This window comes from Hydra vulgaris, chromosome 05 (genome assembly GCF_038396675.1).
Source record: "Hydra vulgaris chromosome 05, alternate assembly HydraT2T_AEP".
Lineage (NCBI taxonomy): Eukaryota > Metazoa > Cnidaria > Hydrozoa > Anthoathecata > Hydridae > Hydra > Hydra vulgaris.
Genome location: NC_088924.1, coordinates 18,457,118 through 18,529,206, shown reverse-complemented (window position 1 = coordinate 18,529,206; position 72,089 = coordinate 18,457,118). Strand labels below are relative to the sequence as shown.

General features: G+C 28.9%; 3 protein-coding genes across 5 annotated transcripts; 1 reads left to right on the top strand and 2 right to left on the bottom strand.

Annotated features, from left to right (window-relative positions):
• Positions 1-3,485: 3,485 nt before the first annotated feature.
• Positions 3,486-5,837, bottom strand: LOC136080654 (piggyBac transposable element-derived protein 3-like). Its single transcript, XM_065797584.1, has 2 exons — positions 5,797-5,837; positions 3,486-5,437 (listed from the first exon to the last, which is right to left on the bottom strand). The coding sequence occupies exon 2, from the start codon at positions 5,435-5,437 to the stop codon at positions 3,614-3,616; it is 1,824 nt and encodes a 607-aa protein (XP_065653656.1). The 5' UTR covers positions 5,797-5,837; the 3' UTR covers positions 3,486-3,613.
• Positions 5,838-6,790: 953 nt separating this feature from the next.
• Positions 6,791-10,304, top strand: LOC136080653 (uncharacterized). 3 transcript variants are annotated; one of them, XR_010638578.1, is made up of 5 exons: positions 6,984-7,914; positions 7,989-8,858; positions 8,980-9,179; positions 9,483-9,671; positions 9,827-10,304. XR_010638578.1 is itself a non-coding variant. In XM_065797582.1 (4 exons), the coding sequence occupies exons 2-4, from the start codon at positions 8,848-8,850 to the stop codon at positions 10,293-10,295; spliced, it is 669 nt and encodes a 222-aa protein (XP_065653654.1). In that variant the 5' UTR covers positions 6,791-7,914; positions 7,989-8,847; the 3' UTR covers positions 10,296-10,304. The 3 variants fall into 3 exon arrangements, 2 of the variants coding, with proteins under 2 accessions (XP_065653654.1, XP_065653655.1); XM_065797582.1 differs by lacking the exon at positions 8,980-9,179 and having other exon boundaries at positions 6,791-7,914; XM_065797583.1 differs by lacking the exons at positions 6,984-7,914; positions 7,989-8,858 and having other exon boundaries at positions 9,044-9,179.
• A 23,290-nt stretch (positions 10,305-33,594) lies between these two features.
• LOC136071896 (uncharacterized) lies at positions 33,595-71,453 on the bottom strand. The gene is made up of 7 exons (XM_065797581.1): positions 71,267-71,453; positions 53,308-53,550; positions 51,617-51,720; positions 40,812-41,175; positions 36,268-36,362; positions 34,126-34,239; positions 33,595-33,968 (listed from the first exon to the last, which is right to left on the bottom strand). The coding sequence occupies exons 1-7, from the start codon at positions 71,421-71,423 to the stop codon at positions 33,747-33,749; spliced, it is 1,299 nt and encodes a 432-aa protein (XP_065653653.1). The 5' UTR covers positions 71,424-71,453; the 3' UTR covers positions 33,595-33,746.
• Positions 71,454-72,089: the final 636 nt, after the last annotated feature.

The following is a 72,089-nucleotide window of genomic DNA, read 5'->3' as shown; positions in this document are numbered from 1 at the left end:
TGTTGTTTCAATTTATTAAATATTTGTGCACAAAACATTAAAAAATAAGAACTTTTTGAACGCAATATTTTTGAATAATAATAATTTTGAAGCAATATTTATTGGTGCTAATATTTCAATAACTAAACGAAAATGCAAAGAAATCTAAACAATCAAATTTCTTTCTTAAATCAGTTTCTTGTGCAAGTTTTCTTTATTTTGCTTTTAAAAATATTTAAAGATTATAAAAGAGACGCCCACCGGTTGGATTTACTTATTTTAACATTACTTACTATGTTACTACTTCTACTATATATAATATAATTTCATAAACAGAACTTTATATATACAAAAATCACAAAAAGAATAATAAATTTTTCAACATAAAACAAAACAAACCTGACAAACTCAAAATTTAAATCAAAATTCAAAAATCTAATTTAAAAATTTTAAAACCTAAATTCAAATTAAAATTGAAAAAGGTAACTTTGAATTCAAAATTCTGATTGAAAAAATAGTTTCCAAATAAACAAAACAAAAATCAATAATAACAAAAAAATGAAACTGTAGCTTCCAATAAGATATAGTATCAAGTAAGAGATTAGTATCAAGTAAGAGACTTAAAAAAAGCATATAAAGGCTATTTCAAAATCTTTTTAACGCTTTTTAACTATCAGGTAAATTCCCAAGATAGGGGCACCATTTAAATAAATATGCTGCTAATTAATATGTTCTTTGTAATACATTAACCATTAATATAAATATAAATAAACTCTGCTGTTAAATATATAGATACTAAAAACAATAACAATTTATGCTAGTAAACTAACGTAAATCTTAATATTTCCCTACCTTACATTGTGCGCAGAACCAATATCCTTTAGGTTTGTAAAATATTCCTAAACAAACATAATGAGACCAATCTAAACAATGGTCACACTGGAGCTACTTTTGACTTTTTCCAGTCATGTTGGTTTTTATGCATACTTGACATGGCCAGTTTTCAATGTTCACAGCTTCACACTGTTTGCTGACTTCAGCCTATGCAGAATCCTCAAAATACTGTTTTACTTCATAAAGACTTGCTCTTTTATCCGCAATCTTATTTGATAAGTGTGGTAAAAATTGACGTTTGGTGATTTTTGCACTCCCATGCAAAACTTGCTGGACAATTGCTTTTTCTACAAATCAACCAAGACAAATGTAATCTTTTTCATAAGAACCTAATCTTTCAAATGGTTTTGTTTTTCTATCAAACAGTCTCTGTTTGTTTGAAGCTACATGACCAAGTGAATTCCGTTTGGTTTGTCTCAAAACTAAATTATGAGGTTTCTCTTGAAAGACTGTTTCACATTTTTTATTATGTCTGCATTCAAGTGACGTCAACATAGGATCACTTGAAGTAGACTGAATTTCTGTGATCTCATTTGCATTTGAAGTTGACTGAATTTCTGTGATTTCATTTGCACTGGAAGTTGCCTAAATTTCTGTGATTTCATTTGAGGATTGATCTTCTGTAGAAGGAAAATGTTTTAGGACAGGATCACCTTGAAACTAAAACAAAGTGAATAGTTTTATTATATAGTTTTTGGATTATTTCAAAGCTAAAAATATATAAGATCCATTGACATACCATAAGTTCCTATTCACCAGAAATGCATTGTTGATGAATAGATTCTAGCCAGTTAATTGCATGCTCAAATTTGTTGGGTGGCATTTCAGAAAGCAAGGTGGCTATTGGTTGTTGGTAACTCATTGCTGCATTAAATCTTTGCTTGGATGTAGCACAACTGAGATGGTAATGATGCTATACTGGAGGTAAGATGCAATATTGATTCAAAACTTACCTGGTTTGGATCATGTGTAATCTACCTAAGAATTTAAATTAATTGTAAATTAATTTAATTGCAAGGGCAGACCAAAGTTAAAACTAGATAGAATGTTTGACAACTTTTGCTCAATTGAATTTAGTTTTTTAATTGCAATAAAGGATTTATTCCTTCACTTCATTGCAATATTAATGATTAACTAATTTCATTGTTGTAGCATTTAGTCATTTATTGTGATAGTAGATTTGAGTAAGCAATTTCATCAGGGCTCCTCCCTATAATAACGGTATCAAGTTTATAGTGATGGCATATTTTCCATTAAAACAACTGTTTTAATGGAAAATATGCCATCACTATAAACTTGAGCTGTGTTTAAGGAAAAACACAAACAGATGAAACTAATATAAACAAGAGGGTATAGTATACTTTTGACAACATTTGTTATCCTTAAAAAGTTTCCAAAATAAAAAAAAGTGTATTGATTTGAAAGTGGCATTTTAGATAGAATCGCACTTCAATTATTTTAATCATCTTTTTTTTTTTTCAAGAATAAAGAACTCTTTGAATAAGTAACTTTAAAAAATGCAGTTGAATTCAATTTAAAAAAAATTAAAATATTGGTATAATAAAATGCTTGTTATTAAGTTCTTGTTGTTATTGTTGAAAAGTAAACATTTTCCTAGCATAACTAAAATTTCTGTGTAAAATTATCTGAATTATATAATTTATCTTAAATGCTATAATAAAATACCAAAGTAAAAAAAAAAAAAAGTAATAAGTAATAATTCTTCAAACCAATCATTCTATAACTAAAAATCAATAGAATTAAAATCAAATAGAATCAATAATAATAACCGGTTGAAATTTAAATCAACTAATAAAGTTATATAATGAAATAATATGGAAATTTATTTAAAATTAATTTATTTTATTATGTTCAAATAATAAACTTTATATATTTATTTCGTTTTATTGCATCAGATTTTTGTTTTTCTCACAAGTATGAAAAAAACATTGACTTTTGTTTAAATATTTATTTGTTATTGTTGTAGCAATAATAAACACAGCTTGGAAAGTACAGAAATAACAAGTTTATACTTACATCTTGCAGTAATGTATTAGATTTCATAAGGTTACCTTTTATGAATTAGATCCAGATTATTAACAGTAACATTCTTAGTTCTTAAAGCAAAAAGAACATGTGCACATGGCACTCCAAACCCTGATGCAGGATCACAGGCATAAGTCCAGTCAATTAAAAAATATTGATTGACAATGGATAACCATTAATGAATTTTTATCCTAAAACACCATAAAATAATTAGATTATATACAAGTTGTAACAAAATTAAACAATAACCTGTTTGAAGAAATGATTTTTTTTTTGAAATATTTATATTTTTTGTGTAAATATAAGACAAATTTAACCCTATATCTGTATTATTAACCCTTTAGCGCCCACCAGGGCTTAAAATTTTCAAAAAATTCCAAAAACTTCAAAAAGCAATTGTTTTTTGATCTAGATTATGAATTAAAAAATAAAATTTTAAAATTTCACTAGCAAACCCAATTATGTCATTGTAGCATATCTGCTACAATGGGAATACGAGGAAAAAAATAACAAAAGTTTTCTTAAAAAAAAGATTTTGTATTTAAGTATATAAAGAAATAAAGAAATTTGAAAATTGAAACTTTGCTATTGATTTCATTTTACAAATTCTGTTCTTATTAAATAAAACACAATATATCTTATAAGACAGTTAACAACCATTTATACTATAAATATAAACAAATTTTAAATGCCATTAATGGTAGTCATGATAACAATTTCTGTCCTTATTTAAGCATAACCAAACATTGCACTTTTTGCAACGAATATAAGAAAAACCAGTTTTGCATTTCTTACACCGCTGCCGTTTGTCACTATAAGTTGGTAAGTGGTCAAATCCATCCAGACGGATATCTTTTGTAGGATTACTCTGAACAGCAGCAGCTCTTTTGGTTGGTATAGGTATTGCATCAAGAGATGCTCTTCCAGCTTTTCTTTTTACAACAGTTACCAAGCTAGAAGCTACTGCAGCTTGAAAATTTTTTAGAGGCATGAATTTCTTACTGGGGCAAATAATTTTTAAGTCCCGACGATACAAAAACCAGGCATTTGATAATGCAATAAGAAGGGTATGTGCCCATACATATATATACCATCTATGGCATTTTAAATTTGGTTTGTAGAATGAGCACATCATATCCAGTTTGTCAACTCCACCCATATTTTTATTATAAAACTGGACTATATATGGTTGTTTTACCATAATATGTTTGCAGGTTTTTCTATCATAACGCCTTACTGAGTTGATTGGTTCAATACTAGCAAAAGACGAAATTAAAGTAACTACCTTGTTATCTATCCAAGAGACAGCTATGTTATTAGATTTGATGTCAGTACGATAGTCAAACGATCCACGCCCTTGATTTTTTAATTCTTTTTCAGAAGTGAATGGGCATTTGTTAAGGCGCTTAAGGCGAGCTGTTCCAACATACCATATTCTACGCTTTTTTAGCTCATCTAGCAAAGGCAATGAAGAAAAGTAATTGTCAGCAAATATTTTAAAATTATGATTTTCTGGCAAAGTTGAGGTCATTTTAATTACAACAGATGCCCCGACACCATGAGGAGAAACTTCATCTTTCTTTTTTATTTCTTTTCCTTGATATAAATCAAAGTCATACAAATACCCACTGACACCACATCTAGCCCAAAGTTTGAACCCCCATTTATTGGGTTTTTTTGGAAGGTATTGCTTCAAAAATGACCTTCCTTTGAAGGGAACCATTATCTCATCAACTGATTGATTTTCCTCAGGAGAAACTTTTAAGAAATTTTCTCGCAGTTTTTCCAACCAAGGTCTTAATTTCCAAGCCCGATCATTTTTCTTTACTTCATCTGTTACGTTTAGATTGTCAACAAAGTGTAAATAGCGGAGGATAGAAAGAAATCTATTCCTTGATAATATTGAACTTACTCCATCATAATTCATAAAGGTTTCCCAATAAGATCTCACAGATGGTAGTTTTACAAGACCCATACGAAAAAAAACACCAATAAAAGACTCTATTTCATTCGATGTGACAGAAATATTTGTACCTGATGACTGGCAACTATATAAACTAGATTGTTCAGCAATAATGTCTATAAGATTGTCATCAACAAACATTTTAAAATATTCGTATGGAGTAGTAGTTTCGTCCGGAATAGGTTCAATAGGTACCTCTTGAAAAGCAATATCACCAATCAAATCATTATCTAGTGTAACCTTTTTCCAAAGTGGTAAACTTGCTTTTTTTTGTTTTTTGTTGTTGACTATTTTGGATTTTTTTGGGAGTGGGGCTGAAGAGTTGGAATAGAGCATATCATCACGTGTACTACTTTCCTGGGTAAGAGACTCCGATATTGGAAAAATAATGTTGTCATTGTTGTCATCATGCACAACCTTAGTATTGCTTACAACTGCAGTTGAAACATCAGATTCAAATTCAGAGTCTGACTCACTAAGATCCTCAAAATCACTTTCACCATCAAGAATAAATGCGAGAGCATCTTCAATATTTAATTTTTTATTTTTATTCATCTAAAGAAGAACAATATATGTGCATATATATATATATATACATATACATATATACATATATATATGTATATGTATATATATATATATAGATATATATATATACATATATAAATATATTTTTTTATATATATATATATATATATATATATATATATATATATATATATATATTGGTAACAATGTATACTTAAAAAGTCCATAGTAGCATATATGATACATATAAATTCAAATAGCATTTTGTGGTAGTTTCAAAAAGAGAAAACTCTCTTAAATACTTCTAAAACTTACATGTATTATTAATTTACAATAAAATAAACAAATAAGCTTCAATATTCATAAAAAAAAAGGTAAAAACTTACTTTGAAAATACCTCGCCTGACAACAATCACCCGATTTTTAAAAAGACGATTTTGATGTGTTTTTATGCCTTGATTATCCAATTATATTAACCTTGCTAAATCGGACCAACAAAAATATGTTGTAAATATGCTACAAAAGGTGTTTTTGAGATCACTGTGTTGACAGGGTGGCCATAAAAGGTTTCTGAAGTTATGTAGCAGATCTGCTACACGGGGCGCTAAAGGGTTAATAATACTTGATTTTCTAAGTTAAACATGGGATTTTTTAATATTAACAATTGTTAAAAAGTCAGCTCTGTATTAATGCAAAGAAATCTAGAAATAGTAGTTTACATAATATAAGTATTCAATCTTCAGAACTCATTTATTTAATGGCAACTGCTGTACGAAAGTTTTTTTTACGTCAACAACGGGTAAAATTTTGAAGTGGAAATAGATTGAATACAATCTATTTCCAATATCCGAAAAGTGGAAAGTATTTAAAAATTAATCACTTTCTTCAAGTTTTTACACGGTAATAAAATTATAATATTACTATTAATAATAGTAATATTATAATTTTATTAAAATTTCAAAATTTTGCTTCAAAATTTTACTTGTTGTTGATGTAAAAAAAACTTTCGTACAGCAGTTGCCAAAAATTATTCACTTTCTTCAAGTTTTTACACGGTAATAAAATTATAATATTACTATTATTAATAGTAATATTCACAGCGATCTGTTTTCTGAAATTTAACAGTAGTTAGTGGAAGTGCAATTCCGATTTTTTGCACTTTTTTTTCGGTTCTGTTTACTAAAAAAAAATTAACTCAATGGTTTTTTATTTTTTTTTAAATTTGGTTTTTTGTTTTATTTTCTGTAACTATTAGTCTACGTTGTAGTTTAAAAAAGAATGTCAATATCATATTTTTACTTTGAATTATAGAACATTAAAGTTGTGTATCCGTTCAGGATATTTCTTGTATCCGTTCGGGATATTTTATTTTCATGCTTTATATTTGATGGTATGTCAGAACATATTGTGCGATTTCTATCCGAAAAAAATAATTTAAACTCCTTAACTTAAGATAAAATCAAAATATTTTTAAGAATAACATTACTAAGCTCTTATATTTATAATTTATCATTACATTCATATTATTGTATTTTTTATTTTAAAAAAATTATTTTTGTCATATGTCTGTTCTGTGTTATACATCGTTGTAAGCGAGAAATGTTTTGAATATAAAATAAAAAATAATTACTGTAATAAAAAAAAAGGTTCTTTTGAGCTCTTGGTTTTAAAATTATTTCGCTATTGAATGGAATGGAATGGATCGGAATATTAAACTTTGGTAAAAGAGTTGATTGTAATGCATGGAATACAGTTGCATTTAATAAGTATTCAGCAAAAAGAAAGTTTGTTTCGAATTCAGGAGAAGAATCATTTATAATTTTAAATGTTATCAAATCTTTAAATGGAAAACCTTTATATGAAGGAATAATTATGCGTGATAATAATATACAAAAAAGATATATCTGCACTAATCCAACATCAATATATCGTAAAGTTATCAATATATCGTAAAGATTGTGCTCATGGTTAGGTATTGTAAGTTATGGTACTGCAATAAATTGTGACAGTTTGTTGTACATAAAAACAATTGGATCAGTTAAATGTCGTATTTAACCAGGGTATGAAGCACAAAGGTTATTAAAGCTAAATGATGTTAATGTGGTTATAACAATGAAGATTGAGAAATCAGATAATGGTCCTGTTTACCAAATTGTTGTTTCTGACTTATTAATTGATTGCAAGTCATTACATTCCTCTTCGGTTGTTAAAGATGCTTTTAGCAAATTAAACTACATTAGTTCTAAAAACTGGTCTGGTTTTCAGTTTTTTGGCTTGGATAGAAGTGAAGTAATCAATATGACATCTTGTCCAATAATAAAATTTCAAACACCATCTTTTGATAACATCAAACAAAACAACAACAGTGTAATAGTTGATTTACTGAATATAAGAAAACGTGGTGCTGGAAAAACTAGTTCTCTTCTTAGTAAAAAAGCTATAAAATCTCAGAATAAGACAATTCATTCATTAGTAGAGTTAGCAAGCGATTGGTGATGTAAAAAGTAAGTAGTTCTAATGTTCCATATTTTATTTTAATTAATTTATTGAATCTATAAGATTTAAATCACTTTTTTAGGTTTTGTGAGTTACATAATGAATGAGTGCCCAGAAATTGTTGAAGAAGTTATAGACGAAAACACTGATTTCTTAGTTCATATTGTTGAAAGGCTTAGGTTTGTAACATCTGTTAAAAATCTTGATTGTCATCAAACTGCTTCAATAATGATGGATAAAATTGAAATTTCACAAAGATCTTATAAAGTTTTAAAAGGTATTCTAAAGAAAAATAATGTAAACATTCCTACATATGACAACCTTAGAAAATACTGCCTTAATATAGATGTAGGCCTAATTCAACATGTTCATAATGATGCTAGCGTTGACTGTGAGTGTTTTGGGTGCTCTTGTAATATTGAAGATTAATAGCAAAACTTTAATTCTGCGTGATACTGGAGATAATTTTTGTGCTGCTGGTCGTTATCCAACTCAGCAAACTTCTTTTGCTATATTGAATTTAACTCCTATGATTAACAGCCCATACAGACAATATATAAAAACTCTTTGGCGTGGTAATAAAAGTCATGAGAATATTGAGTTACATGTGCAAAAAGTATACACAGATTTGACAAATCTAGTTAAAAATGGATTAACAGTGTGTCTTAATGGAAGTAAAACTGAACACTTTAATGTGATTTTATTTCTAGTTGCAGATCTTAGTTTTATTAAAGAAGTTATTGGTAAATGCTCCAGTATCCAAACATATGGTTGCAATCATTGCAAGTTGCCAATTTATGACTGGGCCGCCATAAATAAAAAGATTGGTCCTATTCAATTGGTTGTTGATATGCAAGAGCGGGGGGACCATGCAAGGATTGAACTAGGGCTTAGGCCAAGCAAAGATTTAGCACAATATAAGAAGTTTACTACTGACAATTATGGACAATGGGTAAATATTTTTTGTTCTTTTTGTTTTATGTTAATAACAACAATATTATAGTTAAAACTTAGGTACTTCTGAAACATGAAAATTAAAAAAAAATGTGCTAAAACATTATTTATTATTTAAGGGAACAGTGTTAAATAAAGGATTGATTATTGATTTCATGCCACCATGTGGCTTGCATTTAATTTTGGCACACCATAGATATCTTTGGAAATTTTTATTTGATGTAATAAATAAGCGTTCACAAGAAAACCTTTTGTCTGACGCATTAAGTAAGATTGGGTGTTCATATTTAGCATTTTAACTTGATTGTTATTTTAAAAGGTAAGTATATCATTATTGATTTTTGTGTGATATAATGTGTATATTTTATTTTTAGTTTTTGTTTTATAATTTATTTTAAATTTGAGTATAAAAATTAGAAAATATTTTGTTAATTGTAAACAGGTCCACTGATAAGTGGGAGTCTTAAGAAGCGCTACATGTTTTCTTGTTTTACCCATGATGAAATTCAGCACAACATACTATATAAATATGTTATTTAATTATAGAATTTTAAGTGTATGTAATAAATAATAATTAGTTTTCATAACCATTAAATCTAATACTGCACATAACTATTTTTAGCAAAAAGAAACATTATGATGGAACAGAGAATTTGAGAATGATTGGAAATGATTGCAAGATCTTAGAAGCAAATATAGATACTTTCCTTACTGTTTTTGTTGAGAATAAAGGTGTTTCATGGCAGTCTCAAAAAAGTCTAAAATTAAGACATATCCTTCAACTTTACAATGCATGGGCTGATTTGGCTCAGTACATTTTTTACTTTTATTATTTTAATTTTATAGTTATTAGTAATAAGTAACTTTTAAGTAAATTGATTAAGCTGGAAATAATATTCTATAGTTATTGAAAAATATTATTTTCTTATATACATATACTAACATGCAATGTATCAAATTTTGTAGGGATATTCGTTCCGTTCACCATGATCCTGATCATATAAAATCCTTCAATTTTCGAGCAGAGGCATATTTTCAACTATTTCTACATAATACTGGTACAAATAAAATTTCAAAAATGCCATATATGCATTATTTAAGAAATCATCTTGGTATATTAATGGAAACATATTCCAAGTTATTTAATTGGGGGTATGGATACTTTAATGCAAATGGAGGAGAACACTTAAATAAGCAAATAAAGTATTATGAGATTTCACATACCAATTTAAGCAAAAATCGATTCTATACAATTATTCATTTGATGAGATGCAAGCAATTTTGTTTTACAGAAAATATTCTTCCATCTTCAAAGGTTATTACATGTTCAAAATGTCACCAGGAAGGACACAATAAGAAAAACAAAATTTGTCCCTTACATGAAAGTCATCCTGAAATTGTATTTGAAAATAGTGAAAATGAAGATGAAGATTGAAATGAATAACTTTATTTTTGCTACATATGTCATTATGTAATAAATAATAATTTTATATATATATATATATATATATATATATATATATATATATATATATATATCTATATATATATATATAAATATATATATATATCTATATATATATATATAAATATATATATATATCTATATTTATATATATCTATATATATATATATCTAGATATATATATATATATGTTTATATATATATATATGTATATATATATATATATATATATATATATATATATATATTTACATATATTTATATATATACATATATATATATATTCATATATATATATACATATATATATATATATATATATATATATATATATATATATATATATATATATATATATATATATATATATATATATAGATATATATATATATATATATATATATATATAGATATATATATATATATATATATATATATATATATATATATATATATATATATATATATAGATATATAGATATATAGATATATATATATAGATATAGATATAGATATATATATATATATATATATATATATATATATATATATATATATATATATATATATATATATATAGATATAGATATAGATATAGATATAGATATAGATAGATATATATATATATATATATATATATATATATTATATATATATATATATATATATATATATATATATATATATATATATATATATATATATATATATATGTATATATATATATATAGATATATATGTACTCACCTCCCCAAGGGGCCACTTCAGTTGAGGAAGCTACTTTTCCATTTATTTTTTTAATTGTGGTTACAATGTGGAACAAGTTATTACTCAAACATATATATATTATTAAGTAATAACTTGTTCTAAAATATAGAATATGTGGAATCGCCTGATGTTTTCAAATTATTATAAAGAATCTTTTATTTCTAAAATATATATGATATCTTTTATAACAACAGCAAATACACATTGTTAGGTACAAAAGGTGTTTTTCAATAAACTTAACATTTTTTTATAGATTCTAGTTAAATGTCTGATCTGCACAAAAACTTTTTTGATTGTGCTACAAGGAACATCAAAAAGCGAGTGAAAAAGAAATTGAAGGACTACAACACATTAAAATCTTATATGGCTACTCCACATCACAGAAAAGTAACATTATCGCATGTCCCTAAACTTTCATTTACGTGGGTTTATGGTAGACAATTCGATGCACCCACTGAAAAATGTCAGGGTACCAAAGGTAAAAATACCAAAGAATCAACTGCTATTTTTTGTCTTAAATCTTTAAAGCGTGTTGTTACAATTTTGAGTACAGAAGCAATTATAAAAGTACATAAATCAAACGATGTTTCACTTATTACTCCTTGGTATAATTTGTTAGATTCAAAAATTATTTTATTTGATGATAACAAACATTGTTTTTTTGAAAGTGGCACTCTTGTACTACCAATATATGAAGAATGTGACGAAAAAATGGTAGTTTTTTTTGTGTGTGGCGGCCTTGACGAAGATAACAATATTCCAGAATGGACAAACGAATATTATCCCTATAACCTCCAACTCAGCATTACACCTCACTTATATATACACAAAAGAGGTATTGGAGTTGTCAATCTAGATCTAAACAAAGATTTTGTATCTGTTCAAAAATACCAAAATATTCAAGATCGCGATTTTCTTAAGATACGTGACATTTACTATGAAATAAGAGATGTCATGTCTTGTGCAGATTTTGATATAATTTATTTTAAAACAATTGTTACCAAAACAGCAAACAACTGTAAATATAAAATTGTGAAGTCACCAACCTTTCGTGGCAATATAGCGCATATGGAAAAGTCTTATTTTAACTTGTACCGTGGTGTTACTCTGCAATTGAATAAAATTGATGCTGATGAATATAGTCAGCTAGATGTTACATTCCAAAACGCGTGTTTTAACTGCCTTGGTTTTTTGGTTCACGAAGTTTGTATTTAATATTTCAAAATGTGATGGAAAATGAGATTCGGAAACAAACAAACAAAGAAGTTCTTTTTCTTTTTTAAAGATAATTTTTTTAAGAATAGAGTTTTTACAAAAATTACTTAATAAGTTATTATAAAAATTAACTCTTATTTTAGCATAAAAACTGATGACGATAATGAGTTATTAGCAACGTGATGTAAATAGTTATTCTTTTTAGAAGCAAAAAACTATAAATTAAACAAAACTGCATAATATGAAAGATGAAAGAAACCCGTGAACCTGTACAAAAAATATTATAGATATATAAAAGTATTATAGATATATAAGAATCCTATTTGCGCAAAGCAAAAATTAATTTAAGCATTAATTCAACGCGTTCAATTAATGCTTCGCGCGAAATTATTCTTATTTAAAATATGTGTAATTTGCGGAACATGTAGTTAAAACAATTCAAACTTCGAGTTTTAATGTTTCACTTCCAAACGTAGATCGCCGTGATTATAATTTTATTACCGTGTAAAAACTTGAAGAAAGTGATTAATTTTTAAATACTTTCCACTTTTCGGATATTGGAAATAGATTGTATTCAATCTATTTCCACTTCAAAATTTTACTTGTTGTTGATGTAAAAAAAACTTTCGTACAGCAGTTGCCATTAAATAAATGAGAAATAAATTTGGAAAGTGTTAAAATAGATAAGAATTAAATAAAAATTTGTAATGACTTTCCAATGGAAAGTGATTAAAAAGTGTTGGGAAGTCAAATTTAATTAATAGTATTAAAAAGTGTTGGGAAGTCAAATTTAATTAATATTATTTATTAAATTTGACTTCCCAACACTTTTTAATCACTTTCCACTGGAAAGTCATTACAAATTTTTATTTAATTCTTATCTATTTTAACACTTTCCAAACACCCAAAGCTTATTAACACCTGTCCCAGTTTATTATTTTTCTAAGAAAAAAAAAAAGCTTTAATGTAAAATTAAGGATTACTGTTTGTTAAATGAGCTGACTTGATTATGCAAAGACGTTACGTAAAGATAATCTATTATACTTAAAACTGAACTATTTGCACACTTAAAGCTAAAAATGTTTTATTGTTAATTTTAAAAAGTAAATATATTTATTACTGTTGATAAATTAATTTTTTTTTTAACTATATAATTAAATTGAATTTAATTATTTATTTAATTTTAAAGACAAAAATTATAAAATAAACAAAGGCTGGTATTTTTAAAATACAAGCATTTTTTTTTAAAACAATTTTCTATTTTTAATTTGAATTCAAAATAAATATACTTCAAACGCCAAAGCAAAATCAGCGTCAATGTGAGACATAATGTTTGGTAAATCAAGACCCTTCATAATTTCATCAAGTGAAGGACCTATTTATTTATTGTTTCGTAAGCCCTTGGCTCTCTTTGAGACACTGGGCTTTACTTTCCCATAATGTTGGCATACTCATCTGAGAAAAAAAAAAAAATAATAATACATGGTGACACAAGGTGTTATTGGGAATAAATTTTAAACAGAGTTTTTACAAAATTGGGAATTTGTTTTACTGTTACCTCCCTTCCTCCACCCATTTTATGGCCCCGGCTTCATGAAGGGCCAGTAGGCCTTGGCCCTTGTAGTTTTTAGCAATCAGAGTTTTAACCTTATCTAATTCATTTGAAATGCTAAAAAATGTTGTTTTTGTCTGTTATAATAAATTAGCCCCTCCAGATTAAAATGTGCAATGGGAACCCTGTTTTCATCTTCTTCCCTCTTCTACTCCATGCCAGTGCTTCACACCATGGTGGAACTGCACATAGAATTTAAAACTCTTTGTGAGACTAATTTGAGTTCGGCTGTCTCATCTTCTGATCTTAGTGTTGATGGTTATCAGAATCCCCCTATCATCATACCTCTTACAACTACCTTAAAGCTCAATGGGACTCTTTCCATGATTTTTTTTGTAATGGCGCTTGGGTAGAAATCATAACTTCGTGTATTAAGGCTGGTACGGAGTCTTTTATTCCCTCTTAACAATTCAAAGTCAAGTCTCACTCTTCTCCATGGTTTTCTTCACATTGTACTGCTGCAATTTCCAATTGAAACCATTACTTTAATATCTATCAGCAAAACAAATCTCCAGAAAACAGACATCTGTTTATTATTGCTAGAAACCATTGTAAAAAGGTTTTGCCTTTGAGATCTGGAAACTTCTTCAATAGTATCAGAAATAAGGGCAGCTCTGTTATTTCACCTTTCTTGTATGGTTCAGACTTAGTCACCTCACCTAAAGACAAAGCTGAGTTGTTTGCTAAGAACTTTTCACCAATATCATCTTGATTCCACTAGTTGCGTTCTACTTGATGTAGCAGACAAACAGGTTGATCCATTACTTGACATTGGTATCACTCCAGCTTCTGTGCTTCACTCTCAGCTTTCCATCTAAAGTGACCTCCAGCTTAGACTCTTCTACAGCTTGTGGTCCAATTTTTTTCAGCCAATCGTACGCATTGTAAACATAATTGGACCTGATCTTGCAGCCGACGTTCAACCATTATTACATCGTTATAATGTTGCTTTTCTTTTTATTTTCTACAAATACTATAATGGGCACTGCTAAGAGCTAGCGTCTCTTGTGCCATCAACTAAAATTCATTCTGGTGTTACTCATCATTCAATTAAGTCTCATCCTTTAACTGTGAGTGTTCCTAAGTGCTCCAAAAACTCTTATTCATCTAGTTTTTTTCCTCAAACATCAGTTCTTTGGAATTCGCTTCCCTCATCTTGCTTTCTCAGTCTTTCACAGAAAGACGTGTGATGGCAAGTCTTTATATGACCAGGCAAATTACATTTTGCTTTGACCGCAGCTATTTAAATGTAAAAACGCGCTGAATAAAATATGTTCTGAATTATACCTTAAGTGAAATAAATTACATCAAAACTTTTAACAAATGGGTTTATATTAGTGAAACACTTTTAAAAAAAAGTAACAATTTACTGATAATGTTTTTTTTTTAAGTATAATTGACAGTTGGACATTTACATTCCAGTAAGTCAAAAAAAATGAAATTTTAAAACAAATGTTTTTTTAATTCGGAAGATGAAATTCAAAAGAAGGTAGGTGATATTTTGATTATCCAAAAGAAAAAATTATAGAAGACAAGTTTTTCTTCATGTTTTGATTATTCAAACGCAATAAATAAATAAATTTTTTGAGACAAAAAATAAAAATTCTTATTACATGTGATTATAATATTTAAAATTGATTTCATGGCCCAGATTTTTTTTGATTCTTAAAGATAATGATATCTTTTAATATTTCATTATCATAAATTGCAACTAGGTATCATGGAGGTATCTTAAATTTTATGCCAAAGTGAACGGCATTTTGAATTTCCTTGCGTGATTTAAAAGATCTAATTATTTAGAAAAAGAAGTGATAAAAAGTTTCAATGAAAGTGATATTTTTTACTTTGTGTATTTTTAGGCTACTGAATTGAATGGCAGTATTTTTTTTCTTCTATGACATTTTAGCATTGTTTTTTTGCATCACGCACAGACATATCACGCACGGACAAATATTCATCTGTGCGTGATAATTATTTTCCTTTAGCTTTATAACGTTTGAATCGCATATTTGTTAATTAATTAGTTTGAGTATAAATTAGTTAGATTGATAACAGTTGCTTAAGGTGGTCGTCTCGTGAAAAAATCAAAAAATACAATTAGGGGGAAAGTTAATTTTATTTTTCAACATGGGGAAGTTATATTTGTATGACAAACAAAAAAGAAAAAAAAAAAAAAAAAAAAATTACGTTATTTAATGCTGAATCAGCAAAAAAATGGTTAAAACATCACTTTCTTAAAACAAAGAGTTCTAACTATCTGTACATCCGTTTTGCATGAAGTTTGGTTTTTTATGCAGGATATATATAAAATTAGTATGTGAACCAGTAAAAATTTATAACTATGTTTAGATCCATAATGGCAGCTTTAGGTATTTGGGGAAATTAAAAAAGGGATAAAGTTCAACAAAAACCAACCCATAATTCCTAAAATGCTCAAAGAATTATTTAGATTCTGGTTCACATACTAACTTATACACAGATGAACAAACCCTGAAAATTTCATTCAAAAATAATTTCTAGAAGCTGAGATATTTGCGTTTTAAGTCTGAAACATCACAAACGGAGAAAACCAACAAAATAAAAATAAAATGATTAAAATGATCCTTTAGAATATCTCCTCCCTCCTGGTGTTTTTCTTTATCAATAAATCCTTTCCTTATAGCTCTTAACTTTTTTCTTTTGTTCTTTACAGTATCTGTTGATTTTTTTTGTATATTTTTTTTTTTTTTTTACTATCAAATACTAAAGCACGGTCAATAAAATATTTTCCTGGTGTTAAACAAAGATTTTTCAAAATATTAGCTAGAGCTAAATATCCATCATTAAAACTTACTACTGATGAAAACGTACACATTTCTAGTACATCTTTTGAAACAAATGTATTTTTTGGGCATTTCCGCCAGAGAATCTGATTAAATGCTTCGTTAGCATTTTGGCTTGTGCCTTGTAAGCAGCGCGAAAAAAGCTCATCATTACTTAAATCAATAAAAACCTTTTCAATTTCTTTTTTAATGACTTCAGGAATACCACCTTTTGAATTGTATTTAGACAAGCCTGATATTTTATCACCTTGATATTTGCACCATGAAATTGCAGATCTAGGACAAAACTGGTGTCTAACGTCAAGATTTTTAATGTTCGTAAAGTCCCAAAGAATTGCTAAAACAGATTTCTTCATAGCATACAATTGGCCAAGATTTTGTCTGATTGCCATACCAAAATAGTTTTGCATTTTGTTAATGAGTCTATCCGTCAATCTTCCTTTTCCACTAATACTTTTTCCATCATGGGCATTATGGGTTTTATAGATTTCATATCACTGCGAAGTTTTCTCAGTTTTGTCAGCTGTTATAATTGAAGTTCCAAATATTTTAAAGCTCTGTTTACTCTATATAAAAGCTTTAGGTTTCTTCTTTCTCAAAAAGGTTATGTTACAAGTTTGGTTATTAGTTTTGGCCCAAAACAACCAAAAATGATTGTTGCTAAGGGCGTTGCTAAGGGAAAAGGCTAGTACATGTCTTTACAGGAATTAAATTTTTGAAAAATTTAGTTAAAAAGTATATTTAAAAGTATATATTTTCTAAACGAGCATAAATTTCTCTTTTAAACTGGACTTTTAACAAAAATTGGATTTTTTAAATATTTTTTACCAGACGACCACCTTAAAAGAATACAGAATTAAAATCAACAAAGTTAAGCATTCAACAGTTCAGAAAAAATTTAGAAAGAAACATCCAGAATATCGGATTGCTGAAACTAATTGAATGAAAAATAAAAGAGCTAACATGAGCGAAAAGGAAAATGAGGAAGTCGAAAAGATTGTGAAAGAAATAATCGAAAGCGAGAGGTGAACCAATCTACATCTGATATTGAACAATCCTTTTAATCTCCACAAAGTTTTGGAAAGGCACTTAAAAAAATTAATTCAGCATTACCTACCAATTCAAACAAAAGAAAATACCTTTTAAAAGATGTTTGTAAACGTGAAAACATACTACTTCTGATATTTCAGAATCAGGCCCTGACTACGCCGATTTGGACGATGTTAATTGCAAAGTTCTTGATTTTTATTTGCGAGAAGATATTAGTAGAATGGCTCCAGGACGCAAAGATGTTGCTATTAATAAGAAAACAAAAGAGAAGGTATGACACATGTTTTTATGTAGGAATCGCATTTTATTTAATGAGGTTTTCAGTTTTTGCAAACAATTTTTGTTTTTTTTTAGAAACAAATTCGTCACATGATGATGACCATAGGAGAAGCATACTCACTTTTTAAAAGTGAGCATACTAATTTAAAAGTGGGCAAATCTAAGTTTTACGATCTGCGGCCATTCTATGTCAATTAGTAAACGATCTTCCCCACGATATTTGTCTTTGCATATACCATGAAAATTTCAGGTTGTTAACGAATGCCCTTCAAAAAAAATTTAATATTATGTCAGACATAGTTGACAGATCTGTGTGTAATCAAAACAACCAATCTTGTATGTTTATGGAATGTAAAGCGAACTGTGGGTTGCCAAAGTTTGATAAATATGTTTCTAATGTAATAGACTCATTTGGTGATGATTCATGTATCAGAAAATGAATGATTATACAAGTAAGTAAAACTGTAATTTTATTTGTAGTATGATAACAAAATTTAATAATTTTGTATTAAACTTTTTTTTATAATTATAAACTAATTATTCATCTATTTATATTTTTAATTATTTTAAAATCAGATGGATTTCAGTGAAAATTACACCATAATGGAGCAAAGTGAAATTCAATCTGCTTACTGGGTTCATCAGTAACTAACAGTATTCACTGCTGCAGTTTGGAGCAAGAACAATACACATTCCTATGCCATTGTATCTGATTGTTTACGTCATGATAAATATGCCGTCTTGTTCATTATCAAACAATTATTAAGTCGTTATCATAATATTTGTAAATTACACTTTTTCACTAATGGTTCTTCATCTCAATTCAAAAACTCTTATGTCATGACAGCCATGAATAACTTGTGCAAATTATCATCTGATCTTGTTGAGATTCGTTGGTCATTTTTTGCAACATCACACGGAAAGGGGGCAGTTGATGGCATAGGTGGAGAAATAAAAAGAATGGTTTGGACAACAGTAAAATCTGGAAAACGATAGTCGCAGTTTAGAAAATTTTGTGAGCATTGCAAGTGAAAAAAATACCAAAATTAATGTAAGTCATTATTTAGAGAAAAAACCTCAAAATGAAGGTTGTAGATATGAAACTTTTGATTATTAAATTTTCATTTTTTTAGATCATCTCAATTACAAATGAGTGTATTACTGCAAACCAAAGTAAGATCGATGAGACGCTTCTCTAAAATAAGTTTAAAGTCAAGGGTATTGTCGGCACCACTCTTTTTAATATTGATGATGCTTTTATGGCAATTTGTAACCAATTACAAATGGTAAAAAATTTTTAAGAATTCATCATCTTCATTATTGATAAATGCGGTATCATCTCCATATGAAAGGTACAAATTTAATACTATATCCCCAGGTATATTTGCCTTTGTAGAATTGCGTTCGAAAGCATTCGAAATTTAGATAATATGACACATATTAAATTTCTAAAAGAACAAAACGAACTCATTTTTATATACCCATCTGTAGACAACCTCTCCTTGCATGACTTGTGTGAGTTAAAACCGTTAGTACCGCAACCACACTTTGATAACCGTGGATACATTATTATCAAGCCAAAGTGTTACAACTACACCTATTTAGTATTGATATATATGTTATTTATGATAGTTGCAATCGATTTATTTTTAAAAATACAATCCAAAAATGACAAATGTTTGCATGTTCCGTTCGTTACTTTTTTTTTGTCTGTGCGTGATTTTGGTTTAAACTACTACTGTGGAGCAAAGATACATTGTTGAATTCTGTAACTTTGTAATAATCTTTAAGAATGCTTGTACAATTATCTATAAAAAACAAAACACTTGTCACTAATACATTTTCAGAGAAAATAGGGTTCATTTATTAATTTTTTATTTTTTGTTTTTTTCTGTTTCGTGCGTGACTCTATTAAAAAAATTAATTTATACTATAATGAAGCAACCAATAGCTAACATACTTTGTATAGGTAATATATACATAGATGTCAATTAAATAAAAGTAAGTCGGTTATTACGAATTGCAGAATTTTCAAAATAATTAATGCAACAGATGCAATGTTCCGTGCGTGATTTTTTGGAAATGCCCAGTTGTATATATTTTTCAAATTTATAATATATAAATTGTTTAAGTGTGCATTTTTTATAAAATGCCCTTTAACAACAAGAATTAGAAATAGCTACAAGAAACCAATAACACTCAAAGCAATGGTGGGAACAACGCCGAGGACGAAAAACATCATTCTGCTTTTATTCTGTTCACAAAAAGGTTACATCTTTTTTAAGAAACCGCAAAAAAGACGTTAAATGCAGAGTTACACCACTTCTTAAGGCTATTGCCGAAACTGTTGAATTGAAAAATGTAGCATCTATCAAATGGGGTAAAGAAGTTAAGAAAAACGCAGCTAAAGCATTTATGCCAACTAAGGGGGTAAAATATCAAAATCCGAAGTTAATAATTTGTTATTTATTTCTTGCATAAACCACACCCATATCTTGGTGCTTTTCCGGACATTTTTCAATGTCAGTGTTGCCTGAAAGCTTGTGTAGAATATAAATGCCCCTTCAGTATTCGTAAGGAAAAAATAAATATTTCATGGAAAAAAAATGATTTCTTGGAGATGGTTGACAACAAAGTCATGTTTAAAAAAAATCACAAATACTACACCCAAATAATTGGCCAAATGGCAATCACTCGTGATTGCCATTTGGCCAATTATTGCCGTTTTGTAGTCTATACAAAGAAAGATGTTCTAGTAAACTAAATCACGTTTGATGAAGATCATCAACTAAGAGTGCTTCCATGTTTAATTCTGTTTTTTAAAACTTATGTGCAACGTTACCTGCTTGGATTTATACATTTATATACATGTCCATTGTGTGACAAGTCATGCTTAAATGAAAATAAATTTGATACTGAAAAGATAACAGTATTGAATGCAATATTTGCGGTCTCTGGTTTCATTGGGAATGCTGTAGAATCAATAAAAAGACAATACTAAATGATAGATTTATTTGCATTCTTTTCCAATAACTAAAAAGTATTTAAATATTGATTTATAGACATATTTATATAGTTATGCAGATAAAAAATGGGTCATTTAAACATTATATAATAAATAATTTATCTTTTTATGAGATTTTCAGTAACAAACTATTGGCTTAAAAGATTTAAAAAGTTAATTAATTAATAAGGCACCTCCATACTTAGTTTGAACAGTGTACATAAAAAAAAAATCAAAAATCAAATCAACATACCCATAAGAAAATGAAACAAAGTAGTTCACAAAAAAAAAAAAATAATAACTATATACATACATACATATATATATATATATATATATATTATATATATATATATATATATATATATATATATATATATATATATATATATATATATATATATATATATATATATATATATATATATATATATATATATATATATATTATGATATGTGTATTCTGCAAATTGAGTCGTCAATATTCTTAAAAAAATGAGCAATAATAAATGAGTTAATAAAAACACAAACATATTTATATGTTTACATATACATACTTCTGTAAATATTATTTTATTTAACAAAAAAAGAAGATAATGTTTTTGTTTTCAATTATTTAAAACAACTTATGCTTTGTTTTCATCAAATAATATTATTACAGTATGAAATAATTTATCACATAAGGGCAACAATGTGACTGGCATTTCATTTTTTAATATGCGAAAGTTTTTCATACACCCTATGACTTGCTCAACATAAATTCTAACTATTGCAATTTCTGAGGTTTCCCGTAACGGGTGATGCGGAAGTTATCGGACAAATCCTAATTTCATTATTTGAGCATAATAATTAGTTTTTGTGGTTTTATGCGTAAGCATAAACGTTCTATAAAATATAAAATTTATTATTTGAAACACAATTATTTAAAATGAGATTAAATGCAGCTGAACGAGAATCTTTTCGAAAGCAACTAAAAATGTTTTTTGTAAATAAACCTAATAAAAAAATTAAAAAAAAATCGTAAATCATTATGAAAAGGAAGGATTTGCTCGAAGTACAATATATGATAACCTAAATAGACTTGAAACTGTTCAATCGTTTTCTGAAAGAAAGCACCCTGGTCGTCCGACATCCTGGACTAGAGAAAAGAAAGCCGAATTAACGAGATTTGTCAACAATCGATGGGATTGGTGGTACTGTAAAAAGATTAACAGCACAAGAAAGTTTAAAACGACAGTATAGAAACCAAATTCTCACATCAGAAGCTATGTATGAATTTTGCATTGATAAAATTAAAGTTGTTAACTTCATTTACATAAAGGGATTGGACTTACAATTGCAACGTGAAGAGCAAAAAGAAAGGTACACTAGCGTAACAACTCTACCTGGTACTCGTAGCTTTCATCAATTTATACATCTTGGAGATAACAAGGTTGGGGCAACTATTTTCAGCATCCAATTAATAATAGCGAACTCTGTAAAAAGTGGAATTTTGCTATAAAGCGTGAAACATTTATTCCTACGGAGCACAGCCGCATATGTAGTGATCACTTTTTACCTTCATATGACAGTATAACTGATTTAAATAACAACCTAAATTAAAACCTTTTTCTGTGCCATCTATTATTATTGATTCAAAACCAAAAGTCAAAAGAAAGTTTAGTTCTATATCGCCACAAACTAATAAAAGGAGGTTCATAAAAAAGTTTCAGAAACAGACAGTCACCATCACATCGATTTCCATTCGGATATAAGTGATAACAATAATGTTGCTGCTAATAGTAACAAAATTTATATTAATAGTGTTATTTTAGAAACAACAGAGAGTATTGATTGCCAGGTGGATATAAATAGTAGCTTTAATATTATCAAAAGTACCAACAAAATTATTAATGTTATTAATACTGTTATTTCTAAAAGTACAATATCGACAAATGCAAATCCAACTAAAGCAAAATTAAAAGCAAAAATTAAAATTCTTAAACAAAAAAAAAAAATTCATTAAAGGTTATGCTAAAAAATATAAGCAAAAAAAAAATTGTCTCTGAAGATGCCGCTAATGTTCTTTGTGAAAACTTTAGTGGATTGACTTTTGATACTATAAAAAATCAGTTTAAAAACAATACCTCACTTCCAAAAGGACGTAGTTATACCGATGAAATTAAAAAATTTGCAGTAACTTTGCATTTTTACTCATCTAAAGCATACAATTTTCTACGGCCTATGCTCCATTTATCTGCTTCAAGCTCTTTAGCCTATTGGACTTCTTCTGTAGATTGTGAACCTGGTTTTTTTAGATGTTTTAAGTTATATTAGTATAAAAGCAGAGACTGACATTAATTATAAAGATTGTGTATTAATTATAGATGCAATGGCAATCAAAACATCAGTTCTAAACAATAAAAAGACAGGTCGATTCATTGGCTTTACAGATTATGGAAAAGATATTGTTGCAATTGAACCAGATACACCAGCTACAGAAGCATTGGTATTTATGCTGGTAGGATTACTTTTTATGCTGGTAGGATGCTGGTACGTTATTGGAAAACACCTATTGGCTATATACTGTGTTATAAAATAACAGCTGAAAACCTTTCATGTCTTATTAAAAAAGCATTAACAATTTCTTCTGATAAAAAAGTTAATGTACGTAACATTACATTTGATGGTGTAAATGTTAACTTTCTGTTGCATCACTAGAATGTACATTTGGAAAAAGACTAGAAAAAATTAATAGAAGATTTACTTTTGAAAGCTATAATCACTACTTGTATGTAATTCCTGATCCAAGTCGTATGCTAAAATTAGCTAGAAATGCGTTATGTGATTTAGAGGTACTTAAGGATTGTGATGGAAAATACATTAAATGGAGTTATATAAAAGCTTTATATGAAATGCAAGAAGAAGAAGGATTGAAATTTGCAAATAAAATCTCAATAAAACATTTATTTCCAGTGTCAAAAAATGAATATTAAGTTTGCTGCACAAACACTTAGTAGTTCAGTTGCAGATGCAATTGAATTTCTGATGTTTTCCAAACATCAGCATGCTGAAGGAACTATAAATTTTATAAGGGTCATTAACAAATTATTTGATATGCTGAACACTGAAAATTTTTTTTCAAAATCATATAAGAAAACTATTTTTTAAAATGATTATCCTTATTGGAATGCAACTTTTGATCAAATAATAAACTACTTATCAAAGTTGACAGATGCTAATGGTACTCCATTATTAAAACATAGGAGAAAAACCTTTGTATTAAAGTAATTGTGGCTGCAAAAAGTCTTCAACACTTAGCCTATGAGCTTTTGACTTTAAATGTTCATCCTTTTAAATTTTGCTTAACAAATTTTCACAAGATCATCTTGAATTACTGTTCTCTTGTATTCGTGGAATGAATGGATTTAAAAATAATCCAGATGGCATCCAACTTCAAGGCTCAAAGCATGCAAATTGTTTAACATTTGAGGATATTGCAAATGGCTCTATTTTTGCATTAAAGTGGAGTAAAAAATCTGCAATTTATTCAAATCCTGAAACAGATTTTTTAAACTTTGATATTGATATTGTTACAATTCAAAATTATCTTGATAATACCTCTATCTATAAGGAAACAATACTAGGATATATATCTCGATTTATTGTAAGAAGATTATTATCAAAGATAACATGTTCTGTGTGTGCAAACTCACTTATATCCCAAAACAATTTTGTAGAACATTATTATGGAACATCAGTTCTTTCATTGATTAACATAAAAAATAGAGGTGAGCTTATTGCTCCAAGAAATGATGTTATACAAACTATAATAGTATGTGAGAGCGTTTTCAAAATTTATGTCAGCAATGACAATTTCAAAAAACCAATAATGAATGTGGAACGAAACTGAAAAACTGAAAATCATTTATGTAGTTAATAAAATGATTAGTGAAAAACATTCTTTTTAAAGACCTGAAATGAACACGATGCTGAGCTAACTACTACATAATATAATAATTAAAATGTTAGCATATGACTTTTTTACAATCAGACTGCAAAGATATAGCCAATTATATACAGAAAAAGTTTGTATCGATTTTTTATTGATTACATTAAATTAATCTTAAGCTTAGGGCTGTAAATCCTGACTCGTGTTCGTAAACGGCTCGGTGATCGGCTCGACAAGAGCTCGTTCATGTTCGGCTCGAATGGTAAACGAGCTGGGCTTGAACAAAAAATTAGGCTCTATTATTAAACGAACCGAGCTTGAACATCATAGGCTCGCTCATATAGGCTCGAATAAAGCTCGAATATATATATACATATATATATATATATATATATATATACATATATATATATATATATATATATATATATATATATATATATATATATATATATATATATATATATATATATATATATATATATATATTTATTTATTTATATTATAATAATATATATGTAATAAATAAAATTGTGATATTATATATAAAAGTATATAATAAAAATATAGTGTTAGTGTAATCATATGAGATATGACCCATATAACTCTTATTACACTAAATAATTGATTAATATAAACAATTTAATTACGTGAGGCTGCTATTGACTATTGTCATTTGCCAACAGGCCCAATGTGTTTTAGACCATTTTTAATGGATTTAAGAATGTACAAATTATGCAAAACAGAAAAGTAAATATATAAAACATTTTTTTCAAACTCTTTTCACAATGATTTTGTTGAAGGAGCCATTTTTTAACTTGTAGAGAGGTATTTTTTCAAGTTGCACAGCTAAATGTTTCGTGATAATATATTGAATGTTTGCTTATTTACTCTGCTATTTAATCAGGTAAAGTCATGAATTATTGTTTTTGTTAAAAACTTGTATTTACTAAATCTAGAACTATAAATTAGTGCTCAACAGACTTTTTTTTAACTTTGAAAATATAAACTTCGAAATTTTAAAATTTGAATTTCATTACTTCGAACTACTAACTTTTTAACTTTAATATACAATTCGCGTCATATTAAAACGATTAAATGCATTATAACATTTTTTCTTGCTTTCTGTTGTTTCAAACGAGCCGAGCCCAAACAATACTAATCCTTAACGAGCCGAGCTCGAACAAAGAATCTCATGTTCAAAACGAGCTCGAGCCGAGCCTGAACACTATTAATATGTAAACGAGCCAAGCCGAGCCCTGGCAAGATTGTCTCGTTCGGCTCGATTTACAGGCCTACTTAAGCTTCGTATTTGTTTTGCTTTGTTAAATAGCGTTGAGATTTTGCCCCCCCCCCCCATAATGGCCGATTTTTGCTTCACTTTTTCTTATGCCAATTTACGGCAGTTAGATATCTAGTTATTCTTAATATATCATTGATTTTTATTGGCCCTATTTAATTTGTTTGTAGTAATATAATTTTTGATGCGCGCGCAGAATTTGTTGTGCTTTCAGGTGGGACGAAAAAGCGCACCGCAGGGCTCCATTGAACTAGTCCGAGAAGAAATGAAACTTGAAATTATCGCTAAGTTGTAAAATTTCATCCACCATTTTGAATTCTCTATTTAAAGTGAAGAATTTACTGCTGCAAAAAGTCAGAAGCTTTGTTGACTCAATAAGGTACAGTAATATTAGGAAACTTTATAACATTAAATGTAAACATTTGTTTGAAAAATGATGTTGTAAACATCATACATTTGTTAATATTGGAATTTTACTGTGAATATTAAGTGTTAATATTGCAATATTAGCAGTGTTAATTTGGTTTCTTCACCTGGATATGTAGATATAAAATTTACTATGTAGTTATTAGGAGTATAGATTAATAGGAATAAGAACATGGCAAAAACATGATATTTAAAACAATGTAACAGAAATTACTTGTATGAATGTTGGTTTGACATAAACATTTAAAGAGATACAGTTAAGTAAACAAAAATCAATTTTTATTAATTTTCAGTATTTAGATTTTCAAGGACAAGTCATTATATTCTATAATTATAACATAAATAATAATGGTGAAAAGAATAATAAAATTATAAGTTTAGAAATTCTAGGGAAATCGAACAGTTTAAAAAATTCGCATTTCTTTTATAATCAACATTTCGCATTTCTTTTATAATCAACAATCTTGTACATTATATAACTTTTGTTAGTGAACTACATTTTTCAGGCATATAATTGTTTGATTATTTTTTAGATTTATAACGCTTGTTTTTTTAGAGGGAAAAAATAGTGACTCAGCCATATTAATGAGAATCTTGATTTGTGTGTTAATCGAACAAATGTATCGCAAGTGTATGGCAGTGTTTAGCAAGTTTATATATTGTGACATGAGAAAGCTTAGTCATTTCTACAAATATAATAAGAGCTACAAACTGTTTGTACTTTTGAAATTCTTGTTCTGTTCTCAATGAGGGATTGCTAAAGTTTATTTTTTCCAAATAATCTATGCATTATTTTCTGGGACATAATGAATCAGTCATTAAAAATTGTTTACATTGTTTGGTGGCAGTTGAGTTATTCTACCTTTTAAGTTGCCAATTAGATTGAGGCTGAACCAGAGCCAATTTCAACCATGATGATAAGCATCAATTCAAAGTTTTAAAGAATTTTTTTTCAGCAAAAAAAAGCAACTGGTTTTCAAGTAATATTTTAAAATTAGTTACTGTTATTATTAGTTTGAAAAAAACTTTATCAATAACAAAAACTGTACCACTGGTGGTACTGTTACATTTCATAATACAGCTTCAATAATTGATACTTCCAAAAACGGCACTAATTAAAAGAATACGCAAAATTTAGATTATTTAAAAATGTTTGATATTTACCATTACCATAGAAATAAAATAATCAGAATACTTTATTGAAATGTTTTTTTTTTTTTTTGGGGGGGGGGGGGGGGGGGGAAGGGGGTTAAGGTGAAGCAAATAACTAAAAATATATAAACATTTAAGTACTGTTGTGTATGCTTACAAACAGATGTTAACTTTTTATCTTTATTATTTCATAGTTACAAAATAGTTTAAAGTATATTACTACATTAAGTTTAGGTTCATTAATTAGATAACAATAACAAAATTGACAGTTTATTGGCGTAACGTTTCTCGTCCTTGGGATCCGAAAACCAATTTTGGATCCGAAAAATTTTAATTTTAATGGACAACATTTTCCTCGGAATCGTATATAAAATATTAAAATAACTAATCAATACAAAGTGAAGTAAAGTTGATGTCGGAATTAACCGTTTCGATAAAAATGCTGTTTTTAGTGATATCGGCACTATTAATGCCCTATTCCAATTTATTCATGAAAATAATCTGGTTCAAACATTTTCTAAAGTATTAAAGTTGATAGAGGTAGTTTTGGTCACGCCTGTGTCTACAGCTGATGCTGAACGGTGTTTTATTACTTTAAAAAGAGTAAAGACACTTGAACTTTTAGGGCAGTTTTAAGTCAGTTTTTGTTGGTTTTTACGTAGGTTTAAAAGATTCAATGCCATCAAATACTTTATTTTGAAAGTATGCTAGCGCTCAACTCTCTCAACTAATCAAAAAACCCTAGCGTCCTAACAAACACCAAAGCATCAATTACGCTGACAGCAAGTCGTTGCGATATTGTTCGGTTGATATTTCCTGGCCCCACCAAAGTGTATTGTCACCGGCCGCCAATGTATATACTTTTTATATAAATGGTATAATTATACCTACTAATAAATATTATTTTTACAAAATTAAAAAAAAAAAATTATAAATGTCAAGTGACAAATAAAAATTTTTTTTTTATAACATTTACATTTTAACATACACGTAAAGTCTTAAAAAATAGTGTTTTTTTTTTTCAATCAAGTAATAAAAAATATTTTTTAAAAATGGCTGCCAATTTTCTAAAAATTAGTCAAAAAGTCACATTGAAACATCAGAGATAAAGTCATACTTATCTTTAACTTTATTTATAAAAAAAATTCCACAAATGGTCCTTAGTGTGTTAGGTCCATTTTAGTTAGAGATTTTAAAGTTGATTCATTATTTTAGGTTTCAAGACTTTTTGAAAATCAAAAATGTCAGTTTTTACCAGGAAAAATAAGATATCTCAAGATATATTTATTAACTTTCAAAATCTCTAGCTAAAAAGAAAGATAATAATGTAAGTATCAATTTCAAATGTAAAACTGAGCGTATAGAAGAGATAACATAGTGATTTATAGAGCATCATTTTGTAGACTTATTTATTATGATTTAAATAAAATCATAATAAATAAGTCTAAATAAAAAAAAATATAAAAATTTAAATAAAAATACATATATTCTTCCATGAACAAAAAATATAACTTATATTTCAACATATTAATACATTAAAACATTCATCTTTTGACCAATTAAGCCATTAACCTTGGTTACTTTACTGCACACTTTAGTGTCGACTGAACCGAACGTAAAAATAATTCAGTCTACACGACATTTAGTTTTTAATAGTCGCGCAAACAATTCGCGCTGAAAGATTTTTAGCCAAAAATTAACGCCACGTTACGGTTTTAACAGAGCTTTTAATTAGAATTGAATGCTTTGATTCTTTAGTAAAAAAAGAAAAGAATAAAGATAATTTAAGTATTTCAATGAAATTCTTTCTCATTGCATTTGAAAAATAAATCTAATATCAAAATTTTGTGCTATAAATCCTTAAGGAAAAACTCAACAAATCTTGACGCAAAATAGGTCTTATTGAGCCCAACATAAATTGTCAAACCTCGGAAGCCAGTTATCCAAATTTAAAAAACGAACTCATTCAAACGTCTTTATTATCCGCGTACTTTGGTATTAATTATAGCCATAAATAATGATAATAGTAAAATTGTGTGAAGTGCCTATTAGTAAGGTGTAATTTTTTACTTTTTAAGGTAGAAAATTATACTTTCAAGGTAGAAAATTGTATGATGAATAATTGTTTTTATTATAATTCTTTACCTTCGTAGGGAGAAAATAATACCTTACTTAGCAGGGCCGTCCCGAAGATATTTTAATGGGAAGGGAGGGGGGGGTAATATATCTGTTTTTTGCCGATTAAAGCCAAAAAAAATTTTTGCCTACTAAACTATCTAAAAAAAGAAAGGTCCTCGCTGGCCGACATTTGCCGACTACCAACTATAGATCTAATTTTGCCGATTCTAGTATCCAATTTGCCGACTAATAAAATTCGTAGGGGTCTAGACGCCTAGTGTCTACGCCCCCTCCCCGGGATAGCCCTGTTACTAAAGGTATATCACATATCCTATCTCACTAAAAAAAAAAGGTAGAAATTTCTAACTTTTTTTTTTAGTGTGTATCACTAAAGGCTATTGAAAATTATTATGACAACCATGAGATCCAAGGAGATTTAACAAACGTCTATAAATGGCTAAACAATTTCTATAACTTTCAAACGATCTTTTTAAAAACAATTATAAACTCTATTACAAGAGAGCATTTATTCAAACTAGAAAAACCTTATTTTTGTTTGGCTTTTGTCAAAACTTTTTTACTTAATGAGTAGTCAACAAATGGAACTCCCTACCAGATGACGTTGTAAATGCATCATGATTGAGTAATTTTAAAAAGAAACTAGACAGTTATCTTTTTTGATCCTTACAAATAACATCATTACAAAGGATGGTTTAGTAATTAATAATAAACTGTTGATTACCGCAACTTTCAGCTCTCAAGAAGATTTGTACTTAAAAAATGTATACTCTATTTCTTTAGGCATACTAGTCTTCATTAGGTTGTTAAAATATAAGTTGTGGTATTAAGTGATACAAAGGTGTCTGTTTCACTTTAAGTACATAAGGAACTTAAATAGAAAATTTTATCTTTAATTTTTTTTTTTTTTGTTACTATGGTATGTGGCTACTAGCCTAACATGACCGCTATATGTGTGCTATTCTTAACTTTACAGTGTGATGGTCTTGGATCATTTTTTAATGGCACATTTTGTTTTTAACAATACAAGTTAGTTTTCTGCTATTATTAAAGATAAATTTTGTAGACTACAATAGTGCTCTACGCAATATACTATGACATAATCATATTATTCACGTTCTGATTAGGTTATGTGAAACATTTTTTCTTACAAATTAAAGTGAGTTCGCATTGTATCTAACATCAAAAACAGATTAAATGAAGTTATTTTGCTATTTGGTAGTTTGCAAATGTACGGATAACCTATATACAAAAGATGGCCATGTTTAGTTTTGGAACTTTCATTTATAGAAAATATAATTTCAAGCTGTTTTTATATGATGTATTTTTAAAACTTGTTAATACATAACGGAGAATAACTTTTACAACACGTTTAAAGCGCGTTTTCTAATGTTTCATTTTGGATCTCGGTATGGTTTTAGCAGCAAATTTTACTTACAAGACGACATTGATGACAAGTAACATAGGTTTTTGTTTTGATAAGTAAAGAAGGTTTTTATTGTTTATTTGAGACTTTACTTCATTTATTGCCTATTAACTCGGTAACCAATATCTTTGTAAAAATAAGCAAAAAAATTATTTCATCCATGCTATATTTGCATCTTTGTATTCAGTAAGCATTGTATAAAGAGATGTCGAATGATAAAGTGTTTTTTTTTATATATACTATCTAGTTGTCTTTTTTAGGCAATCATAATACAATACCATTTAATCAGCGCGGCCTAATCCTGGCATGTCTTATAACCTCAAATTATGTTTGATTTTAATTAATTATAGTTTTTGATTTTCTTCTCACCTAATCTACATAAATATTGAACTAATCTATAAGCTAATCCACTTTTTGAGTTTTTACGCAAATTAACTTTTTGAATGTTCTCAAATTTTTTTTTCTCTATTACTATATGTACGAAATATTAAACTTTATAATTTTTATTACTATTTTATTTCATGATTTAATAAACAAGTCAAAGAGAATAAGAAATATATATATAAAAAATATATAGTATATATAAAAAATATATAGTTTATGTAATACTGGTAAACACATTTCTTGTTTTCCTTAATTTTTTTTTACTGTGATTTGGTTGGGTGTTTCTATGGCCCTAACTATGAAAAAAATACTAGGAGATTGCTAATAGCTTTACTTTTTGAGTTTTGCTGTATAGAATAAACAATACAAGAAAATTAACACATATGTTAACAAAATTGTTATTAAACACAATCAAATGATCCTTTATAAAATTTATTTTATAAAATGAATAACTTAAAATAGACCTTATTGCAAACTTCAGCACTAGTCTGCCATCATATGTGAGTCACACCTCCCCTGATAACGCTTTTCGATTGCCCGAATATCTTGATCAAATCTTTCACCTTGCTTTTCACTAAAATTGACCAAATTTTGTGAAAAATGATTTAAATGCGAGTGCAGATAGTGAATTTTTATGTTGTTGCTAGCACTTCCCAGATTGATAGCGTGTACTGAACAAGCTTGACATGGTCGTCAGATTTCTTGTTACCTAGGAAATAACTCTTAACCAAAACAAGACTTACAAGCTTTGAATTTGACACCAGTCATTGATTTGATAAAATTAAGATCTTTGACGAGGTGACTAATCTTTAACCAATTAAAAATACCGGCTATTAATTTTGCTGTGCTTATTCCTGAAAACTTGTCTGAAAGAAAAGTTGAAATATTTTGTCAAGCGCCTTAACAAACTATTTTACTACGCCAAGCTTATTATGAAGTAGACCAAGTCTTGGCTAATTAAAGACACATTTATGACATTTTTTGTATCAACTTTCAGCTCCCCGCACTGACCAAACTTTTTGTGACCAATGGTGTTGCTTGTCACGACTGTTCTAGATATAAATAAAAAAAAGGAACTTTGTGTATTCCCTTGTTGACCTAGAAGAAAGTTAAACATTTTAAAGTTAAACTAACAATAACTACCCAGTTGTGGTCAAACTACCCGCTTGATACTTAATTTTTTTCCATAACTTGAGAAACATTTGCGTATCCTTCTTCCAAAGTCGCGGAATGCGCATTAAGTGCGGACCTGTAGTTGTTACCGTTATGACACTCTAATCTTTTTTTGTCTATAAAAAGACGCCCATCACTAGGTTGGAAGTTTTTAAAACCAAACTGTAGCAAATTACCACCTACATCGGTACACAAGACTAAATCATTTTCTTGAGAAAAATACAGTTGCAGATTCTTATTTCAGGCACGATAAAAAGTGATTTTAGTTCGGGCACGATAAAAAGATTAGGGCACGATAAAAAGTGATTTTAGTTTACGGAGTAAGCAAATTTAGTTTTTTAAAACGAAATGCTAAAATTTCAGAAGCTTCTTTCGGTAAGTTCAGAACTCACACTAAATCAAAATAGTTGTAACACTTAAAAACATTTTTTTTGTTGACCAGTGTAATTTAAAATATATATAATTTGTAAAAATAATATTTAATAATGAAATTGTTGTAAGGAAACTTGCAAACAACTAAAGAAGTCTTGTCGTCGCAAAGAAAGTAATATGAACTAATATGCAGCAGATTTAGAAATAAAAACCCCCAGATAAAAAATCTCAGCGACCAAACATTCCTTATATTTATATTTACATATTTACAAATTTTAAAATTAATCAAACTTTTTCTTTATAACAATCAAAAATATTTTCAACTACCTAAATATAAAAATATGTTGCTATTTCGACATTACCTTCTGATTTTAGGCGCTAAGATAACACAACGCAATCAAATGACAAAGCTCCTTATCAAAATCAGAAGGAAAAATAAGAGCCTCGTTTTCACTTGTAGTCACGGATTTATAAATTTGGGCACACTTTCTCAACATTGACTTTTTCCGAAATGTCCTTCTTTTTAATTTATGCATGAAATAGTCTAACTGTCCAATCTCTTGTTCTAAAAATAATAGCTCCTTTTTCTTGATCTAAAAAATAATTTACATGAATTTGAGTTTCAATAGCATGCATGCAATAAAAATTTATTCTTTGGGTTACATTTGCACAGACCACAACCTAAAAAAAGGTTTTTCTTTAAACATTGGGTAAAAACACATCCTACGCACGATAAAAAAAATAAATAACCTCTTTTAAGCGGGTAATATTACAGAGTGAGGATCCTTGCACATCAACAAGAAATGTCTTCCAATCAACAGCATTTTTGCGCATATGACAACGGAGCTTTGACATGATGTCTACCTAAAGAAAAGAAGTGTTTTTGTATTTTACTATATTGATTATTGGCTTGCGTTACATACAAGCAACTAATAAATACAAAAGGTTTTTTTTAGCAAAATAGTATTTTAATACTTTTTAAAAGGTATGTACAACATGTTAATTCTGGCATAAAATTCTGGCACTATTTTAAAGCATTTTGCTTGTTATTTTAAATTTAAGGAAGATTTTTATTTATCTCTTTATCTACAGTAATGGTAATAATAATCACGAAAGGTCCACAACCTCTCCCCCTTCCCGAGGAAAACCATGCATGCATTAAACACATTTGCTTTGTGTTTTAATACACACAGGATTCGGTTACAGTAACTGTATACAATAAAAAAACAAATTTCATTAAGAGTTTTATGTTAAAGAATGTGATCTCAATATTACATCATGTGTGACGTTGCCTGGAAAAAAGAAATAATAATTTCCTACTGCCAGCACACTTATCATATTGTTTTTTTCATCATACAAGACACCTGCATATCTCGAATAATAACCAGCATACTTTTATTGTAAATAAAATACAATTAGATATTTAATAAGATTTTGTTTCCAATAAACAGCTGATTGTCGAGCCAGTACTCACTTTGGCCTCGGGTAAGAGTTTATGAAGCGTAAAAAATAAAGTATAATAACAGATTTTAATTAAAATAAAAAAGTTTTTAATTTTATCCATCATTATAATGGTAAGGGCAACATTATAGTTAAGTCCACTAGGTTAAGTGCAACATTATAACATTATGAGAGAATATCAAAAAATTAAAAAAAGCTAAATAAAAAAATTCAACTTTTGATTGGTTATAATATAAAACCAATAAAAAAAACAACAATAAAAACTCAAAATAGTTTTGTGATAAAATTATACCATGATTGGTGCATTGTTTGTCAATATAGCGATTTTAGTACGCTAAAACACTAGTAAGTGCACTAGTAAGTTTCACTCTAGATTAGTATTAAATATTTTCAAAAGTTACCTGACATTTTTCTTAATCATAACCAATAGAAAAAACTTGTAGTTAATATTCTTGAAGTTTGAAAAATAAAAAAAAATCATTTATAATACTTTCAACAATATTAAACAAAAAAAATTTGTTATTGTTCTAATTATAGTTACTTACCTACAATCTTCATTTATCGACCTTAACCTAACAAGAAGATAACCTAGTAAGTAGATCAACCTAACTAAAAGGTTATCAACCTAATAAAAAGATCAACCTAACTAAAAGGTTATCAACCTAATAAAAAAACAATCTTCATAATACTCTTTGGCAAAGACTCAGACGATGTTCTAAACCTTATATCTTTAATCTATTTTTATTATATTCATTTATATACTAGTTTTACCTTTCTTATTGGAAAGTGCTAAGGATATCTTATATAGTTTAAACAAAAAGATGTCGAAGTTTTTTTACTTCTAATTTTTATTTTGTTTTCTTTTAGTTTTTTTACTGTTGAAATATGATTTTAATATAGTAAGTTTTCACGATTTGAAATTTACTTTATTAATCATTAGCCAACAGTTAACGAAAAGTAAACGAAATACTTTTCTAAATGTGCCTGGACAACAACAAAAACTTTATTTTGTAAACTAAATGTAAACAAACACCTAAAAGTTTTTATATTTAAGTAATTAACTTGATAATCAGTTGGCAAATAATCCAACTATAGTGGCCAAGTAAGGCCACAAAAGTTAAGGAGGCCACTCTTTTAAAATTATTACAACCCTCTCTAATCCCTATAACTCTGATACACAAACACTTACAAATAAGGCTGCTGTACAAAGAAAGTAAGAATGCAAAAAAAAATTTGAGTGCACAACTTCCAGGAATGTAGTGGAGATTGAACCCAGGACTTTTTGCTAACAAAGTGAGCATTCCACAATTACACCGCAATATATGATCTTATATATTTACGTTATATTTATGCCAAAAACATGCCTCAAGACTAATGAATTAGAGTAACACTAATGCAATATATGATCTTATATATTATATAGTTACTCACAGGAGATGCATCAGCTATATTTTCAACAAGATCCTTACAGTTGACGTCCAACATTGGATATCTTTCTCGATCTACATCTTTATAATGATTTTCTTCTATGTACAGAAAAAGAATGAAAAATTTTAATTAAAATAATAATTTTGTATTCTTTGTATCTAACTTTTCTCAAATACAATTTTATGCGCTAATTTAAACCTCTAAAACAAATTTGTACAAAAAAAAATTAGCTTCAGCAAAAAAAAAAAAAAAAAAAAAATTAAAAAAAAAAAAAATTAATATTAAAAAAACTATGTAACAAAATAAGAATAAAATTAGAGCCATACAATTACCAAATTTAAAAAATTCATATAATAGAATAAATACATAACAATGAATCAACCCAACTAATAAAAACTATACTCTGCTCTGTCTAAAACTAAGGTATAAACCAAAACTAGACCATTAACTAAAACACAGACCATTACCTAAAATTTCTAAACCAAAACTAAAGGTATATTCCATGTGAAAGCCAAATCAAAGGTTTTCTTTATACTTAGTCAAAATGGTTACCTACATCGTAAAAAATCTTGTGAAATGTCTGCAGTGTTAACAAATGAATTTATGAGATGCATCAAAATCAGCAGTTTTTAGCGATTTTCTGTTTTACAGCCATCTTGGTTTTCCTATTGTCTTTGTTTAATAGGCTATTAGCCATGCATTTAATCGCCTAAAAATTTGTATTTGTATATTTATAAAGATTAGGCATCAGAACATAATGTTTATTTGGGAATTGGTCTATCTAGGCAAATGTATTAAACCAAGTCTGGAAACCAAGATAGCATTTCTATCATTGGCTTTTTTACTTAAAATAAATACTTTGAAGAGTCTTTCATTTGAAGATTAATAAGCAGATTTTCTGTGGATTTTTCATAAAACTTCATAACAATCATCTGAAAAAAATGATATATAAGAACAGTTGCACTACCAAATACTCTGCCTTGATAAAAAGTCATCAGATCTTAAATGTTTTTTTTACAAATGTTATATATGCAAAAACTTAATCTTATGTGACTGTTCTTTTAAGTTGCAGTTTTTTTACTGTAACTTTTTCTTGCTCATAAAAAATTAACTTCTAATTTTCTTGACTCATAGCTTGAAATTTACTGTAAATGTAAGTCTTCTGTCAATAGTTTTCTTACTTAAAAATTACCTTCTTTATTTCAAAGTAACTTCTAACTTGATTAATAGTTGCTTTTAATTTTTGAAATTAAAAAATCAATTTATTGCAAAAAAAAAAAAAAAAATTTACACATAATCATAAAAGAATTAAGTTGATCCATTTAAAAATCATAGAACCAGTAAAAAGCAATATGAACAGGTAAAAAAGCAATTTTGTGACAATTTATTACAGGGGATACTCAGTTTTGTGGCACAATATATATATATTTTTTTCAAGTTTCAAATCTAGAAAATCTTTTCTATTGATTAAAAGAGTGCCTAGCCTAAAATACACAACTGTGGCTATTCCAATTTAACATAAATTGGAACTTATGTTAAATCAGAATTGTGACTTCTGGAGAATCTTTAACAGTATCTATAATAAAGGCAAATCTGTTATTCCACCTCTCTCATATGGTACAGATTTTGCCACCTCACCTAAAGACAAAGCTGAATTGATTGCAAAGAACTTCTCATTAATATCATCTCTTGATTCCACTAGTCACATTCTATCTGATATAGCCGACAAACATTGATTCATTGCTTGACGCTCGCATCAATCCAGCTTCTGTATCTAAAGTGATTTCCTGCTTAGACTCTTCTACAGTTTGTGGTCCAGACAGCATAACCGTTATAGTCTTGCAGAAGTGTTCTCCGGAGCTGTTGTCTATACTTTCAACCTGTTTAATAAAAGCTTATCAGAGTCTTGCTTTCCAGACTGCTGGAAAGCAGCAACTGTTATCCCTCTTTTCAAAATATGTGGAGAGGGATCTGACTTGCCTAACTATCATCCCATTAGTCTTCTTCCTATCATAAGCAAGATTTTTGAGTCTTTAATTAACAAACACTTAATCTCTCATCTTGAATCTAATAACTTACTTTCTGATCATCAATATGGACTTCGAACTTCTCGCTCTACTGCTGATTTGTTAACAGTAATAACCAATAGGTTTTATCGTGATTAGATAGATTTGGAGAGGTTAAGGCTATCGCTCTCGACTTTTTAAAACCTTTGATAAAGTTTGGCATGCTGGTCTTTTCCATAAGCTCTCTTCTTACAGTGTATCAGGTGTCATTTTTAAGATTAATGAATTCTTCCTTACCAATCGTAGTATAAAAGTTCTCCTCAACAGATAGCACTCTTCTTCATATCTTGAAACTTCAGGGGTTGCTCAAAGTTCTATCCTTGGCCCTATATTACATTAAACTCCAAGAAATTCTCACATTTAAGGTGGCATTGTTCGCTGATAATACTACAACTTATTCTTGTCTTGATAAGAAGCCAACACTCTCTGATTGCTTGGAGGGGACATTTGAGCTTGAAAAAGATCATCAGTTCTTTGGAATTTGCTTCCTTCATCTTGATTTCCTGATTCATATAATTTGTAATATTTTAAGTTGTCTGTCAATTGTTATCTGGCTCTATAAACTTCATCTTTTCTCTGGCAATAACTTTTAACTCTAATAGTGGCAGCTTGCAGCCTTGTTGGAAGTGAAATTGTTAAAAAAAACAAAAAACATTAAAATCTAAAAACTTGCACACTTAAAGAGAGTCGTTCCCTCAACTCTTGTTGTCCCTGCCTCAAAATACATGGAATTGATCATCCACGGCTCTGGGCAACACATTATGAGAGTAAAAAATTAAATATTTAAACATTTTTTTGTATTAGTATATTTTGTATTAGTATATTAGTATTTGTCCACGCGTACAAATAATGACTTTCAAAGTAATATTAAATAATAATAATTAAAATCTATATTTATTAAAATGCATTCATTTTTTAACATTTATTTAAGATATTGCATTGTGTTTTATTTTAATTATTAAATTTCATTGCGCACTTGTCCATATAAAATGTGCCTTGAAAAATTATTCCCCATAAAGATCTTATATTGTTTTTTAATATGTGGAATATTGCATTTTACACTAATATGGCTGAAAAACTAAAAAAAAATCCAGAGCTTTACAAGAAATGTAATTCAAAATCAGGTAAATAATTCTTACAATTTACTTTGACAAAAGAATTTAAAATTACATAAAAAATTAAAAATTACATTAAACTATAAGCAGCTAAAATTAAAAATATCATTGTATTTACAAATATTTTTTCTTTTTTAATTATCTTTAATTACTTTGGCTATTGAAACTCAAAAAGCTGATGTTCAATTCTCTCATGAGGCTTCTACTTTACATGAACAATTAGAAAATTTCAGTTTTCATAGTTACAATGATTGTTTGGTATGACATAATTTTTTAAAATTAATGTCATTAGTATATCTCTACAATCAACAGACATGGATATTGTTGAATGCACAGAAATGTTAAAAAAATGCAGCACTTTTTTGGAAGAATAAAGAAATACAGGATTCAAAAGCGCCAATTTAACTGCGAAGGAGTTGGCAGAAGAACTATAAATTGAACCTGCATTTAGAGCTGGGGTCAAAGAAGGTGCCGGACATAGCCACTCCTTGAACTACTCTTAAAACTTCTTAAAACTTTTTAGAAAGACAGAAAAGTTTAACTTCAATTCTTTTTTCTAATGATGTTATGGGCTTATTGCAGGCAGTTTTACCAGCTTGACGCTTAACACATTGAACTCTTGATGTGGCTCTAACCCAGATGTAGATATAAGGAGGAGGGGGTGGGGTGGGGGGAAGAGGTGGGGGAAGAGGGTCTGAAATTGTCAATTATTGTGCAACATAACTTATGCATGACCCCATATCAGAATAAAAAAATCTAACAAACTCTTTTTTTACACTTTTGAATTTAATGCAACTAATTTTCACAATACTGTAGATAAGATTCTAAAATTTTAATTTCACACGGGAGATAAGATTCAAAAATTTTATTTTCACACTTTAGATAAGATTCCAGAATTTATTTTCACAACACTGTAGATAAGATTCCAGAATTTTATATAGTATTTTCTTATCCTATGCATTTTTTTTTTTCAAACCTTTTTTCTATCAAAATACTAAGGGAGAACTATCTCTCAATTTTTTACTCATGACTTAAAATATGTATTTTTATAAAAATACAATGCTATCTTGGTTTATTATTCTCCTATTTTTTAAACATTTACCCAGAGAGACAAATGAAACATAATCCCATTTTGAATTAGTTCCTATTACTAATATTGAAAATAAACATACATATTCAAATTTTCATTTGATAACCTGATGAAATTTAACAAGGTAATTTATATGATGTAGGTGACTACTACAACAAAGAATCTACAAAAAGAATCTACAATAGTGGGTTACATACCTGGAAAACTTTTCACACTTTCTCATAGAATTGTCTTAAAAAGCTCACTATAAACTTGAAGTAAAAAAGGTTAACTCACTTGTTTTAATCAAAACAATTTGTTCTATGCCATTTGTTGGGGTACAAATTTCACTGTCAAGAACATAACTTTTAACTCCATCCCAAACACCCTCAACAGATCCTTGTGAAGTATCTACATTTAATAAGCGTGAACCATTATCAAAATAAGCTATAAAGTCTTTAACTGAATTCATATAGATGTTAAATCTATGTGTAGTTCGAGAGGTATCCATTTCATCAGAAGTATTAGAAGAATTGACTTTACCATTGCTAGAAGTGTTTTGAACAGCTAAAGTAGAATTAGAACGAGCATGCTTTTGATTAAGGTTTGCCATTAACTGATTTTGATCCAATGCCAAATTGATAGCAAATGCAACAGGATGCTAAAAATGATATATATATATATATATATATATATATATATATATATATATATATATATATATATATATTTATATATATATATATATATATATATATATATATATATGCGGAAAAAGTTTCCTTACAAAAGTATAATTTAAAAAAATTATCTGTATGGTATTTTCTTTCAATATATAGTGCGTTTTTAGTATTCTTTTGTATTCCTTCATATTCTTTTAGTGTATATATATATATATATATATATATATATATATATATATATATATATATATATATATATATATATATATATATACATATTTTTTTTCAAGACTAAAGTTTTTAGTTAAGTCAACAGCAAAAATTTTTGAAGTTAGATTGTTAGGAAAACCATTATTACAAACAATTAACATTATAAAAACATAAATAGAACCTTTTTGTACACCAGAGGTTGCTGGTAATAAAGAGAAGTATTGCCAATTAAATACAATTTTAATAGCGCAATCAGGAATTATTTTATTATTAAAATTTAAACACCTTTCCAGCAAAATCATATAAAAAGCTTATGGAGAAGACCAACATGCAAAATTTTATCATCTTTAAGTCTTTGATATGTCTAAATCAATAGTCCTTTAAAAATTATTTTCATTTAATGCACAATAGAATCATGGCCGTAAAATTTAAGAAAAGAATAGAAAAATTTTTTTTTTAATTATTTCTACCTTTTTCTTGGGAGAAATAATAAGCTGAGCCATATGGATGCAAGAAATGTTAACCTTTGGTAACAACATTAAATACTTCTAAAAGTAAATAAGTATTGGGTTGTCCGATAAGTTCTTGTCATTTTTCTAAATTTGATTTAACTTTATTTTTTAATATAAAATAACAACAATTTAATCAGCAATGTATTCTCCGATGTTTGTTACGACTTGCTCCCAACATTCAATGAGTTTTTCGATTCCTCTTCGGTAGAAATCGCCCGGCCTCAATTCGAGAAATTCTTCTAACCATGCCTGTAATTCGACGTCATTATTGAACGAAACGCCTCGCAAAACATTTGAAAGAGATCGGAAGAGGTGGAAATCTGATGGCGCTAAGTCTGGAGAGTATGGAGGATGTGGCAGCACTTTCCAACCAAGCGTTTAAAACGCCTCCTTGGTCATAATGGCAATGTGGGGACGGGCATTGTCGTGTTGCAGAAGAACGCCATATTGCCTATCAGGTCGTTTTTGCTGGATGGCGTTGTTTAATCGTTGCATCTGTGGAACATAAAGTTCCGCATTGACTGTTTGGTTGCGATCAAGCAATTCCCAGTAGATAATGCCTTCCCAGTCCCACCATACAAACAACATTGTCTTCCGTGGATGGAGAGCTTGCTTCGCTCGCAGAGTTGCTTGTTGTTTCAGGCTTAACCATTCTTTGCGCTGCTTCATGTTGATGTAGAGACACCATTTTTCGTCACCAGTGACAATGCGATAAAGAAATCTTTGCTTGTGTCCTGAGTTGAGAGATGACGAGCAAGCAAACTGGCAGCAATGGTGGATCGTTGATTTTTATTGTTTTCGCTCAATACGTGCGGCACCCAAGCTCCGAGTTTTTGAATCTTTCCCATCGAGTGGAGATGTTCTGCTACTGTTGATTTATTGGATCCTATACGCTCTGCCAATTCTCTGGTTGTTTGACGTGCGTCTTCGTGCAGAAGTTGATTCAAACGCTCTTCATCAAACTCACTTGGTCGCCCGGAACAAGATGCATCCTTGAGGTCAAAATTACCACTTTTGAACTTTGCAAACCAATATCGAGCAGTTCTTTCAGCTATGGCACCCATTCCGTATTTGGCACAAATCTCTCTAGCAGCTTCCGTGGTTTTGGCACCTCGGTTAAATGCAAAAAGAAAGTGGTGTCGAAAATGCTCGTTTTTGTCGACTTGACACTCCATTTAAATGCTCTGAAAATTAAAAAAAATGAATCAAAACAAAAAAACCAAATAGACTTTCTTGTAGAGCGAAAAATTCTCTTTCGAGTAACACAAAAATTATACTAAAAAATTTTATTTCGATCGCAAATTTTTTAATTTAAAAAAATGGCAAGAACTTATTGGACAACCCAATAGAACCTAGAACCTAAGTTTTAAAATAAAATACAATTATTTTTTTAACATCTTCATAACCAATAAGGCTGCAAGCAACAACTATTAGAGTTAAAAGTTACTGAAAGAGAAAAAATGAAGTTTATAGAGCAAGATAACGATTAATAGATGAAAAGATTGCAAATTATATAAATCAGAAAACAAAATAAAGAGAGAGAATTCCAAAGGACTGATGTTCAAGAAAAAAAACTAGACAAATAAGAATTTTAGGAGCACTTAGAAACAGTAACAGTAAAAGGATGAGACTTAACTGAATGATGAGTAACACAAGAATGAATTTTAGTAGATGGCACAAGAGAGCCTAGCTCTTAAGAGCAGTGCCTGTTATAGTATCTATAAAAAAGAGAAAGAGAAGCAACATTACAACGATGTGACAATGGTTGAAGGTTAAGGCAAGAGCAGGTCCAACTATGTATACAATGAGTCTTTGCACCTTGTCTAAAAGAGAAAGGGCATCATTCAAAGATCCGCTCCAGATATGGCAACAGTATTCCATACAAGGATGAATTTGAGATTTATAGAGATAAATAATAGAATCCGGAATAAGAAAGTGACAAGCACAATAAAGAGATGAAACCTTAGCAGATGCTAATTTTGCAATAGATTTAATATATGGTTTCTAGGAAAGATCTGAAGTAAGAGTTAATGCTAGAACACAGAGGGTAGATGACTCATCGAGTATGTTACCATTCATAAAATAGGAAGATCTAGATTATTGCGATAATGATTAGTTGAAAAAAAATGAGTTTTATCAGAGTTAGATATCGGAAGGTAGATGACTCATTGAGTACATTACCATTCATAAATATAGAAAGATCTAGATTATTACGATAATGATTAGCTGAAAAAAATTGAGTTTTATCTGAGTTAAATACTTCAAGAGCAATATTCACTAGCTCACCAGCCACTGAGAGTCCAATGCAGTAACAGAAGTGAGATCCTTTTGAAGCTCAAATGTCCCCTCCAAGCAATCAGGGAGCGCTGGCTTCTTATAAAGACAAAAATAAATGGTAGTATCATCAGCAAACAATGCCACCTTAAATGTGAAAATTTCTGGGAAATTGGTAATGTAAATTGAAAAAAAGTATAGGGCCAAGGATTGAACCTTGAGGAACCCCTGAAGTTACAGAAAATAAAGAAGAGTGGTGGTCATCGAGGATAACTTTTATACTGTGATTGGTAAGGAAGGATTCAATAATCGTGAAGATGTTACCTGATACACAGTAAGAAGAGAACTAACGGAGAAGACCAACATGCCAAACTTTATCAAGGACTTTAGAAATGTCAAGAGCGATAGCCTTATCTATCTATTGCACAATAAAACCTATAGATTATTATCGCTAACAAATCAGCAGTAGAACAAGAAGACCGAAATCCATATTGATGATCAAAAAGTAAGTTATTAGATTCAAAATGAGAGATTAAGAGTTTGTTAATCAAAGACTCAAAAATTTTGCGATAATAGGAAGAGGACTAATGGAATGGTAGTTAAATGATTCAGATTGTTTTCTAGAATTTTTGAAAATAGAGATAACAAATGCAGCTTTCCATCAGACTGGAAAAAAAGATTCTGATAAGCACTTGTTAAATAGTTTTGAAAGTATAGACGACAGCTTTGGAGAACACTTCTGCAAAACTATAACAGGTATGTTGTCTGGACCACAAGCTGTAGATAAGCGTAAGCAGGACATCACCTTAAATTCAGAAACTTATTTGATACGAATGTCAAGCAATGAATCAAACTGTTTGTCAACTATATCAGGTAGGGTATGATTAGTAGAATCAGAAGATGAGATTGATGAAAAGTTTCAGCTTTGTCTTTATGTGTGGTAACAAAATTTAAACTATGTAATGAAAGGGAGGGAGGGACATTGAGACCAAAATGATGTCAATTACAATTTTTTTATAATTTTTAAAGTTATATGAGCAGATTTTAAAGGTATATACATCTACAATGTGGTACAGAAATGGTATATTTGCTTTGTGGGGAATTTGATATAAGTTTCCCAGAGACATGAAATAAATTAAAAATTTACCAACGTTTTATTATTGTATTACCATTTGACTGCAAATCTAATTGTTTACAAATATCAACTTTTTGTAAATAAAATTAACAATCACTATTCAATCCCTAGCTAGATTATAAAACTAGCTAGACTATAAATCGTTAATCACTCCCTAGCTAAATTATAAAATATGCTTTAAAGCAAATACATAAAGTCATTTGTCATTATTTCAAATACAATTGTCATTATTTTAAATACAAAACTCTAAGTTTTTGCTCTCTAGCGGCTTGTAAAACGTTATGCAATTCAAAAATATAAAGTCATTATTGCAAATACGAAAGACACTAATATTCAAAAGCAAGCTCTTGAACTTCATTGACTTTTCATTAAATGAGTTTGTCACTGCTCAAAGCTTTGAGCAGTGGCTCAAGATCATATCAATTCTGAGATTGCAGCTTTAAGTTGTGAAGTTGCTGGACTGAAGACTAGGAAAAAGAAGTGGATTCATTGCTGAAGCTAAAGAGGATGGTTTAAAAAAGAAAAAGAGGAAACTAGATCATCTAACCAAAGAGCTGGTCAAGAATAAGTATAATCACGCTCAACAGAAAAAAACTAGAAAACTGAAAAAAGCTAGAATGGAGGAAACCTGCTTGGAACATCCAGAAGTCAAAGAGAAACTGAAAATCAGAAAGAAACCTGGCCAAACATCATTAGAAGTAGATCAACCTCTTCTTTTGAAGGTGATTATTGATATTTCTTTCCATGGTTCATCCTCTGATGGAAAAGGTCAGTCAGAGTTTTTCGGGTAATATAATTTATAAGATAAATCCCATTTTAAGTTAAGTAGTTCACTATATCCAAATATACCCATTTATTATTTGGAACATTTAAACCCTTGATGAATTAACATCTGAGATGATCAAAATAAAATTCGCAATCAGCAAGAGGGCCCTCTATACTTGTCTACTTCTGAGAAGTTATGTAATATCAGAAGGCAAAAGATACGTCAAAACAGTCCCTGTTAGTTTGATCAGAGGTCAGAATGAACCTCATTTAAAACATGTTAATGGACTTTTCTGCAATTCAACTATAAAAAATGTTGAAGACGTTTGTTCTATTTTGGGACCAGATGAAGTATGCTTCATTAGCCAAGACAACAAGGCCAGGATGCCAATTGAAATCACAACAGCCAAAAAACAAGCACAGCTGTTGATGCATTTGGAGTACGATTGGGTCGTGGCTGCTAAACACAAGCTTGTACCATCTGTATATGCTGGAATTACTATCAAAAGAGATGGTCTCGGAAAAACAAATGCTTTTACTTATTCTGGACCTACTTACATTGCTGTTCAATCAGAAAAACACATATCCTCATCTACTTTTGCTCATGGATTAGACTTTCAGCGGCACTTGGATATCAAAGAATTCAACTCTATTAACAGAGATTCTCAAACTAATATGGTTAAGCCTATTATGGGGGCCAGGCAAAAATCACAGATATCAGAAAGTAATTAAAATCAAAATTCATCATTTCTTGAAGAAAAACCTTGATGTTATTTTCATTATGATAAACACTCCAGAACACAGTGTATTCAACCAAGCTAAACAACGAATGGCACCTTTAAGTAGAGAATTATCTGGGGTGATTCTTCCACACCAGCATTACAGAACTCATTTAGATTCTCAAGATAATTACAAATATTCATTGACAAAAGTTAATTCATAATATATAAAATAATTTTTACCCTATAATAACTAATATATCTCTTTAAATCAGCCAGGACAATAGATGAAGATTTGGAAAAAAAGAACTTTGGTTTTGCCGGACAGGCTTTAGCAGATACTTGGTCTGACCAAAAAAATTGATAGTTATCCAACCATTGCAGAGTATATTAATGCAGAGCAATCAGAGCTAGAGTCAAGGAACCTTTTATTACAAGATCAACATTGGACATCATCTTTGTACGAGTCAATATTTTACTTAAATTGTGAAATGCAGAAATTGTTCTTGTTGTCAGACTATAAGAAGCTCTTACTTTCCTCTAATTAGAGCATGATTTCTTCTGCCACCTGTCCCAGTCAGCCAAACGAGATGATCTCAAAGCAGAAGATGTCTCAGAAGAAGCTAAAGAGTTGTTTCCATTTCCCTGTTTATGCTCATTGCATCAAATATTGAAAGCATTCTTCCTCAACCTGCCGAAGGATTTCTAATTCTTCTGTATGATATGTTTTGTCCATCTCAAGCTATACTGAAAAAGCACATTTCTATCCATTCTTCCGCTTTAACACTCCCTCCTATCAAAAGGGTCAGACGCATCACTGCCAAGCATCAGACAGAATTTAAGGCAGTTAAACCCTGCAGAAGAATTCAAAAACTGCTGAATGGTTAGATGTAAATGAAGTTGATACAATGGATCTGATTATACCTCAAGAGGATAATAACCTTTTAATTCGCGGAGAGCATTCACTACTTATTGCTTCAATCAAAGATCACTTCAACAACCCATGGGAAGATGATGAGTGAGTGAATTTATATTATAGATATAGAATAAAATTTGCTTAGTTTGATTAGTTTGTTTATTATTTGATGAGGTATCAACTGTTCTATAATATAATTTGCTAAGATCTACTACTATATAAATGTATAACTTAACCAGAAAAAAATCAATGGTGTACGCATATTTTTAATGTTATTTTAGGGGAGGGGGTTGAGAGGGTAGGAGGGAAACAAAAACTGTCATCATATATAAGGGGGGCAGGGGGGAGGGGGTTTGGCCTTTTTTTACTTTAATTTCAAGATATTGACTTGTAAATTATTGACTTTTGAATCAAAAATAGAGGCTAAATCCCACCCAAAATTTAAGTGAAAAAGTTTAAGATATTGAAATACTTTTCAAGATATTTGTATGGATACTTTTTACACTACAATTTAAAAACTGGATAGCTCATATAGTCATAGACGTAAGGATGTGCAAGAGGGTAACTCTCTACTCCACCCTAGATTTAAAAAATAAAAAATAAAGAAAGAAAATAACTGAATTACAAAAATTAAGTAAAAGTTGATTTTAAGTTGAATTTTTTATTTAGCATTAATCAACTTATAGCATTAATCATTTAGCATTAATCTCTCTTTGACCACAAGAAGATTATAGCTGGTCCATGAGAATGCATGAATCAGATTTTAACATCAAGTTTATTTACATTTTTAGTAAAACCTACACAACAAAATCTATTATCAAAACATTGCATGTTTTGATAATGGAAACATAAGCAATTCATTTTCTCAAATTTTTTTACTATTTTTGTTTTTCAGAATAATATCAAATAATTTAGTAATTGTACCAACATTTCTTTATAACTAATTGTTTTCAAATAGGAATAAAATAATACACCTCTGTGTCAGGAATCATTCTACTGTCTGAACAAATTTTTTTCTAATTGCGCTCAAGTGGTGTAGTGGTAAGAGCGCTCGCTTCATAAGCGAGAGGTTCGGAGTTCGACTCCCACCACGTCCCTGGAAGTACCGCGCTCAACTTAGTTTCTCCGCGCAGCGGCCTTGCTCGGAAAGGATCGTGTTTCGGAGTTAAAGAGTTGAGAGAGGGTTGCACCACGAATAACAACTAAAAAAAAAAACACAAACAAAAAAAAAAAAAATGAGTAGCCTCCTCGACTGTAGTGGACCCCCTCGGGCCTTGGGGAGGTGAATAATCTAAAAAAAAAAAAAAAAAAAAAAAAAAAAAGTTTAGTCAATTTTCTCTTTTGAAAAAAACTTAAAACAGATTCTATTTATCCTGGCTTTACAAAAAGAGCTAATTTACATTTATAACCATTATTACTTTTTTAGACTTTATTGATATACTTTCTTTTTAACAGTACCAATACCAACACAGGAGGATTCTATGGCTGGTAGCAAAAAGTATGATTTTTTTTTTTTTGATATATCAAGCTATAGCTTCTTGAATATAACTTTGTAAAAAAACCTGTGTCATGTAATTAACAGAGTTTAAATGGTAACAAAAAAATTTTTGTTGGAGAAATATTTTCACTACTACAAAAAAGTACAAATGTAAAAAGGGAACATTGACTTTTGCTACAATGATGATTTTGAACTAAGACAACAAATTAATAATTTTTCATGAAATCTTGTTACATTAGACATTTTTATCAAGATTTTTTTTTTCAATTTCTCAAGTATTTACTTTGTATTTTTGCAATATTTGAATTTGTGGTGAGCTTGTCAATATTGTTGCTAAAGAAATAATATCTTGAATTATTGACACATGCCAAATATATTTACCTTGTTTTGATGATTGTAAAAGTAGTGTTGTACAATCATTTGCTGAATGATACATCTTCTAGATCATAGTTTATAAACTCTTGCTCTAAATAACTTTTTAATGCTTCTAACTCATTTTCAAAATGTTGGAATTTTCAAGAGAACAAACAATTAAAGCCACAAAATCCTTATAACTTCTATTAAATCTAATTGATGAGAGTTTTTATATTTTAGTTATGTATACATACAAATACATTGCAAGTATCTGATGCATTAGTGGTAATGTACAACTTAAGTTTTAGTTGCCCAAATTTGATACTCTGAACTTTATATTAGGATAGTCTTCTTTAAACGCGTGAAATTCATTATGATTGAGTAGTAATAACATATTTTTGAATGTTTTTCTTAACTATATAAAATACTAACAAACTTTTTTTCCAGGCCTCATTCTTTACCCTAATAAAAGGTTAAGAATGATGCCTGGGTTAAAAAATGGTTAATCACAAATGTGACAAATTTTTTTCTGGCAATCATAAAATCTCTTGTTCATGTTTAACTTTTATAGAAGTTTTAACAAGATACTCAGCCACTTCTAAGTAATTGAAATTTTTAGGTGTATGTGTTTCTATTGCAAGTGTTAATATTTACCTGTTGTGGTGATAAAAGTCAGTCACTTATATTTTTTGATTTCATAAATTAAGATGTCTAAATGATTTTTGTTTATGTTGTTTGAAAAATTGAAATTGATTTCTCTTGTTAAAGAAGCTTCTTCAATATTATATGCTATTGACATCATTTTTGCAACTGTCTACAGTATCCACAAATTTATTTTTTACTGCAAACATTTTGCTGTGTTTCAGAACTTTTCAATTTGATTCCCACTCACCCCATAAACTAAAATCTCTAATAATTTCTACTGTTTTTTTTTAACATTGCTGCAATCAAATTTCCAACCTGAGGTTACATATACATCATCTTCTTGTTTTGCCAAGACAAGGAAGATATTTGCACTGAAAAAAAATTTAAATAAGTTTCTGTAAACTAAATGTTAACAATTACCATAGATTTAAAAAATATATTTTGTTTTTTATTTTCAGACCTATTACACCAATTCCCTTATGTGTTCTAATAAGATTGCGACACTCTTTTAAATTTGCATACCATATTATTTCTTCTCACTGCCCAATACAGTTTTGAGGCAATGAACCTAAAGAACTTTTCTGATGTCACAATATTTTCCATATTCAATATATTTATTTTTTATTTATCTGCTATAAAAAATCACACAATAAACTAAAATTTATGTGTACTGTCTTTTCTAGTAGAGAGAGGCAAAATTTTGAAAAGCTTAACTTAAACCAAAATATTTTAGTTTTTTTTAATAAAAAAATTTACAGAATTGAGCACAAGTAAATAATACTAAATTGACATTTCTTTCAAAAAAAAACAAAAACTTTTTAAACATTTTAATGTCTTTCCTTATAAAATTAATGCATAAAAAAATTCCAAGATGTTATATTTTGATTACATATTTTGATCAAACATTAGAGAGACAAATCTTATTTTTTCTGTAGACCTATGATAATTAACCTATGATAATTAATATAATTATGATATATACAACTAAACATTTTCAGAAACATTTTGGATTTTTAAAAATTAAGAATTTACAAGTAAATATTTTTAAATAAAACCAAATAAACCAAGAATCTCTTGGGACTATCAAACTTTCGAATTTTTGAATTCCTAAAGCAAAAATCTACTTCTACTATCTTCCAAATTTTAAGTAAATCCCCTGAACAATTATTAATTTATTATATTTCAAAGTTGCTTTTTAATTACCACTAAAATGTTGAATTTAAAATGACGTTATCTCGAGAACTAATTTGTAAACTGAGTTGAAATTTTTGCAGTTATCATCTAGACCATGTCACAGAAAGGAATTCGAGGGCTGTATATACATAATATGTATGACACAAACATTAAAAAAAAATTTATTGCTGCTTCAAATGTAACACATAATTTTTTACCGTTTCTTCAAATGCAATCATTTCTTCCACACAATCCTTAACAAATGTAGGGCTACGCAAAAGAAACTTCATATTGGGAACCATATCCACTAGCACTTTCTCACCTAAAAAACATAAATAAAAATTTTATTTTTAATGAAATCACTTTAAACTTAACTCAATAGCTTATTTAGGATTAAAACTTTTTGGGGCCCGTGGACTTTTTTTTTTTTTTTGAGGCCATTTTTGTGTGCCACACTCCATGGCTTATCTGACAGGTATTTAAGCATCTTCCCTTTAAAATATAGAATTTTTTTAAGTGATGGATGATTCTTTGCAACAGATACAGTTGGCAATATAATCTTCTTTAATTTGAATCAACTTGATTTGATTCTTTAAAGAAATGTACAGTAGTATTCTGACAATAGGTTTGTTAACTTCTCATCTTAATGCTCTGATAATGGTTTTCTAAAATTCTAAAAAAATAAGCTTATTCCATATTTATTTCAATAATACTATGCATACTGTCTACTTCTCCGATAATACTGTTACAGATATTCTGTATAACTATTTTAATAAATTTATAAATAAATTTAAAAAACTTTAATAAACTTTCAGTTGCTTGAAGTTCATATGCAACTATTTTCAGATCAAAGTATCATTTTGAAGTTTAAAAAAAAACCACTACATGTTTTGCATTTAAAAACTAGTAAGTTCTGAGCAAAGTGTGCTGTTGAATGAAAAGCAGCAAAATCAACATTTTCATACTCCACTTGTGAAATAATTGTTAAAGTATTGGAATTATAAATAAATTAATCAAATAATTTTAATAAAATATTTGAAATAAAAGTTAAATGAAAGAGTTTGAAAGAGTTAAATGACACAGTGATTTGAGGAAGATATACAAAGAAAACCTAACTATAATTAAAAATTTGTATTTACCACAATTCAATAAATATCTAAATATTCATATTCTAATAATTATTGCAGCATAATATTTCTGATAAAAAATATTAAGATTTCTAATGGCTATACAACTTTTAACTATATAAATTTTATACCCAACTTTGACAGATTTTTTTACTTACATCAATGGCATAGCATGCCATTAGGTTGATAACAATAGAAGCTTTTTAGCAGCTGCTTTATTGCTGAAATATTATTATGGCGCTATGAAAAGTTTTCAGATTGGTCAAATGACATATGGCCTATTGATAATTATTACTTATCTCTTTTTAGGACTTGTTCTTTGAATATTACATTAAATTCTATAATTCTCACGAGATTTAGTCTATAAACTTTAAAGCGTCTTTTGGTTAAAGAGCTTATATTGATAACAAAGAAATAAAAAACATTGAATGTGGAAATATGACCTTTTGGTTCTTGACTGATAATATATAAAAATACACTTTATTTTTATTTTATAAACAATATTATCAGTTGTATTTGTTTTTCAACCTTCATTTGATACAAAAAACCTTTGTTAATATTATCTTTAGCTTTTTTTAGTTTTTTACTGCAAATGCTTTAACAAAAAGATTGCTACTGTTGACCTTTGCAAAAAAGATTGCTACTGGTGACCTTTGCAAGTAAATATCTTTGAATATATTAAACTCATATTAAACCTTCAACAAACATACTCTATATTCAAATGAATTGCTTAAAAAAACACAACATATGAAGAAAAAAATAATTCACATAAAAAAACCAACCTGGATATTTTGAAATTTCAACTTTTATTAATTCCATTACCAAATGTAAAGTTACCATAGATGAGTCTTCACTCAGAAGTTTAACAAGTTGATATGTGCTTCCAACTTCATTTTTTACTTCAGATCCTTCATTTAACTTTGTGCTTAGATGCGATAATATTAGATCTTCACCGCAGATGAATCGAAACTTAAACATTTCAACTAGGTTGCAGACTACAGTTCCTTTACCAGATCCAGGACCACCTGTTAATAAATAAAAAAAGACTATTTTTTATAGAAATTTGGTAAAACATTTTTCTTTTCTTTAAAAAACTAACCTATAATTGTGAACATTATGAACTTACTGAACTTTTCATACTGAGTATGAGTTTTGAAATTTTAAAACATAAATAAATTTTCTTGAACTTAAAAACATTTGCAAAACCTTTATATAAAAAAAAACACATAATTTTTAGGTTGTTCTATTTGATCCAGCTAGTGAACAAGTAATTCTATTAACACAAAAAAAAAAAAAAAAAAAAAATACTTAAGATACAATGAAAATGAACAAATAGTTTAAATATTTCCAAAACTGTAATTTTTTATTTTATAGCGAATTCTGACAAGACCACAACCAACCACTAAGTTGAAAAAGAAAACTAAAAAAAGAAGAAATGAGCAAAGAAAGATTTTAAAAACTATAAAACTCAAAAAAAGATTTTAAAAACTATAAACTTAATGTGTCAGAAAAATATGAAGAAAGACTTTATTAAACAAACCAACCCAAATATGACAACAATATTCCATACAAAGACAAATAAGAGATTTATAGAGAATAGAATCAGGAGTAGAAATATGACAAGTATGATATATGAAGGAAACCATTGCAGATGGTTTTACACTAGCAATGGATTACATATATGGGTTCCGTGAGAGGTCAATATTGAATGATAACTTGAAAAGAGGTCATTTAGAGGACTCAGTAAGAGTGTTGCCATTCATTACTAAAGTCATCAAGCCTTCTCAGGAAGTGTGTGTAGTCGCACACCTTGTTTGTCCACATTTAAAGAAATTTTTTTAGACAAACTGACCACAGCAGTTCGCATCTTTTAACTTATAAAACGCTTCAATAATTTGCGGCAAAAAGCTAAACTTATCTACTTAGAAAAAAAAACAATCCTAAAAAAAGGAAAACAAAATTGTAACAAAGTATCAAGTTTAATTAAATAAACTAGAAAATTTAATAATTAAACAAAGCAAATTTTTTTTTTTTATAAAATTTTATACAACTTTTGTATTCTTTTTTTTATTGTCAAAAAATGAGTCATTGTTGAAAAAAAGATTATCTTTTATAATGATTTAACAATAATTGAAAGTTTTGATATGCAATTTATTGACAAATTCTATCAGGCCATATAATTAAGAAACTAATTTGCTATGTATGCTAGAACTATGAGAAATTTTGTTAATTTTTTTTCTTACGTTTATTCGTTTTGTACATCTTTTTGCTTTTAAAAATGTTTTTGGTAAATTTGACAATTTTTTCTCAATTCTTATAAAATAGGAAATTAAGAAAATAAATTATTTATTTGTAAAATATATTATTTGATTAATAATATTTTGTGATGATGAAATAAGTTAAATAAAAGAATAACATGGTTTCTTTAATAGATGTACCGCATTTGATGCATGTCTGAAATTGTTTCTTTTAAATTCCCAATTTCCAATGTTAGTACATATTACTAGAGATAATGAACATAACAATTGCTCTGTTTAAAAAAATGTATTTAAAAACTTTAAAAAAAGTTTTAAATAGGCTCCTAAACATTTTGTTAAAAAAATTCAATAAAGTATCAATGCACTAGCCCACAAAGTTTTGGAACATTGTCAATAACAATAGTTCATCAGGAAATAAACTATCGGGCTTAAATGCACAATTTGGATAATCCTAAAAAAAGTGCAGACTATTTCAATGGGGTATTGAAAACAACCAAATATTTAATATTTAAATATTTGTATTTATGACTTTTTATTTTTTTACATGAAAAGCTTGTTAAAAAAAAACAACTTTATTTTACAAAAAAAAAGCAATTAGTTTTCTCGCTTTCCTGTGCACTAATAAAAACAGTAAAGTTTAGCAAAAACATTCGAAAAATAATTTTTAAAATTGTCTGTGTTTCTAGCGCAAATTAAAAAGTATTTCTTTAATATACGGACTGAAAAAAGTCGCAAAAAAATTGTATATCAAAAAATATTTTTATTTTCGTTGTATCTACTTATACTATTTACTTTTTTCCTCGACTTGTATCAATTTAGATAGTGGAAAATAACAAACGCCCTAAAAATAAGAAAGCAAAAAGAGTAAAATATTTAGGTATATTATTTTTTTGACAACAATTTTCTTTTTTATTCCATTTTTTTTGCTTATTTATTTAGATTTTTTATTTTGTATAATCTTTGGTTCTTTTCTTCAAGTATTGCTGTTTTATTCTCTTTAGTTTCAAATGGCTCTATTTTGCCGCAAATTCTTAAAACGCTTACTATATAAAAACTTTAAGCATGGACGAACAAGTCGTACGACTGCACGCGCTTGCCAGAAAGGCTTGAGTTATCAACAATATTTCCATAGTTATAACTGAGTTGTTTGGTTTAAAAGTCAATTTAAAATTTAAGCTCCAAACTGTCATAGAAAGATCAGATTCAAGATTGACTGCCTGTGACTGAAGAGTATAGCTTTGTCATCAACAAATAGAGCTACTATGGAGGTAAGATTATAAAGAGGATCATTAATGTAGATGAGGAACAACACAGGACCAAGGATAAAACCATGTGATACAGAAAGCTTTTTAAAATAAAAGACAACTTTAATACTGCAATCGGAAAGAAATGATTCTTTAATTTTAAAAACTTTTTCCAGATAATTTTAATTTTCTTTGAAAATTTAATATCTTCAATCTTTTCTAATTTTATTTTTTAGTCTATACTTTATTATTTTTAATTTTTGACCATAATTTGCTTTTAAACAAAATTTAACGAATCAAACTTATTATCTCACAAAGCTTTTACAACATGCTTTTTAAATAAAACCTTGACAACTTTTTTTAAAAGTGATCATGCCCTTAATATTTGCAATTCATTGAGAGGTTGTTTGCTGCTATAAGCTTTTTAGCAAATTAGCAAACTAAAAATTTTAAACCATTGCTTAGAGAAAGCTTCTGAGACAATTATGAAAAGAGAGAGGACTATTGACTTATCAGGCCTTTGCGTAAAAGGCGTTTTTTTAATTTTCTTATTTTTCTTAAAGTGAAGTAATGTTAGTTTGCATATTAAAAACACTTTAATAAGTTTTGAAAAGAATTTCCAATTTTTGCTGAAATATATATATATATATATATATATATATAACTTAATAAAATATATAGAACTATTATGTTTATTATAGTTTTCATTTTTTATTGTGCATTTATCATTAATTTGCATGCACTTTGCAAATGTTTAAAAATAAATTTGAAAAAAAAAAAAATTCTATAAATTTACCAAGCATCTTTGATATATTTAATAACTTGTTAACTAAAATAAAAATTATTTGAAAATAAAACTCCCCTATTTGACATAAATATCTTAAATTAGACATTTGTTAATAAATAAAAATATGTATATCAATGTTTATTAAAAAAAAAAAAGATTTGTCGCACCCTGAGATAATTAATAAATAGTTCTCAGATGGTTATTTCAAGATTATTGTAATTATTTTGTTTGATAATGATAATTTTTTTAATTAGAAATTATATTTTCATGATAAAACCGTTTGTAATGATTTTTTGATAGCTTCTGTACTTATTTTGCTTTAAACTCTAATCCAAATAATTTTTTAAATGATCGCCTTTATTATACTGCAACAAAGTACGCTCTTTATTACACTGCAATAAAGTAAATGATTGCCTTTTAATACATTGCAATAAGAAATTTTGTAGCAGTTTAATTGTAATTATGGAATCAATTAAATTAAAAATCGCATTTACATTTGCTTTGTTTTTTTTAGCGCTAATTATCAAAACTTTAAGAGTCATGGCCAAGTTGTTAAAATAAAGTATTTTATGCGTGGTCATATAAGATGTTCAACTGCACACATCGTACATGAAGGCCTGCTCATCAACTTTTTCAAACACTACTTTAAATTTTATGTGCACTACATTTTATGTGTCATTTTGATTACTTTTGTAATTTAAACAACTTTAGTTTAGACTTAATGCTAAACTAAAGTTGTTTTAGTTTAGACTTGGTACTAAACTAAAGTTTAACAATCAAATGTGTTTTAGTACACATTTGATTGTTAAACAATCAAATGTGTACTAAAACACATTTGATTGTTTCCATATTTTGATAAAAAAGTTAGTTTTATAAAAATTCAAACTTTAATTATTTTATTCTAATTTATTACATTTATAAAAAATGAGCGTACTTTAATTATTTAAATTTTATGACAATTTTGTGCAGTTTTTAAAACACACACACACACACACACACACACACACACACACACACACACACACACACACACACACACACACACACACACACACACACACACACACACACATATATATATATATATATATATATATATATATATATATATATATATATATATTTATATGGATATATATATATATATTTATATGGATATATATTAGGGTGGCTCTTAAAACAACATTTTTGAAAAAAACCTGTAAAATTCCTAACCCTTTACTTTGTTCTATATAATACTAAAACACTAGGTTTAAAATTTTTTTGAACAAAAAATTATTTTAGGGGTAGCTCAAGACCCTTAAAAATTTGACTGGTCCCTAAAATTTTGAAAATAAAAGTTGTTCTAAAGTATGTCAACCTGGTACTCAAAAGAAGCGAAATTATATAAAAACTTTAAAAATAATAATCAATTTACAAACAAATAACTTTTTTCTTAAATAAATGCATAAAAACTATTGTTTTTAAGCTGAAAATAAAAAAAGTCATTATTTTCAAGTTTTAAAAAAATAGTTTTTTTAAACATGCTTTTTTTGTAAAGTGATTACTGTTTTTAAAGTTTTTATATAATTTCGCTTCTTTTGAGTACCAGGTTGACATACTTTAGAAGAACTTTTATTTTCAAAATTTTAGGGTCTTAAGCCAGTCAAATTTTTAAGGGTCTTGAGCATGGCTTACTATATAACAGGCCTTGCCAACGCGCGGCTAGCGTAAAAAACTGGAGGCAAGATAGTTTTATATTTGAAAAACTAACAAGCAGTTTTACAAAATAAATACGGGGGTGGTTTTTTTTTGTAACAATAATAATTATAAAACATTAATAAATAATTATTATAAAATTAACAAAATAATTTTCATTAAAAATTTTTTTTAATAAAATTAATTTAAGTTGAATATATATATATACATAAGTTTAATATTTTCATAAAATTTACAATAACCAAACACCCGTAATCATTTTAACTAACTTCCAAATTAAAAAAAAAAAGTTAGTTGAGAGGTGAAGGATTAAGCAAAGGATTTAATTTAGTATTTAAAAAATGGTTCGTCGATGTTGTGTAACAAATTGCAATGGCAATTATAATCCTCAGAATAGAGTTAAAACATTTAGACTTCCAAGAAACATTGAAGAACGAAAACGTTGGATTGTTATAATACCAAGAGATAATGTTCCTGATACCAATAACACCGTAGTATGTGAAAGACATTGGCCAAAAATTATTCAACTGTTACTGATTATGGAAAGCTGAGACCTCGTGATGCTCCGTCAGTATTTGATTGTATAAAGCCAAGTTTAGTTCCTACTGTACCCATGCCACTTAGAAAAACATCAAAAAGTCTTAATAGTGTTCGCTGGCAAGAAGAGGACGAGTTAGCAATATTTAATTCACAAGAAAAAATAGAAAGTATTAATGTTTTATATGAAAAGTTAAAAACTAATGAATTTAATTTTGCTATTATTAATTATTTATGCAATGATATATTATATATTCAGTCTTCAGACTTTTTAAAGGAAAGTGCTATTGCTAGATTTCTTCTTTGCATATATAAAGATCTCACTTTTGAAGCATTTCATTGTGGAGTTAAAATTAGTGTTATGACTTTATCATCTAATCGAGTTTATATTATGAACAAATTTTCTCATATCCAAGAAGCATTAAGATTTTTAAATTGTTGTGAAATAACACCCAAAAAAGAAGTTGTATATCAACAAATTTTGTCAATGAATAAAACATGTATTGGGGGAAAAAAGTATCCAATTGAAACAATTGTGAGAGCATTTGAGTATTTTTCTCTTTCACAATCAGCCTACAATCGCATCAGAGAAGATTTTGAACTTCCAAGTTTACGTGCTTTAGGAAGAATTACATCTAAATGTAAATCTTTAGATGATACCACTTATATCAGACATATTTTCTCTAATCTTAGAGATGATAGACAAAAAACATGCATTTTACTTCTTGATGAGGTTTATGTTAAACCAATATTGCAGTATCATGGTGGCATAGTATTTGGTAAATCAGTTAACAAACCTCATCTCTTAGCAAACACAGTACTGAGCTTTTTGGTTGTAACATTGTTTAATGGACCAAAATTTCTTTACAAAATGTTACCAGTCAGAGAACTTGATGCTGAGTTTCTTTTTGAACAGACAACCCTGATTCTTGATGCAATTAAAAATAATGGGGGCAATGTTGTTGCTATTGTCTGTGATGGTAACAGAGTCAATCAGAAGTTTTATAACTTTTTTGAAAAAAAAGAAGCATGGTGTACTAAAGATAATATTTTTCTTTTATTTGATTATGTTCATTTATTAAAAAGTATACGTAATAACTGGATCACAGAAAAAACTCAAGAACTTGAATTTTATATTGATGGAGAAAAAAAAATAGCACGGTGGGTTGATATTATTAATTTGTATAAGCTTGAAACAAAAAACATTGTCAAAATGTCTAAATTAACAGAAGTTTCTGTTTATCCAAATCCAATTGAAAGACAAAAAGTTATCACTTGTCTGCAAGTGTTTTGCGATGAAACATTGTCAGCATTAAAAAGTCATCCAGACCTGAGTGAAAATGAAGGGACGATTATTTTCATCTTTAAAGTCGTTGAATTTTGGAAAATTTGTAATGTTCACAGTCCATATGCAGACATTTGTTTGAAAGATTCTAATCGAGCTGCTATTGCTTCTGCTAATGATGACAATTTAAGCAAACTTTCTGCATTGGGTGATTTTGCAATACAAATGAAAAAAATAGAAAAAGGAAAAAGAGTCAAATTACTAACAAGAGACACTGCTAATTGTTTAGCTCAGACCTGTTATGGTTTGGTTCAGTTGTCAAAATATCTTTTAGATACAACTCATCAATATGTATTATTAGGCAACTTTACAACAGATCCATTAGAAAAGCTCTTTGGAAAATTAAGACAAGGCTCAGGAGGAACATATTTTATTTCCGTTCAACAAGTTCTTGAAAAAGTAACTATATACCGTACAAAGTTGCTATTAAAGTTTGAGAAAAGTTCAGATGTGTTAGCCAATCTAGGTTCAGTTCACTCTTGTCCAAAATGTAAATTTTTACCAAGTGAGGGTATTTGCAACGTTATTGACAATTTACCTGCTCTGTGTGATTCATTGACTGTTGATATTAAAATGTCATTAGTTTATATTGCTGGGTACATTATTCGTGAAGATGAAAATCGAGATGACACCTTTTATTTTTATGAAGCCTATGGAAATTTTGTAAAGGACATAAATCGAGGAGGTTTAACAATTCCTGGTGACAAAGTCTGTCAATGGGCAACTTACTGTTACATTCTTTTTTATGAAGTATATAATGACACTTGTCGGTCATCACTGTGTAACCTCCTTATGATGCTATCAGAATTTTATTCATTAGGTATGCAAAGACATCATGGATTAACAATGACAAATATTTTATTTAATAATTATTGTTGACTCTATTCACCTCGTTCCCACAAGGAGCCAAAGCAGAAGTTGATAAAACTCAACGCAAAGTAAAGTTTTTGCAACGTTTTTAACAAAAACTGTAAAAGAGTGTTTAGTAAAATATCTAAAAAGCTTGTATTTACTTTTTATTCTCTAAAGATTTTATCTCTTTTTTCTCAAAAATTTATTTTTAATACTTAAAAAACCCATTAATAAATTTTGTGGTAAATGCTAATATGAAATTATAGCAAAATATAAATCTATAAATACTAAATTGTTTAAACATAATTAGTTTTAGATACATTTAAGTTAATTTAAAATTTTTATAAATGTTATTCGTTAGTTATATTACAATGTTAGTTATAAACAAAATTAAAAAAAAAAAAGACTAATAAATTCATCTTTTCACTTTTTATAAGTTAATTTTAGTAGATATATCATACAAATATTATATTCATGCGAAAATCACCTAACTGAAAATGTAAACTACTGCAAAGTAATATTTTTAATCTTGCCTCCAGTTTTTTATGCAAGCCGCGCGTTGGCAAGGCCTGTTATATAGTAAGCCATGGTCTTGAGCTACCCCTAAAACAATTTTTTGTTCAAAACAATTTTAAACCTAGTGTTTTAGTATTATATAGAACAAAGTAAAGGGGTAGGAACAGGTTTTTTTCAAAAGCCACCCTAATATATATATAATTTTAAGAGCCACCCTAATATATATATATATATATATATATATATATATATATATATAGAAAGAGAGAGAGATAGATAGATGCAGCATTAGATTCACATGGATGATGCCATACAAAAACAAGAAGTTGTGAGGGCTTCAGTACATACATTGACTATATATATATATACATATATATACAGGCTTGGCCAGGAAGGCATGCGGATTTATGTCATAATATGACCATGCAAATACTATTTGATTTTACTTAACTTGACCATGGCTGTTAATATATTTTGAAAATTTGTGTACGTTTTAAAAACGCGCTAAAAAAATTATCTTAACTATAATGAAACTTAAAAAAAACTTATCATAAAAGAAGCAAATAAATCTTCGTGAAAAAAATATCTTGTATAATTAAATAATATCAATTAAAAATTATACAACTTTCAATGATACTTTAAATAAAATCATTAGCTACTTTATTTAAAAGCGTTTTGCTAATATTAAAACGTTAGTAAAAATAAACCTGTTAAAATGAAAATTATTTATTGTCAACATAATTGAAAACCAATTTTTTCAGCGCATTTGTTAAAAACCGTGGTTAAATCATCAAAACAAAATATTATTTGCGTGGTCATTGCGTGGACTTGAAACCGCATGCCTTCCTGGCCAAGCCTGATATATATACACATACATATATACATATATATACTCTTGCATGGTCATCTTTAAGTTTTTACCATAAAATATCAGTTTTAGGTTTTTTTTTAATTTTAAAGACAGGAAAAAAATTTTTTTTTTAAATAATTGTATATATATATATATTCCTACAGTAAAGATCTTAAACATACCATTTGTGAAATAAAATGGCACTTAACTACTGTGACATCTAGCAAGGCAAAATTAAGTACAGATTATGTCAAAACGCATTGATTTAATTGAAGAAACTAATTTTTTTTTTCCCCTTAATGTTCACCTCCTCAAGGCTGAGAAGGCCACTACAGATGAGGAGGCTGCTTAATAGTGGTTATAACACTCTCTCAACTCTATAACTCCGAAACACAAACCTTGACGAACAAGGTTGCTGCGCGGAGAAACAAGTTGAGCGCGGTACTACCAGGGACGTGGTGGTGATCGAACTTGGAACCTCTCACTTATGAAGCGAGCGCTTTACCACTACACCACTACCGCATGATTTTTTTTAAAAAACCACAAAAATGCAAATTAAAAGACTAGAATATTTTTAAAAACATATTGAATGCTTTTATTTTTTTACTGTAAAACATGCACAGAGTGTTGCTACATCAACTATAGCCTGCTGTTACAAGAGAGTTCTGCAACATTAACTGCCTTATAGCCTACTGCTACATTCAGGTGCCACTACATCGACTGAAGGTTTGATTGGTGCAGGCAGTCTATCATATAATTATAAAAAAAAATTTTTTAATGTTTTTTCTGGTCTACAAAACATTTAAAAAAACAAACAGACATAAACTTAACATTTCATTGTAAAAATTAAAAATGACCAAGCAAGAGTATTATATATATATATATATATATACACACACACACACACACACACACACACACACACACACACACACACACACACACACACACATATATATATATATTAACTGGCACAATTTTTTGACAAACATAGTTGGACCTCACATCATTGTAATGTTGCTTCTCTTTCTCTTTTCTATAAATACTATAACAGGCACTGCTCTAAAGAGCTAGCGTCTCTTGTGCTACCACCATGTTGGGCTACTTGAGCTACCCAGAGTTACTTGAACCCAAAAAAATAAAATGTTTAGTTATTTGTTTATTTTTTATAGAATTATTTGGTATGAAAATAAACAAGTTAATTATACACTTACTCAAATCAAGTAACATAAAAAAAAAAAAAGGTTAAATTTTTTTGCAAGAAATGATCAAAAAAATATTTATTTAAAGGAAACAATAATGGTAAAAATTTAGTGTAAAACTTTTGTCTGTCCAGACATAATCAAAACAGATAAAAAATTTTTGACAACATTTCTTAAAAGAAGTATCAGTTGCTACAAAATGTAGCAATTATAATTCTCTTTTATTCTCATTATTTTGATAAAAAAATTGTATTTATGTTTGAAGTTAAAAATTGGGGCTACTTGAACCCAAATGTCATTGTAGCAGCTCACGTTTGAAAATGATTAAATTTGTTTTCCATTAACGTTAAACTTTAAAGTGTAATAATATATTTATAAGGAGTTGATATATTTGTTATTTTAACCATGTTTTTAATATTTTTTAGGTTATAAAATGTATACCTAAATACCTAAATAATGTTGATGGTTGGTTAAAGCTATTGTTATACACCTTTTTGCATATACTTCGTGCTATCATAACTGGTTCTTCCAGAATGGTTCGCAGATATAAAAGAAAATTGGGATCTAGAGTTTACAAAGACTATACCGATCAAAACTTAGACTGTATTAATATTGAACGTGGAGCTATGAATTACCGATTTGCTGAAGAATATTTTAGAATCAGCCGTTCCAGCATTAAGAGAGCTCTTTGAAGACGATGCCTTACTATCACAAAGAAACATGCAGAGCATCCAGCTGTCTTCACGCTTGAAGAAGAACAGCCATTTTGTGATCACTTGAATAAAGTTTCAACTTTTGGCTACCCACTGACCTCATTTGATCTTCGAATTATTGTGAAATCCTATCTAGATCTATTAGGGAGTGATGTACAATATTTCAATGAAAATCTCACAGGTGTTGAATAGGTAAAAGCCTTTATTAGAAGACATCATCAGCTATCCGAGAGATTTGCCGGAAACCTCAAAAGGGTCAGGGCTGCAATAATACAATAAACAGTCACAGAATACTTTGATAATCTAGATAATGAAACAGAAAGTGTACCAGCAGAAAACATTAGGAATTTTGACAAGACTAATTTACCAGATGACCCTTGGAGAAAAAAATTTATCCTGAAAAAAGGAGTTACATACCCTGAAAGAATTATCAATAGTTCTAAATCAGTAATTTCGCTTATGTACTGTGGTAATGCAGCTGGAGAATTGCTTGCTCCTTATGTGGTCTACAAGGCCGAGTCACTTTAGACCACATGGACTGAAGGTGGCCCACCTGGCACAAGGTATAATCGCTCTAAAACTAGGTGGTTCGAGAATAACTCATTTGAAGATTGGTTTGTTAGTTTGCTACTACCAAGGCTAAAAAGGCAATTTGGGCGTAAAGTTGTAATTGTAATATTCTAAGGATAATGCTAGATTAAGAATCAAATACAATATAAAGTTTAAAGCGTGCATACCGCCATATTTATTTTAAGTAATGATAATAACACGAGGCATATGTGTATTATGCCGAACACGGATATTACATCTTCCTTCCATAAATTTTTTTTTTTTTTTTTAATTTTAAAGATGTCTTTATATTATATAGTTAAATAAGTTATTTATAATATACACAGTTAAATGAAGTCCCTCAAGTAGGCAGGTCTGTTTTTAGTCCTTGACGACCTTCGAACGTCAGGCTGCGGTTCAGTCGATGGAGTTTCATGAATACTTGTAGCTTCTTCGATTTCATTGTTTGCTGTTTTGTCATTAGATGTAGGAGGTGTGATAGTTGCCGGTAATTCGTATGGTAAATCAAGTTGTTCATGCTGATATGCTAGTGGTTGCTCATTGGTTTTAATCAGATGTTTACGATTGCGCCGATATACTCTTCCGTACTTATCTACCACGTTATATGATCTGGGTAACGTTAGTTTTTCTTTAACTGTCACTTTCTTCCATGCTCCATCTTTTCTCATCCGGGCGGTGTCATTTGCTACAAGATTTGGGAGTTCAGATGCGTTCCAATCATAGTATTGTTTTTGATGATTTCTGGACTTGGTGATCTGACTATAAGCATTTAAAGGAATTGCTGGTATAAGTAAACCATGGTAGCCAGGTAGAGTTAGTCGCGTTCTTCTGTTTATGAGAAGTTGGGATGGAGAGTAGTCCATACCTGTGAGAGGCATTTTGAGGTATTCAAGAAGACCAAGTTTAGGGTTGTCGCATTTTTTTAGTATTTTCTTCATAATTTTCACGCCCATTTTACTGAGACCTTTTGATTGGAGGTAGTTAGGACTTGATGGAGTGAAGTTGAACCCATATTTTTTTGAAAAGTTAAGGAACTCTGCACTGTTGTAGGGGTTGTTATTGGCAGTGAAAGTTGAAGGTATTCCGTGACGAGTAAAAATGGTTTTCATGAATTTAATTACAGAGAATGCCGTTTTGTCAGGAATGACACTGTTCTCAATAAATTTAGAAAAGTAGTCTATAACAATTACATATATTTTTCCATGCAACTCATATATGTCTTATCCTACTTTACTCCACGGTAAGTCAGGAATGTCGTGTTGAATGATTTTTTCCTTTTTGTTGTTATTACGGTATTTAAGGCATTTTTGGCAATTAAGTATTAGTTTATCAATGTCGCTTGTAAGTCCTGGCCAGTAAACAGTGTTTCGAGCTCTAACTTTCGTCTTTTCAGTGCTAAAGTGTGATAAATGAAGCTGTCTTAATATGAGGGATCTCATAGCAGTTGGTATGACTATTTTATTTTCTTTGAGAATTATTCCCTCTGCTAGGTGTAAGTTGTTTCTAATGGGCCAATATTTCTTTTCTTCACTGAAAGTATTTGTCGGTTTCGGGGCCAACCATAAGTTATATAGTTTGTTATTTGAGAGAGCACAGGGTCAAGTTTAGTGTCGTGCTGTAATTGCTTTAGTCTATCTGTTGATATTGGCAGATTTTGAACTAAATTGTGGACCATAACATTGCAGTCCTCATTTAGGCTATCATCCTCGTCAAAATCGTTGAGGTGGGCACGTGATAAAGAGTCAGCAATGTGTAGATCTTTTCCTGGAACATATTTTACTACTATTTTATATTTTTGGAGTCTTATCAGAAGTCTTTGTATGCAAGGTGGTGCTTCTGACAGCGGCTTGTGTAAAATGTATTCAAGAGGCTTGTGATCACTTTCTTTAGAGATCTGTCGCCCATAGGTATATTGGTTGAAACGTTCACAAGCAAAAACAATTGCTAAAAGTTCTTTCTCTATCTGGGCATATCTCTGTTCTGCTATAGTTAAACTACGAGATGTATAGCTGATCGGGTGACCTTCTTGCATAATACAGGCTCCTAATCTGTGTGAAGATGCGTCTACCTGAATCTGGACATCTTTTGATGTGTAGAAGAATGAGAGTACAGGAGAAGATGAAAGAACCTGTTTAATTTTTTCCATAGCACTGGTATGTTCATGGTTCCATGACCAGAGTATGTCTTTTTTAAACAGCTGGCGGAGGGGAGCTGTTAACTCCGACATATTTGGGATGAATTGTCGCAGATAGTTGACCATTCCAAAGAGCCGTTGCAAATCTGCTTGACATGCAGGCAATGGGTATGCAGATAAGGCTTTGGTTTTATCAGGATCAATTCTTATTCCTTCATGACTGATTATATTCCCGAGATACTTGACTTCAGGTACTCGAAATTGTATTTTTTTTTAGGTTGAATCTATTGTTTCTCTCACGAGCTCGTTGTAGAATTTGTTTAAAAATTGTATCATGCACTGCATCTGTTTTAGCTGCAATGATCAAGTCATCGTGGATAGCCAGAACATTAGGAATATCACCAAAGTTAATTTCAATCATCTCTTGTGCAGCATCCGATGCGCATGATATGCCGAATGGCATGCGGTTGAATTTGTATCAACCATAAGGAGTGTTAAATGTGCATTGCTCTGAGAAAGGTTCATCTAGTTTTACATGCCAATAGCAATCAGCCATGTCTATGACAGTGAAAACTTTTTTGCCACAAAGTTTGCTAGAGGTTTCTTCTGCAGATTGAGTGGTTTCGTATTGTCTTTAAACAGACTTGTTTAGTTCTTTCGGATCAATTCATAACCTTAAGGATCCATCTTTTTTTTCTACGATGACCATTGAGTGTACCCAAGGTGTAAGTTTAGAAATCTTTGAGATAACTGAGGCTTTTACAAGACGGTCAAGTGTGCTTTTAAGTTTAGGTAGGACAGTCATTGGTACTTTCATTGGTGCATGAGTGATTGGGATTGCATTTTTAGCAACTGCGATATGATAGTTTCCTTTAACTACACCGAGGCCGGTAAAAACGTCACCATAATGTTTCAAAATGTCAGCTTTATCAATTTCAACATCGTTAATGTTTAGTATTTCAAGAGATTTGCAGGAACTTAGACCAAGAAGTGGTTTTACATCAGAAAGAGATACAATAAAAAATTGGCACACCCGCGAAATGTTATTCTTTTTAACAGTCAGATTGCAAGTTCCTAGTACAGGAATATTGTTTCCACCATATGATTTTAGTCTAGTTATTGTTTTTTTGAGAGGAGGTCTTCCAGGAATAGAGTTGTAGACGTTGTATGGAATGACATTGCATTGGGCTCCAGTATCTAATTTAAATGTTATATTTTTGTTGTTGACTGTAATATTTGTGGTTAAATCGTCAGTGCATTCCATCGATGCTGCAACATGATGAATATATAACTCTGCAACGTTAAGGTTGACTTCCTTTTGATCAACCTGGTCAATACGATTAGAATTAAAGCGATTAGTTTTGGATCGGCACACTCTAGCAAAATGGTTTAGTTTTCCACATGCTGTGCACTTTAGGCCATATGCTGGGCAAGACGAGGTAGTATGTTGTGATCCACAGTAGTAGCAAGATTTTTGTAAAGGTCTATCAATCTTTAGGGAGTTGAATTTAGTTTTGTTTCCATGTTTGTTTATAGAATCTGCCTGGATTGTATTTTCGAGTGCTTTTAGTTGTGTTTTCGATGTTTCATATGCTCTCATAAAATTTTTTGTTTTTTCTAGAGTGAGCTCAGTGTCTCGAAGTAGTCGTTCTCTGCCAGCTTTAGAGCCGATACCACAGACTATTCTGTCACGTATTAGACTTTCTTCCAGGGTTTCAAACTCGCATGTTTTAGCTTTATTTCGTAAATCAATCAAGAAGTCAGTAAATAGTCTGCTGTCTTGCACACAAATATTGAATAAATAACGTTCATAAGTTATGTTTTTTTTTGGGCTGAAATAACATTCAAACTTTTGAACTAAAGGTGTTAATTTATCATTTTCTTCGATTGTGAAAATGAATGTATCGTATACTCTTAAAGCGTCTTCGCCAATCATATGAAGGAAAATGGCACATTGAATATCTTCATTTTTATCATTGAGTCCTGAAGCTATTTTATAAAGACTCCATCTCTGCTTCCATTTTCGCCAGTTTTCTGAAACATTGCCATTTAAATTCATGGCCTCTAATGGTCTAAGTTGTTCCATTTTAAATTAAATACAGGTTTACTTCTGGTACCATATAATATTCTAAGGATAATGCTAGATTAAGAATCAAATACAACATAAAGTTTAAAGCGTGCATACCGCCATATTTATTTTAAGTAATGAATAATAACACGAGGCATATGTGTATTATGCCGAACACGGATATTACAGTAATAAGTGATAATCTCAGTAGTCACATTAGTGTCACTATTTTAAAACTTAATGAAGACAACTATGTTCGCTTTATTGGGTTACCACCAAATTCAACACATCTTACACAACCACTGGATGTGGCCTTTTTCAGGCCAATGAAGATGTTGTGAAGAAAAATATTATCAGAATGGAAAGCGGGTCCTGGAAAATGTGCAACCTTTCCCTTCTCTATTAAGTTGCCTTCATAAATCAATTCAAACAAATTGTGCAGAAAATATAATGTCTGGTTTCAGAAAGACAGGGATATATTCCCGCAATCGACAAGAAGTGTTAAAAACTTTTGCACAAATGATTTTTTCCCCAAGGACATCAAATGAGAATGTCAATCAATCATTTCTTGACTTTTTGAGAAGATCAAGAAGTACTGATATTCCAACTACGAAGCATGTGAGATGAATGTTCCAGCAGGAAAAAGTATAGGGTCAGAAGATGTCATTAAAACAGATTCGCCAAGCACAACTAAAGGAACTACCAGTGCTACTCGAAGAGGTAGAAATAAAAGAATTGCTCAAAATTTAACTACAAACCAAAATGATGACAGTTCAGATAGCGAAAATGAACAAGCCAACTTAGTTGCAGACAATGCTATTAAAAGTAGCAGAACAAGTAGTAGCAATGAGAATTTATCTGCCAATGACAACATAAGCAAAAGTTCAGATCTGGACAACACAGAAAAGATAAAACACAATGTTGATGAGTATCTGCTAGAGGATTATAATAAAAATTTATATCCTGGTCGTATTGTAAGTGTAGTACGGAAGAACTTTTCGGTGTCACGATGGAGTCATCAATAATTCATTGGAAGTTGCCAAAAAAAACAGACATTTTTTTTTACAATATTGATGAAATAAAATGGAATATCAATGTCCCAGTACCATTTAATAACAGAGGGCTTTTTAAAATTGCAGAGCTTGACAATTAATGTAACAGTACTCCTAATGCTAAGTATACTACAACAACAGTATACCAGATCTTATTATAATTATAAACATTATTTGTATTATTAATTCATTTAAGTTGTTTTGTTAACAGCAAATGTCTTTTTAAAAGCGCAGATTTGGACAATTATTGTACTAGTACTGCTATTACTAAGTATGCTCAAAAACAGTTTATCCAGATCTTATTGTACTTCAACATTATTTGCAGTATTAATTTGTTTAAATTGTTTTTCTTTGTATAGTATTTTTGTGACACACAAAAATACTATACAAAGAAAGGTTGGGTTCAAACATGTATCAAATTTGGGCCCAAGTAGCCCCGTATGACGGTATCTATTAAAATTTATTCTTGTGTTACTCGTTATTCAATTAAGTATCATCCTTTTACTGTGACTGTTCCTAAGTGCTCTAGAAATGCTTTTTCGCCTATTTATTTTTCTCAAACATCAGGTCTTTGGAAGTTGCTCTATTTATCTTATTTTCCTGATTCATATAATTTACTAACTTTTAAGTAATCTGTTAATTGTTATCTTGCTTCATAAACTTCATCTTTTCTCTTTTATTTATTTATTATTATTAAAATTTTCTTTTTTTTATTATCATTTTAAAAAATTCAAAAAATTGAATTTAAAACAAAAACCTACTTTCAGCTGTATGAATCAAAAATGTAAACATTTAGTTAAAATAATATCTAATTAGATTCTTCTAACTAAAAATACATTATTTGTTCTATAAAGGTCTCTTTCAAAAGAAGTTAAGTATACAATTTTACAAAACATTTAAATGATAAACACATACCAAATATAAATATAATTTGAGACAAATCACTATTTTCTATGTTAATACCAGTACCAGCAGCCACTTTGACAGTAGGTTTTGTAACCAGCGTGTTTCTACGAGTCTTAACTGAATCTTTTTTTTTCGCAACAACATTTTTATTTAAGATACAGCCCATCCACTTTTATAGATAATATACTTTTACCTACAAGAATACACATTGAACATTAAATTACTTAAATTATAAAATAAATGACATTTCTCTAAACTTGAGTTTACAAATATATTAATGACATTTAATTTATTTTTTTTAAATTTAATATTTTTAAGTAAATTAACTGTTGTAGCAAAATTTAAATTTAAATAAAATTCGTACGGTCTATGTACTTTGATATGGTAAAAACCAGGTAATTTGTAAATGATAAAAAAATGGCTCTTAACAACTCTTTGTTATTAGAAATGAGAAAATAAAGTGCACTTAATGGAAAAACCATTAAATTTAATTGAGGAAACTAATTAAATCTTTTTGCTTTTTAAAAAATCACAAAAATGCAAATTATTAGACTGGAATAGTTTAAAATTATTCAGAACATTTTTGTTTTTGTTATTTAAAACAAAAAAAACATTCTGACAAAAAGATAGAACATGTGAGGGGGCCTGCTACATCGACTGACAAATAGGTAGAACATGCAAGGAATGCTGCTACATTGACCAAAGAAATGCTGACCTTAATCCGGAGGACTGTATACATACATTTTAGAACTTAAACAAGAAATTAATTTTGAATATTTAGTTGGGTCATCCTTTGCCTAAATAACTGTAATATTATTCTTTCTAAAATATT

Coding starts and splice junctions, on each gene's coding strand:
- LOC136071896 (XM_065797581.1), bottom strand. CDS start 71,423: ATGGGCTGTATCTTAAATAAAAATGTTGTTGCGAAAAAAAAAGATTCA. Junction 36,363..40,811: donor AATTGTTTTGATTAAAACAA/GTGAGTTAACCT, acceptor TTCTGTACATAG/AAGAAAATCATTATAAAGAT. Junction 34,240..36,267: donor ATATAGCTGATGCATCTCCT/GTGAGTAACTAT, acceptor TCTTTTCTTTAG/GTAGACATCATGTCAAAGCT.
- LOC136080653 (XM_065797582.1), top strand. Junction 9,672..9,826: donor GCATGGGCTGATTTGGCTCA/GTACATTTTTTA, acceptor CAAATTTTGTAG/GGATATTCGTTCCGTTCACC.
- LOC136080654 (XM_065797584.1), bottom strand. CDS start 5,437: ATGAATAAAAATAAAAAATTAAATATTGAAGATGCTCTCGCATTTATT.